This window comes from Triturus cristatus, chromosome 9 (genome assembly GCF_964204655.1).
Source record: "Triturus cristatus chromosome 9, aTriCri1.1, whole genome shotgun sequence".
Lineage (NCBI taxonomy): Eukaryota > Metazoa > Chordata > Amphibia > Caudata > Salamandridae > Triturus > Triturus cristatus.
The window spans coordinates 680,097,817-680,169,905 of NC_140592.1; the positions used below are offsets into that span (position 1 = coordinate 680,097,817).

General features: G+C 44.2%; 1 protein-coding gene across 1 annotated transcript; it reads right to left on the reverse strand.

Moving 5' to 3' along the window:
• Positions 1-6,277: 6,277 nt before the first annotated feature.
• On the reverse strand, positions 6,278-56,458 carry LOC146798492 (cdc42 effector protein 2-like). Its single transcript, XM_085625762.1, has 2 exons — positions 56,185-56,458; positions 6,278-11,195 (listed from the first exon to the last, which is right to left on the reverse strand). The coding sequence occupies exon 2, from the start codon at positions 10,977-10,979 to the stop codon at positions 10,236-10,238; it is 744 nt and encodes a 247-aa protein (XP_085481888.1). The 5' UTR covers positions 10,980-11,195; positions 56,185-56,458; the 3' UTR covers positions 6,278-10,235.
• Positions 56,459-72,089: the final 15,631 nt, after the last annotated feature.

The following is a 72,089-nucleotide window of genomic DNA, read 5'->3' on the forward strand; positions in this document are numbered from 1 at the left end:
ACATTCAGGCTTCCACATTTAAAGGCTTAAAATCCTTTTCCATGGACAATATTATTAACCTCCTAATGTTTAACTGAAGTAGAGATAGCATTGTAGTGGAGCATCTATATTATTCCAAAAGTATCTAATAATTTGCATTATTCTCATCCAGGTGGATATCTGACTCAATTCAAGTCCGATGATCTCAACTGGGTGCCATCACTTAATCTCAAAACTTTTCACCAGGTAGATGCTCCAGTAACACAGTGGATTTGGTGGGTATATATCGAACCACATCTGAGAGTCAGAAGTTGCCACAGGTGTAACCTTCGCCAAGTAAGACGCAATCAGTAGGATCATGGACCCCTAATCTGACTGCCCGGGGGGCAGCGGGAGAGAGAGAGAAAACAGCCAATATCATACATGTATAAATATTATGAAGGTGATGCAGGCATAGACCTTCCAGGCTTTGAGTTAAAGCCCTGCCCCTTCCCCGCTTTCCACCCCTGGGGCATAGACAATGCGTCTGCCCTCCCGGAGTGGCAGATCAAGAGGTTTACTACAATCCTCATGCTCCAGAGGGTCAAAAAAACCGACTAAACACGAGGGATCTTTGCATACAATGAAAGGTGAGGGGCCAGTCTTTCATAACAGCAAAATGCACCACAACATAATTAAAGATTAGAGGGTTTATCAATAATCTGCTCAGCTCAGGGAAGAAACCACCACTAGATGTTTTACAACATCGAATGGGTTTAGGGTCAGCCCCTCTTGCCATCGGGACACCACCTAGCCCCCAGTCGTGCCATTGCACTACAAATATTTCTGCCTATCTAGGGAGGCAGATTGGTGGGGGGGTTATTCACCATCTGGCTAGCCAGTGGACTGAAAACAACACTGGGCACCTAGACAAAAGAAAACCCAGACTCAATACAGCCATCTCTCATAGAAACTGAGAGGAAATTGCTTTAGATATGTAGGAAGCTGGCTCTGTATATACTATACTAAAGTGAGGTATAGTGTGAACAGCGTTCAGCGGAACCCCAAAGGTAGGCAGAGGTAAAGTTAGATAGCACTTCACTTTCTATTTGTGGTAGTGTGGTCGAGGAGTAAGGCAGTTTCAGAGGACAGTGTTAAGCATTTGTTGTACACACACAGTCAGCAAATGAATTCACACACTCAAAGACTGAACTTCAGACCAATTGTTTTTGTATAAAAATATTCTTTTAGTTATTTTATTTTCTAGAACCAAGCAAGCCTGGCACAGGTAAGCAATAAATACTTTACAGTAGTAATTCAATTGAAATACAGGTTGAATGATAATTATATATGCACTTTGGTTTGATTTACAGTATGGATGCAGAGAAATGCAATACTTAGCAAATGCAGTACATAGACTTGAATAGACATTTTAGTAAAATAGCAGGTAAGTAACTTTTGAGATTACTAGGTGTACACAGAGTAGTATACTTAGATACTACTCTGGGACATATCCTGAAAACAGATAAGTAAAAATCGTTTTTGTTAGATCATGCACTTTTAAAGAATTTCTTTAGATTCTCAAACTCCACACTGAAAAACTTTACACAGAAAAACAGTCAATGTTATCCTATGGAGGAAAATAGTGTTATCGGTTTTGCGGTAAGTCTTTGGTAGTGGTAGTCGAGGTTCTGGGGTAGACTCAGGGGTCCCCCAGGGTCAAGGATGCACTCTAGTTACACCCTCAGCGGCACTAGGGTTACTGTGCGCAGAGTGCTGAGGCCCAATGTTATCCAATGGGGGATAGGGGGCCTCCGGTTGGTGGCTGCTGGCCAGCAGGCCACTTGGTTGTGGGAGCAAAGCTCCTGGACTTTAGCTCAGGGCAAATGGGGAAACAAAGTAGCACCAAAGGTGCACCCTCAGCAGCACTAGGGCAGCGGCGTGCAGGGTGCTGTTTCGACGTCGGGCACCCTGTTAGTTTCAATGAGGAACCTCCAGTCTGCAAAGGCACCGCAGGCTTGGGGAAGAAGGTCTCCTGGGTGCGACCACCACTTCGAGAGGTAATATGGGAAATTAGCGGTTGGTTAGGCACATCGGTTTGGGCACCCAAGGCCGTGGGGCATCGGGTGCAGGGGTGCCTTTTGGGGTCGGATCTTCTTACCAGCTCCTGGTCGCGGTTGGGGGGACCTTCTGGATTTAGGCTGCAGGCGTCGGCTGGAGGCTTGAGGCAGGTCAGGAGTCGCCGGATCTCGGGTCAGGATCGTCGGTGGGACCTCCTCCTGATGTTTTCCCACTCGAGCTCCGTCCGTCGACGGCGGGTGCAGAGTGGGGCGGATTTGCGGTGTCCGGTCGGAGCCACAGGTTGCATATGAACAAATCCGGTGTTTACGGGAGACAAAGTCTTTGTGCTTGAAGGCAGGCAGGTCCACCAGGGTTTTCGAGGTTGCTGGCTGCAGGACACACCTGTATTTCGCAGAAGCAGGTTCAAGGGGGAGAAAGGCCGGTAGGGCTGGGGCTAAGTCAGTGAGCGCCTTGCTCTTTTTAGCTGCTGCACGGCTGTTCGGTCCTTCTTCTTCTGCATTTAGTTTCTTCTTGTCTGAGGAAGCACGGTTCAGGGGTGTTACAGGTAGGTAAAAGGCAGGGACCAATGGGTCCCTTCCCTAGGGTGGGTACATCCCCTATTATGCCACCCTCCAGTGGTAGGGGGCCATAAGCTTTTCCCTGGTTGGCTGAGTCCCCCCATTTGCAAGATGGCAGGGACTGGGAGTTGTGCTTCATCTCGCCTCCCCCAGCTGAGGGGTGGAGCTGGCAGAGGCGGGCACACCACCCTTCCTTACTTGTTTTTCCCACCGGTTCTCCCGCTCAAAGTGGGGGTCAGAACCAGTTGCTGAAAGCAGCAAGTGGCCGTGGGAAGCCCACAAAGGTGGCAAGCCTTTGAACCTTCCCCTTCGTGAACCCTGCCCATCCTGGGGGAGGAGGCTTGGCACCTCGTCCCAGGATGTGCATTGTTTCAGGCCCCAGAGAGCAGCAGGGTCTCGACCCAGGGGTCCAGAAACATGTCTGGTGGTGGCAGCTTAAAGCAGCCACTCAGCCTGGACACTAGTGGTGGGTTAGTTTCCAGGGTGCATCTCTAAGATGCCCTCTGTGTGCATTTTTCATTAAATCCCACACTGGCATCAGTGTGGGTTTAATGTGCTGAGAAGTTTGATACCAAACTTCTCAGTTTTCAGTTGAGCCATTATGGTGCTGTGGAGTTCGTAATGACAAACTCCCAGCACTATATACTCTTAATGGCAGCACTGCACTTACAATGTCTAAGAATGGACTTAGACACTGTAGGGGTACAGGGCTCATGCACCTGTAACCTCACCACTGGTATAGTGCACCCAGCTGGAGGGGTGAGCGATCTATGCCAGGGCAGTGGGTTGTAGGCATGGCACACAGAGATGTGTGCCATGTCGACTCTTCACTTTGTTCTGCACCAAAACAGGCAGCCTGCATAGGCAGTGTGTTTGTGTAAGGGTACATGATCTCTAAGGGTGGCATAATAAGTGCTGCAGCCCTTAGAGGCCATCTCTGGTCACCGTGCCCTGGGTACCTGTGGTACCATTTACCAGGGGCTGACCTGTGGCAAGAGATACTAATTTGGTTTAGGCTTCAATGCAGTTTTAGGGAAAGAACATAGGCCCTGGGTACCCGATTAGCAGGAGCCCAGGGCACACTCAGTCAAAGCACATCAACAATTCAGCAAAAAGTGGGGGTAACTATACAGAAAGAGGGCACGTTCCCTCAAGATATAATTCTGACATTTGCATGGCATTCTGAGCATGGAAACTTGCTTGCATTCTTGCAACCTACATCACCCTGGATTCCCCTAGGTCTCTAGTTTTAGAAATGTCTTGGGTTAGTAGTTTTCCCTGGGGGCCAGCTATCCTCAGACTCAAACATGGCAGCTATTCACACCCCAAAAGCAGGCTTTCTTTAAAGTGATACAGATAGCAAAGAGATACATATGCAAGGGAGTTCAAGACTCAAGTGGAATACTAAAACTCAAAGCTACAGACATCCATGGAATCTAGTTATCTGTCGAATCCTGAAACCAGTGGCTACGGACACCAGTGTCTTTAAGACAGCTGGTTGCCACAAGGGCCTCCGTTGGTATTGGTAAAACATTTAAATTGGAGCCTCATGACACTGCATGGCAGGATGAACTGGTATTTAGACAATAAAAACTATGTTATGTTCTTTTGGGAGGGTCTAGACTGACGCTTAGGCTTGCACTGCTCGTAGTACTCGGTGGTAGTCAATACACCAAAGACTGTCCTCCTTCATTCAGTTTAACAGCCGAGTCTTTTATCTTCGCACTCTTCCACTTATTACTGTTGAGGAATTTTTCACAACTTCATTATTAAAGGGTTCATTTTTATTCTATTAGTGCTGTATATGCATATTAAGACACAGTCATCGATAATCAATGCAGATCTAGAAACACAGCCGACACGTTTCTCTCTGGCAACTTAGCCAGCAAGCTTTTTTAAGGCAATGTGCATAGGCTTAATGAAGAATGGCATGTTCTACGCTTGTAGCCAGAGGAAGGTTGTCCTACAGGGAAAGAGGTTATTTCAGGACAGCCTACCCCCCTGGCATGTGGAAATATTATGTCTTGCCTTGACAAGTGATTGAATATTCCTCAACCCTACCAGCACCCCGGATGCGAAATGGTAGTAAATCTAAGCCTAGATGTAGGTCTTTGTATAAGTGACTGAGTATCTTAGAAGGATTGGAATGCTTGACCTACAGGCTAACTGGCATTTGAGCACTTAATGTATGAGCCCACTCAGTTTAAAAAAAAATTAAGCTAGGAATCAACTCTGCTACTCACACACCTCTGTAATAGGCCTGGGTGATGAACTTTCGAAAAACTCTGCTTCGCTAGTTATTTCTTCGTTAGCCAACGTTAAGTTGGCCAATGTGTGCTAGGAAAACCCAACGCTAGACCACCTCCCAGCGAGATTTCTCAAAGCAGGCGGTTGTGGATGGTCGCGACCGCTCACATTGAGAAACCTTCTATTTGTGTTGAGGAAGCTGGGCATCTGGAGCATCAACTTGAGCGGCAGAAAGAAGCAGCGCCCTCTTGCGCTGTGCATGGTGCCATTCATGCTGATTTTCCAGGGTGGGACAACACCCGGGGCTTAAAATCAGCAGGAACGGTGCAATGTAACGCACTCTGCCGCTTGCGGAACTCTGCAAAGCCCAACAGAGGTTTTGAGCCACTTCGTGGAGTTCCACATAAGCGAAACTCCGCCCGGCCTACTATGTAACCTGCAAATACCAAAAACACACAGTGCTACGCAGCAAAAAAACACATGAACCACCCATCAGTACTACACGCTAATGCAGGCTTCTCGAATTAGTAGCTTGTGAGTTACTGGTAGCTCTTCAGCAAGTTATATGTAGATCTCCTGTGTTCAGCTCAGATTACTAAGTGCAGAGCTTTAGCTATGTTCAACCAATGGAGTTTACCAAAATTCAAAACATATATTTGAGGCCAAGATATATGTCTTTTCAGAGCTTATAAGCAGAAGTTTAGAGAAAAGCTGAATTAAAAAAATATATATTTAAAGCTGACATTTGAGTGATAACTAAAATGCCACTGGGGAGACCTATTTACTAACATTTATTACCTTGGTGCCAGAGGCATTGCGTGTATGGCCGCTATACATTACATATGTAGACACATGCCACATAGAAAAATCATGTTTTACAGTACTGCAAGCAACCATGCCTGATGAGCTGAGGTGATCATAGCTCGTATCTTGCATATAGGGGCCTCTAATGTAAACCTGTTTGATGTGATCACTACTACACCACTAATATTAGTAGATTGGGGGGATTTCGACACTAATGTATGGTGCATACACACATCTTTACAGCATCCTACTCCATCTACTGAGCCATCTCACCAGCTGATACCTTTTGAAGGCAGACACAGGAATGAAGGCAGCTCAGTAGGTTGATGTTTCAACTTTAAAAGATCTGTGGATAATTTGAAGGTCGCATGTTCAATTATCATTGAGGCCAGCCCTCTCTTGATTGGGGATGTTCAAAGTTGCAATCTTAAACTCGCAACTTCACAATTTGTTTAAACTTCACCAGCTTGTAGAAATCCCAGACTGAAAAAGTTTAAAAACAAACACTACAAAAAGCCAATCGATTTTGAAGCCAGACAAATTTGCTTTGACAATACTGTTTTAAATAGGAGCTCTATTCTCATGTAAACATGCCCATGCTTGACTTGATCACATGAAGGGGACACAGATTTACAAAACAAAAGCTTTATTAATTACATAATAATCCAGATAAGTGAACATAGAAATATGTTGCATTAATATGTTAACAAGGGTGATGTCTCAGTATCATGGTAGTTGCAGAAGGTACCAAAAAATACAAGAAAGCAGACAAACTGCACTTATGTTTTTTTTAATATACGATTTTGCACGTAGGGTTAGTCGTTTGCTGCATGTACACATCCATTGCACAGAGTATCAATAGCTTTCATATCACAGAAGTTTCACATTAAGAAATCCCGCATTCAAAATGCTCAGCTTGAGGAGTGGGAATAGTACACTTTTTTGTAGACTTAATCACGGCAAAGGAATAACTTCCTGTATCCATAAGAGTAAAGCCTGGGCTAGCAACAATAAATCTTATTTTTTCTGTACTGCAAGTATTACCAATTAAGCACCGGGTTAAGGCCTGAACAATCTCAGGGATGCTATCAATGATGTGTTCACCAGACTGTCGCCACCTCTACTTAAACTGATGCATGGTCCTCAGCTCTGGGACCCATATACACATTTTCAACGTAAACACAGAGGTCCATCGCACGAACTAATCAGTCATATGCACGAAACGGGTAGATGTCGCTGCTCAGAGGAAGGTCAACTGAAGCGCTTGCACCAGCCCCATGGACACTTTACGAGGTCGTCAGTGTTCTAACTGGTACTCTCCTTATGCCTGGAGTAACTCCAGGTGTGGGCGAAGAGATAAGTATTATGCAAGATACCATGTGGGCCCCTTTACAAAGAATGAGTATAGACCCTATTCCTATTGTTATTCCTCATTTCATCCCCAGTTGTTCACCTGGAGAATATCTGCTTTTAGCAGGTGAGCACGAAGAGTGAAAGACAGCGGATCAACAGACCTTGTCAGAATTGCCGCAGTTGCACGCGTCACCAGCACGCAAGGCGTTCAATAAAAATCGTCCCTCATTCGTCATCTGAAAAATTCAATCACAAGCCTTTACCAACATCCGAATTCTGCACTCTCCACAATCGGCTTCAGTAACCCCCTGTTGTGACCACTAAAAAGGAATTTGGTTAAAATGAAATAAAAAACATATTAACCGCCTTCACAAAATACTTGAAACACAAGCCTACTTTCCTGGCTAGCGCCCATAAAACGCTTAACACAACTCTCCCTCTCACCTTCTCCACCCTCTGGATACTTACTTGTACTCTCATTTTGTTGGAAGCCTTTGACTAGTATTACGGTGAAGACCAGTCACTGAAAATATTAGAAGCATACGCCGTCCCCTCTTGCTGCTCATCAACAGTATTCTACTGTTCCTACTGACGGCCTCATAACCAGCTGGCCATAAGTCTGTGCGATAAGAGCACAACCGGTAAACACCGATGGAGCAGATGTGGTGTTTACCGGGTATGCTAACATCGCATCATTCCAAGAGAATGAGGACGGTGGGGAGCATAAAAAGCAGAATCAGACTTTTCGCACTCGATTACCACGTTTTGCCACCTTACAATGATTTTTTAAAGGCTTATTATGGCCATTTTCTTCCTTAAATGCACTTTGGGTACACTGCATCCCTCAGAATCCCTGGTGCATTCTCCTGTTTATGTTGAATCAGGATTTACGTGTATATGTACAGAAGCCCTAAGAATCTGAGGTTAGAAGATGCCATCAGATTTAGCAACCGCTCCATTCCACAGCACAAAGGACTACTTTCAGGCCTCAGAATGTGGGAGTGGCAGATAACACTGACAGAAGGATAGCAACAGAAAAACAGCAAAGCCTGGCAACATGTGCACGCAGAGGCGTAGAAGGTATGCGCCCTATGCCGATTTCCTAAAATAATGCAGCTTAAAACACTAGTCATGGTAGATATATAGCCTCTTTTCTAACAGAATAAAACAGCATTTATGCAGAAGCCCAGTGCATTTTTAAGAGACAACCAGTTTTATGTTGTGGCAGTTGGACTTTCATCTTATCAAAGGGAGAAATAATAAAATGGCTGCAACCCCACTCTTGGCACAGCGAAGATTGCAGACTCTTGTGTGAAACTGAGCCAAGCAGGAAATATTCACATTTCGAGGAAACCTGCTGATGTCATGCTTCCGATTATTTCATGGACAAAGAGGAGCTTGTGTGGGTTTAGGAGGGGGTAGAAGGCCAGGCAGGGAGAGGGCAGACTGGTCTGCATTCCTAGGTTAGTGGTTTAAGGTTGTCTGCTAACCAACTCAGGAAACACGTCATTGTCAGTCTGTATCAGAACTCTGAGGACAACGGTGGGAGATAGAGTGATCAGGAGGAATCTAAATACAACAAACAGCTTGATATTGGGTTAATCACCCTTATTAATGAGTTTATGAACTTGTTGGGGGCCAGTGGAGGTGCTTGACGCTCCTGCACCAGCCTTGCATGATGTGTTGTTAACTGTTTTCTAAAATCAAGAAGGTGTTTGTAAAACTTCTCTCAGTTCCAGTATCCTTTCAGAATACAACCCATGTATGCAAGGATAGCACATACATAAATATTGGCAGACATAAATGTCGGGTCCTATATTTCGTTCCACCGTGTGTAGATTTGAAATTATTAATTCCTATGGGGCAATAATATTATAGATGATATTTAAGATATGATAAGTCAGAGGATATTCTGGTATCAAACTAACAGACCTAACTTGGAAGAGTCTTCATTTAGAACAAGAGCACTCTAGTTCTTTGCAACAGCGTATTATACCCCAGTAGGACGCCATTGGGAGAGCGGCGAATGGTAATCTGGGAATAATAAATTAACCCTATACCATGTGTGCCACCCTACCCTGACTTCTCATTGCCTCTAGCCCAAATTGTGAAGCAGTGGTGGCGACATATCTTGAATAAATGAATTACATGCTAAAGAAAGAACATTCTCAGGGCCCGATTCACAAAAGTAAACTTAGACCGGAAGTCTAAATTCGGTATTCATAAAGGGCCTTACGAATAGTATCTTTACACCTGCAGAGATTCCACCAGAGTGCGGAATCTCCGCAGTATAACGATAGTACTCGAAAGTCCCTTTGTGAATACTGAATTTAGATTTCAGATCTAAGCGTAGACTTCAGGTCTAAGTTTGTGAATCAGGCCCCAAGTCTTTAGCCGAGAAAGTTACCCAAACTTATATAAACACACACACATATATATATATACATACATATATATATTCTTTCTTGCTGCTTTCATTATATATGTTGTGGTCAACAAGACACTGAAGAGTTGCCAGCCTTGGTTGAGCTGAACATCAGACCATCTGCATTCAGTTATTTTTATGTCTCTGGACGCCTGATGAAGGCATTGCTGCATCAGTAGTTCACAACCCTGATGCCAAAACTCCGAACAGCTAATCATGTTAGAAAATTACACTATGTTCATTAAAAAAAAATGTTGTTCTTCCACAATCTCATGAAAGCACAGAATCACCAAGGTACAGTTGTTCCAATAACATTTGTCAATCAGTTGACATACTGGCTTCTCCAGAGGGTTTGGCAGCGTCAAGTTATTGGGAGCTTTTAACATTTATTGTAAGACTCCATGGTTTGGGGGGAAAAAAATGCCAAAGATGTCAGTATTGGGCTGCAATCCAAATCACAAATCCGCCACCAGAAAATGAACCATAAACATTGCACTCATGTTCGGATACTCTTTTGGTTATAGTTCAAGAAATGAACATCAGCTGTGGTCTAGGACTCTTGAAGGAAAATCCTATAGTAACTCACAAGATCGACTACTAGTATGAGATGATTACAGCTAGAGGCGCTCCGAAACGAGCGAAATGCTTTCTCTTTACGAGATATCAGGGCAGATTGTACGGTAAAACATATTCTTGTGCTTCCTATGTAAAGCACGGGGTCTTTCCACCCTTGTTTCGATCAGTCGTTCAGCTTATAATGTTAAGCAAATAATTTTTCAAATAAATAAGTATAGCAGTTTCTGTGAGCCTTATAGCTCCTTGGTGTCTTGTGTCTTGTAATCGTCCATGATTCGAAGCACATCATCTAAGATGGAAGGCCCCAGATCCAGGTCCAATCCTAAAAGGGATTCTGATTTTGGCATGTCAATCTCAAGGCTGCACAGGTTGTCTGTGTTGTCGTAGGCAGAGGTGGCGCTCAAGCCAATGTTCTGGCTATAATCTGGTTCTTTACTGCATGATAGTGAATCCTCTGAGGAAGAGATGGAAGCAGCTGATGAGGGGAAGGAGTTTATCTGTTCGTGGTGTGAGATGGAAGAAAAGGACACTTCCTCATTGCTGTGGCAGCAGCTCTCACCGCCGCTGACAGACATTGACCTGTGGCCAGGGGCTTCTTCCAGGTGCAACCTGGGAGGTTTGGGTGGGGCTTGGTCTTGGTTTTGCATACCGCTGAAAACAGGAAGGGAGACTGCGCTCTTCATGAACGATCTGTAACCCCCGGAGGGTGAACGCTTGTCGTACTCCTCATCCAAACTGCTTTCTGTTCTCTGGAAGGTGAACTTCCTGGACAGGTTTGGAAGGAGGTCATATTTTCCTTGTAGGAAGGAGAGTTCTCCAAACATATCACCTTCTCCATCCAATCCAATGTGAGCGCTGTGACGGAAATCACCAAGTGGCGGACTTATCATCTCACTGGACAGGACATCCCGAAGCTTTAACTTTTTACCCCTTTTGGGAGTGGAGGTTTTCAAATACATGGGGGTCTTAGCTGGCATCTTGGCAGTCTCTCAGTATTCAAAGATACCAAAGTAGGGATTCAAGGCCTTCAAAAAAAGCTGCTTCAACTTGGAGTTAATTGTATTGATCCTGAAGTACGAAAGGAACGTCAGGTTTTCAGATCTATTGCCCCACCAATGTCCTTCTCAGCTTCCACAGCTTCGCAAGTGAAAGTCTACAACCCACCAGCTAAAGGATCTTCTTTTGTTGATTTTCTGCAAAATGATAAAAGGATAATTAGTTAGGATACTGAAATATTCACTGACATAACATTTCAGCAAACATTGACAACCAGAAACTGGATTAAATTAAAGCCTGACAACATGTATATAAAGAGAGCATCAGTGTATATGACACTTTTCAAAAGGTATTTACTAAATAGAAGCGACTACACACTTGAAATTTGTTGGAATGCTCAACTAGCTAGCTATGCTTCCAATACAAGAAACTAGGCTGAGGGGAGCTGGGGCTGCCCCTTATAAGAATATAAATGGGATGTGTTAGGAGTAAAGGGTACATGTTTTCAAATATACAAAAGAATAAATGAGGCGACTGAAGAAAGCTGATATTAGCAGGAAAAAGACCCTCAGCAGAGAAACTTTTTAACAGAATCAATTTCACTACTATGGAAATGTATCCATTCACATGTGACAGTTCTGAATGTGCCAATATTAAGGTGGCCACTTCAATACTAGTAATCACAGATGCTGTTTCCAGTCCTGTGGTTTCATGCAACAACCTAATGCACTCTGGGCATTGTGGGCGTAGTTCACTCCCATTTAACTAATTAGACTAACACATCGGATCCTAACGATGTTCCAGTTAATGTAAAGCGAGACGGTCACCCTAGTAATTACTTTAATTCTGAGGTTGAATGACTTCTCACGAAAGGCAATTGTACTGATGTTATTTCGCATTAGAATAGTTCACAATCTGCCCTCACTAGAACTGCTCAATTCCCTTTGGGTAGCCCGGGACATGGCTTTCAACCATTTCCATGAGTAATGTTGTGAATAGCTGAAAAGGGGTTCTTCTGACCACAAAAGTTCAGGACAGGAAATGTGTGTCACTTTTATTTTGGAGAAAAATTGAAAGTGTCTGATTCATGTTTGACCTTCCTCAGGTTGTAATTTAAAGGCTTGAGAGATTTTGGGGAACTGGAAAATTTGATTTAAACAGAATGCAGGTCCTACATAGGTGTTATGCAATAGATAAAACTGCAACGATTCACTTGCATGGCTAAACCTGGTTTTTATTGGCGCTCCTTCTGCAGCATTAGATTCTTCTCAGTTTCAGGCAAGAAAATTCAACATAAATAGAAGGCCAGAAAATTGACACCATTAGGTTTCATATCTAGGTATGCTATTAACAAATACCTTGTGATTTGACTAATAATATGTACAACAAATTCACTTAAAGCAAGGCAGATTCCCCAATAATAAAGTTTCGCAAAAAAACACGAACATGCAGTGACAAAGCCAAGTAGCTGGTAGCCAGTGCCAGACCTATTGGGTATGCCGAATTTGGTTCTAGTTTAGAAAGTGAAGTGGACTGTGTAAAGCAGTACCCGCGTGTTTAAATGTAGCAGTTTCTGGTTTGCCAAGATTTGTCACTTTGTCTTGTTAATTGTGGGGACTAACCTCTGAGGTACACCCTCTTTTTTCACAATGCATTTTTTGGACACTTTTATGCACTTTTCCATGTTTATGTTTCTTTTCTGGTATTGAAGTCTCTTAAGTCATTTTACGACACATTTTGTTTGAGTTTTCTTTGACAACTCCACTCTTTCCCCAACGGGTCATAGAACCATTCAGAAAAATTTGCTTCAACATACCACACATTTAACTCTATACAAGATGAGTGGATTCATTCTAAAACGCAATTTGAACAGGCTGGACAATAGAGAACAGATGATCCATCTTAAGGAAAATAAGCATTGGCAAAGCAAATAGGTCTCACCTTTGTGACCTATAAGCATTCGCGATGCTGTGCATCGTGACTAAAATTAAAAGAAAAAAAAAAAGAAAAATCCCCACCCCACCGCATCATTTTGAAGGTGCATGCATGTACATGCTTACAAAATGGCGAAGGTGCTTTTTTGTATTTTTATTTCCTGATCCAAGTAGGATTTGTAGCTAAATATAAAATAAAATGTGAGAAAGCATTTTTTTTTACATAGTGGGCAGCAGAAGCAACATAGGGGAGGGTGGAGCGGGGAAACGACGTAGCAAAATGGGGTAGGGTGAACTGTCAAACACCACGGGAGGGGACGTAAAAGCAACAGGGAGTAGTGGAGAAGCTGTGAGAGCAACAGGTGGGAGGGCGGGAGAGAAACAACACAGGGGTTGGGGAAAGCAACATGCAGGGGCAGGTGGGGGCAATGGGGAGAAGTACACAGGCAAGCGCACAAGGAAGGAGGGTAGGGAGAAGCAGAGCAACACTGAGTGTAGCAGGAGATGTGCGGGGGAAGACGTACGCAAAGGAGAAGACTCAAACAACACATCCATTCTAATAGAGTGCTTCACAGAAGAGAAAAAGTTAGTGCTTGAAAATCCAGCAGTTGACGCACCGATGCTGCCCAATCAAAGAGACTGCGAAGAGGCAATGCTTCATGGGAGGGACAAACACAAGATTGGCAAGCTGGGACACAAATAAGAAGAAGGCAAAGAAGAGTGACAAAGAATGCCAACCAATGGTAAGCAAAGACTGGGCACCATCGGCTCCATGTTCTTGGTAAGCCACAATATGCCTAGCAAACGACTGTACATGCACTGTCTAGTAGGCTCGATCTAAAATAGACTGGTCCTTTGATACACCCATCCGTTCACGTAACACACTACAAAGGTCTTTATCAGGACTGCAGTCCTAACTTCACATTAATCAACATCTTAAATAATCAATCAAGGTTAATTCTAGAATCTTGTGAAAAGAGTGCCTAACTGAGAAATCAATACAGTGTCACAATGATGGTAGAAGGTGCTTTACAAAACCAAATTAAAAAAATGGAACTAAAAACAAAACTTGCATAAAGATGTTATTTGTGTTATGGCACATAGAGTTCATCTAGACATAGCTCTTACAATACAGGAAAACTCAGAGCAAACCCTTTTCTAGGCTTGAACTGTACTTGTACAAATATTGTTTTCAGATATGATAATCACAGTCATTCAACTAATCTGACGTGAGGCCTGCGGCTCCCACAATTTTATGCAAGCATAGGTTATGTGTATTTGTAAAGCACACTATAACCAGTGAGGTTATCCTAGCGCTGTGCAAGTGTTTGGGTCTAACTACATCTAGGGCAGGGTTAATTGAAAAGCCGGGTCTTCAGCTTCTTGCAGAATTCAAGAAGAGAGGAGGCTCTGATGTGAAATGGGTTAATTCCACACTTTATGCGCAATGTATAAGACAGCATGTCCTATGGCTCTGTTTCAGCCTTTTAGAATGTGTGTGATTTGGAGTACTGAAGAGCATTGGTGTCTAGGTAACTGGTGGAAGATTAGGTGACTCTTTAGGAGGGAGGGGCCAAGGTTGTGTAGGGCAGTGGTTCCCAAACTTTTGACTCCTGAGGACCCCTATTGAGTCACTATTGGAAGCCAAGGACCCCCATACAATTTGTACAATTTAAATTTCAAACATTAAAACAGTAGTTTGAAAAAAGTAAACACACACTTTTGCACACCAAACAAATATTCGAATCACTAAAGATTTTAGTATTTTATATAGAAAGAATGAGCAAAATCGAAACCTTTTAATGGGATGGTAAGTGTTGCATCTCGGCAACTAACTTTTCAATATTTGGTTCTATTTCGCAGTATGAGGCTCTTGCCAGGGCCAGACTGGAAACCCAATGCCGCCCTGGCAAATGTTGTCAGACCAGTCCCAGTACTTAATGCAGTGAGTGAGCCTGGCCACTGCAAAGCAAACTTTGGGGGGCTCTCCCACCAAGGAAATTTGGGGACAAATGGTGCATTCTGCAACACATTTGTCATTATATATTGAATTTAATTTGCTTTTAAAGCATAGTAAATGATGACCTTACTATGCACCAATACAACAATCTTTTTGGGGCTCTTTTATGAATCCCTCACTATCACTCTCCAACAGTGCCTCTCTTCTCTCAATAGCCCCTCTGTCACATGTATTTCATTTGTTTTATAGCATCTCTCATACAAGTGTAGGGTGTCAGGGCATTTTACATCACACACATGCAGAGACAATGAATCATACATGTGTAAATCGGTGTATAGAAAATGTTATGTTACAGAAGGCAAAGGGGACTTCAAGGTGTAGGATTCACATGTCATCCATACTGGTGAGCATTTTTTAAGAGTGCTTGGTCTGGAGAAGCACAACATCTTGACACAGAATGTAACATAGGGGTTAGCTTTGACTTTAATTACAACAGTTTAATTCTACCCAAACAAACCTTTTTGGCAAAATGAGGATTACGAAACACTGGGAAAAAAGACAGCATACTAACTTGTACCATGCAGTTTGCATGCGGCTGTTTGATGGCAGGTCATAGCTTAAGGTGCTAGATTATGATTGCAATTCATAAACTGCATAATAACAAAAGAATCTCTGTGACAAAAGCAGTAACCCACTGAGCTATGCACATACATTACTGTTTTTTTTTTTAATGCATGGTACACATTCTCTTGCAGCAGGCAAATTAACCCTCTGCGCTACCTTAGATGAGTCATACCTGCTACTGAACAAAACAGCATCTCTCTCTCCAGCAGGTACATTAATCACTGGATGTTATCTTGACACTTTTATAGTTGCCCGAAAACTACAGATTATTCAAGGAACTTTGAAGTGCTTTTAAAATTGTTGCTTGCGGACCCCCTGGGAATGTGTCACGGACCCCTGGGGGTCCGTGGACCACAGTTTGGGAAACACTGGTGTAGGGCACTGAACATGTGTGTGAGAAGTTTGAACAGGGTGCGTTTGTGTATTGGGAGTCAGTGGAGCTCCTTGAGGTGCAGTCTGATGCAAGTTTGGAGTGGGAGGTTGAGGATGAGTCTGGCTGACGAGTTGTGGATGGTTTTTAGTATTCTGGTGAGTTGCTTGGTGATACAGGCAAAGAGGGGATTTCTGTAGTCTAATTTGCAGGTGAGAAGGGTGTAACAGTTTTTCTAGTTTTGCTTGGGAGCCATTTGAAGAACTTCCTCAGCATCTTCAGTATATTGAAGCACGATGCAGTGATGGCGTTGACTTGTGCGGTCATGTTCAGTTTGTGGTCTATGTTGATTCAGAGGTTCCTGGGGAGGGTGCTATGGTTGGGTCTAAGATCAGCTGGAGTTTCATGGTGAGGGGCTCTTGCCGACAATCACCACTTCTTTCTTGTCACTGTTGAGCTTGAGACACTTAGCTTTCATCCAGTGTGCGACTTCGGTCCCGCAGGCAATGAACTTGTCTCTGGTGTTGGTGCTCTTATCTGAAAGTGAGAGTATGAGTTGTGTGTTGTCCACATAGGAGAGGATGTTGAGGTTGTATCTGTGGAGGATGTTGTCCAGAGGAACCCTGTATGTGCTGAAGAGGGTGGGGCTGATGGACGTACCTTGAGGCAATCTACATACGAGTTTGCGGGCTTTGAAGGAGTATGGTACTAGGTTGACAGCTTGTGTTCAATCTGTTAAGAAGTATGTGAACATCATGTAGGCGTTTGATGAGGATAGAGTGAGAGACCATTTCGAATGCTTCCAAGAGGTATAGAAGGAGGAAGGTTGCCATGTCTCCTCTGTAAAAGATCAAGCTGACGTTGTCTGTGGCGGCAATGAGCGCCGTCTCTTTACTATAGTTGGGCCTGAAACTGGATTGTGTGGTGTCTAGGAGCTGGTAGTTGCTGAGATAATCAGTGAGGCGATTCTTGGTAAGCTTCTATAAGACATTGACCGGGCATGGCAGGAGAGAGAGAGATAGGTCTGTAGCTGCAGAGCATGGCTGGGTCAGCAGAGGTTTTCTTGAGCAGGGTCGAGAAGGTGATGTTTTTCCAGGTGTCCGGGATAGTGGCTGAGTCAATGGAGGCATTGATATCTTTGGTGAAGCGGTGAAGCAGTGGTAGGGCAAGGGTGCCATGGGGCACTGGAGTGAATTTACTTCATGGTGGGGGCAGTTTCGTTGATGGTGGACCACCAGGTCAGGGTTTGATCTTCAGCCATGATGGGAAGTGGAGTTGTGAGGTTGGTAGGGTCCGACTGAGGGTTAAAGTTGCTATCAATGGAGGTGATTTTGTTGCAGAAGAATTTCAAGTTTGTTGCAGAGGTCCTGTGGGGGAGGGGGTGGGTGATATTTCTTACGGGAGCAGGAGGTGTGGTGAAATCTTTAGCGACACCCAACACTTCCATACTGTTGGTCATTTCGGAGTCGTGCGCTTGGTGTTATGGATTAGCTGGTGGTAGCGTCTTAGGGCAGACTTGAAAATGCCTTTCTCCGCAGCGCCGTGGCCTGTTCTCCGCTTGTGCTACAGACACTTGCAATGACTTTGTCATTTTGAGTTATTCTTTTTACTAACTGTCCTGTGGTCTTGCTCTTGAAGCTAGGTTGTGCTGAAGGGAGCCAGGGTATAGGTGCATGCAGTGATCCTTCTGCTGAATATTTTGATGATTTCCAGTAACCTGCTGGTCTGTTCGGACATGTCATGGAGAGGGCAGAAACCTAGTCCTTTACAGTGATATTTTTCCAACTGCAGCGAGTGGGTCCAGTGGTGATAGCTCTGTAGTGGGGTGGGAATGCTGAAACTGATGTGGGATGTCTAGGTAATTGGTTCTGGTCTGTAGACAGTGATGTGGCTTAGGAAGATGAAGATCGGCTCTAATAGGCATCCATCAGTGTGGGTGGGTCTATCAACGTGCTGGGTGAGGCCGAGGTGTTTGAGTAGGGCCGTACAGTTTGGATCAGTGTGGTCTTCAAAGGGAAACTTCAGGTCTCTGAGGATGATGGAGGTGTTGGAGTCAATGATCAGAGGCGTGACCAAGTCCGTGAATGCACTGCACTTTTAGATGAAAGCCCAGGACAAGAAACAAAGTGTCTCAGTAACATGGAACCTTCTGGTAGCTCGGTGACCGGCAGCTACTGCTCTGTGGTTTACCCATTCCTTCTCAGAACATGAGCATCCGAGACCGTGAGATGGGCCTCAGGGAGACTTTCACTAGGTTTGCACAGAATATGTTTTCCCTCAACGTCCTGTGACAAAACTTAAAGTGATGGCACTTGGTAAAGATCATTTAATATTATGTCCGCTCTCTGATTTTTCTAAATCGTACTATATGCCAAGACTATGCGGTATGTGTGGGTCAATTACCCTTTTTTGAAGTGGAATCTGTCTCCAACAAGAAGGATGTGCAACATGGCCCCTTTTCCTGGAACTCACAGGCGAGCAGGAGGGGTGCATTTATGTGAGATATGAGTACGTGATTTTGCATTAATCGTGAATTGCCGAGGTGTATCAAAGGTCCAATCCTTCTGGGGCCCCACCCCACGCTTTATGGGGCCCCATTAGTCTTTGGGCTAATTAATATCTGTGCGATATGGGCAACTCTGGGGCCTTCGTAATAGTCTGCAGGGGTGCCCCATCATTTTGCGTAACGCCAATGGCGAGCTGGTGATATTCAAACAAATTTCCATTATCAACATAAACTTATAAAAAAAAGAAAGTATTTGGATAACACACAGTTATGAAAAACTGTGGTTTGTGTGCAGAGCTCTACCATTTAAAGGTGATATATTAACTACGTGAATTTGTGACAGTGCAGTGGAACAGTCTGTTCCCTGGAGGCAGCAGCAAAGGGGTTGTGTAATTATTGAACCAAAACTCAGTGTTTATATCTTTTCAAATGAAATCAGTTAAACTTTCTAGTTTACCTTAAATGGTAAAGTGCATCCCGTATGACTGGGGAATGAGAGCAAAGAGCGAGAAACAGGATGGGTTATGCACGCCCGCCTCATAGAACAAATATATACACATATAACAACAAAACGAAGCGTCTTCAGAAGAAAGCTCCTCCACCCGCTTCTCCTCTCCCCAAATTCACCACTCGCTTTCTTTAAGCTGGTCTCTTTAAAATAAAATTATTTTTTATTTTCAAAGTTTGGATGGATGCTGCGATTGCAAAGGGACAGGAAGTCTGCTTGGGAACCCTAGAAAGGGCAAAGCTTACAGGAAACGATTGTGAGCGTAGAGCTATTTAAAAACCGTTGCTGACGGCCTGGTGGAATAATGCAACAAAAATAATACTTTCAAAGCTACATTTTAACCCTAAACTTGACTCTGCTCTTTGGACTGCTGACAGTGTCCACGCGTCTTGTCTTTCTCTTTCTGTGGACACTTCAACAACAGAAAATAATATCACTTGTAACAGTGTAGTGTTTGGATACAGAAGTTTAAAGGTTTGAAATGAAGCAAAAGCAGATAGATATTCTCATCACCTTAATTTAGTGGTTCTCATTTTATTAACCATGGATGAATGAAAGGGTGAACCTAATGGTGGTAAACAGGGATTTGAAACAATAACTTGCAGGCTGCCACCTATCACCGGCAGCTGGTCACTCCCCACTGATCTATTTTAGCAGACCCTTAAATGTGAGAGGTCTTGGAAAACCCGGAGCGCATCAGAGAAAGTGGAGTGGATTTGCGTCTATGGTGGGTACACTGACTCCTTTGCCACGAGATAGTGGTGCAAGTCAGCCACTTGGCAACATCATCTACTAGCACATGGGTACACATTTTTCCAGGGGCCGCGAAGGGGGGGTCTGTGGTGTGCCCGAGGGCCGCATTGATGCCAGCATGGTGGGAGTGGGGCTTTGTGAGAAGAGGCGTTAGGGTGGGCGCTATCGCTAGCTTGGGAGATTCAAGTGTAAAAAAGGAAGTAACTTAATTATTGAATTGGAATGAAATAGAATTGCACAATGTGAAACCAGAAAACCTGGGCTCGGTCCTTGCTTCCCTACCAAATTGTGTGATCCTAGAGAGGTGAGGTGTGGCGCTGCGGACAAAGCGGCTGACTCCAGAGCTCGGGGTCCGTGGTTTGATCGCCGATGGAAGCTCAGCTCAGCATCATGTGACTCTGGGAAATAGCTCACTTAATCTCCCTGACTGCCCCCAGAGCCTTGAAACCCTTGAGGGGTGATATGTTCACGCTTTACAAATATACAAATTATTGACAATTGTCTAATTTCACTTTGCCTACTTTTCCTTCATTATGACATAAGAGCACCTAGAAATACATGAGTTCAGCATATGCGCTGTACAAAACCTCCTCTCTTGTGTTTGATTTAATAAACAATAATGTTGTCCATGTATAATAACAACCCAAAGGTTCTTTCTATGTGACAACTGACTTGCCTCTTAGTTCGCTATTGGCATTGTTGTTAGGGTGGGTGAAGGTATGAATGTTTCTAATTCGTTTTTTAAAACTATCTGTTTTAAAAATACTTCTGAATGCGCTGATATAACCTGATGTACGAAGGTGAAATGCATCTGCATGTTAATGAAATACACTTTTTCTTTTAAATTTGAAGGGACTTTATCATATTTATACATTTGTTGCAAAATGTCTAAAATAAAATAACGCTTTGCTTTCCAAAAGTTAAGTGGTGCAGGACACCTTATTTGCTTCTTCTCTTTTACTTCAGTTATAGTGTAAATAAACACTTATTGATTTAACATCTTTCTGAATATTGCTGCTCGGTCAAGTAAACAGCAGCCTGGTGCAGCGGCAGCCGGCACAGGTAAGCGCAGTGGGGTGGTGATGCAGGGCAGGGTGCGGAAGAGGGGGGAGGGGGGTGGCCGCCAGAATAGGTATTATTTATTTATTTTGACCTATTCTGTCATCTGTCGACTTCTCCCCCTCACACCGCACCACGCCCCGCCGTGTTAACCTGTGCCGGCCGCCGCTAGTGCAGTCGTTCCGCTGGGGGTCACGTGTGAAGGTCAGGAGGGCCGCATGTGCCGCCGGGCTGTACTTTGAGTATTACTGTGCTAGCAGAAGAGTCATTCTACAATGTTCTGATGTCTGCGTGGTGAGCTGTATCTTTGAGGGAAGTGGCTGGGAAAGACTAGAGCCTGACTCCACACTGCACTGCCCTGAAACTTCCAACCAAGTCTTTATTGTGTCTCTTGGGCCAAGAGAAAGAATACAGGCCCCTGAGGCAATGTAGCTTCAGATGGATGCTAATGCTGCCTACACCCTTCTCCTTTTGAGGAGTCAGATAAACATAAAAAATGCCTGGTTTTAGCCTAGAATCTGGCAAGGATAAACTTGTAAAATGGAGGCTTATATTCACAGGCTTCGCTTCAAAACCAACAAAGCAAATAAAACAGATGGGTGACTCGGAGTCAATCTTCACACAAATAAGAAAAGAATGTCAAAAGTTTTAACTTCCAACTCTACATCATGGTACAAAAGATCCTATTGTGCTTTAAAGCCAACAGTATTGTTATATAGCATCCAACCAGGGCTTATATAGTTTTATAGGGTCATCTTCAGAGGCTTTTGGTACACCTGCTATCATATTAAAGAAAAAAGTGCAAAAAAAAGCTAATGACCATATCCATTTATGTAACCTGGAACAATTCTTATTATTACTTGTTATCGTTATAGCATTTATGTCCTTCCCTCCACCCTATTGTAAAGCGCTCTGATATCCTTCGGGATCATGTTTGCGCTGGATAAAACTTTATAAATAAATGACATCATTACATCAAGACTCAGTAACAATCTGCTTCCACGTTCAGGGACCCTGCTAGTCGGACTTAATATTTGCCTTTGCCCGTGTAAGGCACACTGCTGCCTGTCAGATAGGTTCACAATGTACAAACACCTAAAAACATACATACAACCAACAGGCCATCTCAGAGCGGATTTTTTTACCCACACATACTGTTGCCACTCGATTTTGGCACTCCTACTTGATCTATACCAAGCTTCGGAAAACGAAAAGAAGAGTTTGTCATGATTGCAAAAGATCTGTCAGTACAGAAGAAATATTACAAGAGGTTTCACCCAAATAGTACCTCTAAAGATCACTACTAGGATAGCATGGCTGCATAATAAGCGAAAAGAGCTTCACCCAATTCAGATCCAGACCCGTTTGAAGGAGAGGCATTCAGTGCCTTTCCTCAGCATGTACTCGTTGTTAAAACATTTGGCATTTTTAAAAAATGTTAATCCTCAACCTGACCACTTAATTGTGGAATCTGGTGAAAATGTAATGAGAAGCAGTCATCTTAAGCTTTACAAATAGTGAGCGGCTGCGGAATTGACAAATTTCTAGGTTTGTCCTCACCAATTCTGGGCAAGTGACAGTACTGGGTAGAAATGGGTCTCTCCAGACCCTTCTGTCCGAACGTATCTGCCTAGTCAATATACACCTAGAATAATTGGGGCTTCTCGCAAATTGCATTCATAATCACCAGCAGGAAGATGATGCCCAACTCTACCTATCAGTCATTAGCTGATGCCAATGCAGAGCTTATAGTCACGCACCAGTCAGCCATACATGGATTGCAAGCCCTCTGCTGAACCTTATCCTCTCTCGCTCAGAACCTGAGCTTGTGCTTCTCACCACCACCACCACACAGCCCCACCCATGTATGTAATATTAGCCCTCTCTACTCCCTGCTCCTGGCTCCCTGATCAAATACTTTAGCTTCTAGATGGACTGCCACCTCTCCAGCAACACAACCTGGCTCTGCTATTTTTTATTATGCAGAACAAAACTACATATCCTAAAAGCATCCCTCAAACGATGGTCCTAACACCATGGAATAGTCTGGATTTACCAAGGTTTAGCACAGGTGCTCATGTGACGTAAAGAGGTTATGTGACGCAGAGGGGCTCAAAAATAGCATCAATCAACGTTCCCACACAAAAGGATATTTGCATCGAAAGGTGATGCAAATCCACCTAAGCAGCATTGTGACACCCAGAGCGAAACCCCTGAAAATCTGCACAAAGTGGGCAATACAGTGTATGAAGAGTGTAACATCTGTAGGAGCCACAGAAAGCCAGACCAAGTAAAGTCACACAAAGTTGCTTTTACATTCAGTCCTAGTGCCAAATGTAAACAGGTGCAAACAATGGACAAAAGGATAATTGTATAAGGCAAACACTCCATTTTCAGAATGTGGGTGTCATACGACGCTAACAGCATGTGATGTGTAGTAAACACGGAACTGTATAATTGTTTGCCTTTAGCACAATGCGAAGCTGCAGGTTTCTGCACAGTGTTATATCAGCAATTCTTGGCAAATCTGGTCCAAGATGAGGGCAAGAGGGAAATGCACTTTCAGCTGGATCTCCGCATCTTTTCTGGCCCCTATCCAAGTAGTGTTGCAAACTGTATCCTTCCCTACACCCTCTCACCCCACTCCATGATTTAATACCATCCCACAAGGGAGTAGCCAGAAAATAAAAATACCTCCCACTTGAAACCAAAGCTCCGCTTTAAACCAAGCAAGCTGGTACCTCCCTAGAACAGCTCCCCTTTCTCTGCCACCCAAATACTTTTCAATTCCTCATTTCAGCCTTCCATCTACCCATTGATATCCACTGTTTCACCTTTACATTCTGTCATACATTCATTCTTTCATTAATTATTCACCATACCATTTATTGGCTATTTCATCCATCCATTCACACACACATCATCTATGCATACATCCTTAAAATACGTCCATCTGTCCACCATTTGACTTTGCCATCCATCAATAAAGATTTATCAGTCAATTGATCCTTTTGTCCATCCATCCATCCTTTCAATTTTCCATTTACTTTCCCATCCATCCTTTTATATCACCATTTACTATGCCCACCCACCCATCCATTCCCATTTCCATTTACTCTGCCATCCTCCGACGCACCCATCGATCGCAGATTTCAATTTACTCTGCTGTCCTTCAATCCATTCAGATTTTGATTTACTCATCCATCCTCTCAGATTTCACTTTACCATTTTTTTCATCCACCTGTCTTCTCACCTGCTCATTTTTTCATCCACCCACCCTCTCACCCACTCATCCGCCCATCCTTTCACCCATCATCTCAGATTTCAATGTACTCTACCATCCTTTCACCCATCTATCCACTCAAATTTCCATTTACTCTATCCTTTCACATTCGGATCCATCCATCCTCTGATTTCCATTTACTCTACCATCCTTTCGTCCACCCATTTACAAATCCTCTCATCTTCAATCTTTTCATCCACCCATTATTTTACCCCCTCATCCACTCAATCTTTCACCCACTCACCCTTTCACCCATCCGCCATCGACTCAAATTCCAATTTACTCTACCATCCTTTCATCCACCCATCTATTTTCTCTTATTTTCATTTACTCTGTGATGCTTTCACCCACCCATCCTCTCAGATTTCAATTTACTCTGCCATCCATCTACTTTTCCATTCACTCTACCATTATTTCACCCACTCACCCATCCATCCTCTTTGCATTTACTCTGCCATCCTTTGACCCATCCATCTATTCATCTAACCATATTTTCACTTACTCATCCTTTCACCAACCAATCTATCCATCCATCCTTTTTCACCCACCCTTTACCCCCTAACCTTTCACCCACCCATCCTTTCACCAACCTATCCATCCATCCTCTCATCCATCATCTTTACTTTCACCCACTCACAAATCCCTTTTCTATCAACCCATTCTTCTTTTTCGTGTTAATTATGAGCTTTTATCTGCCGAGTTGCAGATAAAAGATGCACATTAAAAAACAACTGCTCCGCTGTAGCTGCTAAAGCACGGAGGCCGGGGAGGGGGGGGGGGGGGGGGGGGGGGGGAGTTTCACAACGCCCCTATCTCCCCACTACCCCCTTGTCTTGTAAACTCGGCGCTTTACAAATACCCCAAACAAATCAATAAAGAAACTGGAAGAAACTAACAGAGGAATCATTTCAGTCTATTTATAGATGTGGTCATAAAGAAATATTTCTATTGCCCTTTCTGTATGTTTAACCTACTTGTGAGGTTAAATATGCCTGGAATCCAATGCACAGCACGTACTCTCTCAATAAACACGTTTTCTTCGTTGAAGCCACAAAATACATGAGCAGCTATCCACAGATTCCGAATTGCCATCCCAGGTCCACAGTCTTTTTGTAGAACTCGGACCTGCTGGCAAAAAATGTAGATCCCAAAAGTTACTTAAATCAAGCTAGCCAAACGCAGGTGAGAGAATAGGTGGTGATTCAGAAGGTCGGGGGACGGCTTATAGAAAAACAAAAAAGGTTGTTGCTATATTGGGCCAGGAGCATATCTGTTTGTCGGATTATCTACTTAGTGAGGCTAACACTTTCCAGGTAAGGATGCATGCGGATAACCTCAGCGTGACCCGCTAAACCTTCATACAGCTGAGGGATCTAATACCCATATTCTGCAAGAAACACCCTGAGCTCAGCACACCAAGCAATTAATGTGAGCAAAAAAACTGAATTTGGGATTCAGTCCTGATACATGTTGCCAAATTTAGTGGATTTTTGAGTAGCAAAGTACACTTGTGACAGAAGAAAATCCACCACGAAAATTCGGCCAGAATAAATCTAGACAGCGTTATAGGAGGAGAAAGCGAGGGGGACAGACAAAATTTAGGAAATCCCCATAAACACGCACTTTTTGGGTTGCCACAAACACTTTGTGGATTTGCCAGTGCCCTTCTGACTATTACTACCATCTAAGGCAGGGATCTGTGGGGCATATTTACAAGCTGGCGATAAAAAATTATCGCCGCTTTTGTGGCCGTTTTCGGCCGAAAAGCGGCGATAATTTTATCGCCTAATTAGCAAGGCCACGCTAACGCGTGAAACCTTGCTTTAGCATCAGGATTCCTAACACCCAGCTTTCCATCTCTAATGAAATGCAAAGTGGGCGTTCCTGACCTAACATGACAGGAGAAATGTCGCTAAGCGACATTTCTCCTATCATCAAGCCCCACATTATGAAGCATAGCGTCACGAAAAGTAGCGCTAACCCCTGTAATCGCTGCTTTCCTTACGCCTGCTTCAGGACTGACTTAGCCATGATGTCCTTTGGAAAGTGGATATCATGGCTAAGTTTGTGAGTCCCTATCAGCAAGCTAACGCCACACTACGTGAGATTATCGCTGGGTTTCCAGCGATAATCTCACGTTTGGCAGTTAGCGTGAGGATTTTTATCGCAGAGGAGATGAGCGTTGCTAATAGCACGCTATCTCAGCGATAAAAATCCACGTTACCCAGTGATAATTATCCTCACGCTAAGAGCGCTGAGCGATAATTATCGCCGGTTGTTGCTGATATGCCCCTTAGTATTTTAAAAGGTTGTAGGGGAAGAGGTTTCCCATATGCATTTATTTTTTTACAGGAAATATATATTCACAGTAAATTAACTTAGAAATAAGCCGCACAAGTAAATTTTGCTTTGTAGTAGCAGCCATGGAAATCCATAATGTAGATTTTCATGAGTTCTCCTCGTTGTGAATCCCTAAAATGATTGAAATTAACTTTAAAATGTAAGGAGTGTACCGGATTAGAATTGAAAGTTGTAAATCACAGCTTTGCGAATCAAGAGTCTCAAAAAGAGACTTCCACAGGATTCTGTGATGACAGAACTATGAGGGCTTTTGTCGCGAATTGAAAAGTTTCTGGTTTTCTAAGGGGGTTTCTATATGTACCGCTAGACAACTATTTTGGGTCCTTGGTTGTTCTGCCGCTGCCTTACCACCAAGAAGCCTTCTAGGCAGTCACACACTTTAGATACAACAATCCATTTGTTTCTCAAGTCGGAAAAAGTAAACAGTGCAACGGAGGGGCTTAAAAGATGATCTGTTATTATCGAGTTCAAGCGGATGATTTAAGTAGAAAAATTCTTTCTAAACTTAGATACCAGAAAACTGCCTCTCATAAAACACTTTGTGTAGCAGCAACTTTCAATCACCCCATTTCCTGGTGGATGGACTTGTGTTTCTATCACTAGCATGGATTCATCAGGGGTCAACTGTGGTTCCACTGAAGCATTCAAGAGTGACATGCAACCATATCGCGGTCTTAACCCAATGCCTTTTGACACTACATATAAAACACTTCTTTCACTTTTCCCATACACACTTTGAAGTTTTGTAGTATCTACCAATTCACTTACGACACGAATCAGCATCCAGTAAATTGAGGGTGTTCACCTAGCAGTGAAACAGAAAAAACACCCATTTTATAATTTATTTGATCAAGAAGTGGGAAAGTTGGGAAATGAAAGAACTGGGCCTTCGTTTTACCAAGAACAGAGTGCTAAGAAGCTAACTTAAGATCCAATTTCATTTTCTGTGACTGTTTGCTTAAGGTCAGCAACACGCCACTAACTGTGTGCTCATAGTGACTGAGTAACTCTCCCGCTCACTCAGCAGAAGCAGTCCAACAGCAAGAAAAATCTAAGTAATGTTAAGAATATAACACTGGACGTTTTTAATAACTGAGAAATTATCAAATAGATGTGCTCTGAGCCATCATCAGTGCCATCCACCCAAACAGGAGCCTGGTTCCAGAAAGGGTGACAGTTTTTCTACAAATGAAAAATATTTCGAACCATAAGAAAGACTCACTCCATTAAGGAACAATATGGACCACTCCCAGACAAATAGGTTATACTACTGCCACAATACTGCTGTGGTAAATTTACTGCTGGTGCTATATGCATCATAATCGGTCTTATTGGAGGTACTTCCTAAAAATGGTTACCTTTTTAACCAAAAAAAAGAAAAAGTCCTGACCTTGATGTAAATAAGTCACACAGCTCCCATGAGCAGGCTACATATAGTCACTAAAGACCCAAGTAACAATTACAGAGAAGGGTTCCTGTCAGTGCCAATTAAATTCACACAGTTCGAAGATGGTATTTTATTTATCACTGGGTTAAACATTTACTGCCAGCCATAAGAAAATAAATACTGCAGTAGTAGGTACAGTAAAACCATAAAATGCCCTCCAGGATTACATACCAGTAATCTACATTAAACCATACTTTTGCTTATTAGTTCTCATCAGTGAAGAGAAGCATTACATAAGCTGAGGCACCATTTTGCAAACCCACCCCCTAGACACAAAGGAGATCCTTCCATAATGCAGCCAATATTCTGGGAGGAATACTAGAGCCATAAATAAACAATGTTGTGTGTACCAAGCACTCAAGCATGATACAATTTAAAAAGAAATAAGGTGTAAACTAAGGGGCAGATTTAAAAGCCACTTGCGACATGTTTACGACATTGTTGCGTCACTTCTGTGACGCAGCAGCGTTGAAATCAATGCGCCACCATGCGACAGATTTACAACGTGACACATCTAGTGAGATGCGTCACGTTGTAAAGCCCTGCACTACATTATACCTGCATCAGGCATAATGTGGGTGGGCGTCTCGCCGAAGGAAGCCCCGTAAAAGTGACGCAGTGAAATCTACACGATTTCACTGAGTCACTTTTACGTCCATGCTGCGTCAAACCCTGCGCATGCTTGAAGCAGGTGTAAGGAGTGATGCAACATGTTTGGCATAGGGCGCCCCTGAGCATTACTGGAGTTGCGTCGCACTTGAGACACGACTCCAGCAATGCGCTGCCCTTAAGTCAGAAGATGCGACACGCATCTGACTATCCTTGCGCCGCAGTGCATCGCATTGTAAATGCGACGCATTCGTGGTGGCGCATGGGTATTCCTGCATGTCGGATCTTTATTGGGCTATCCATGCTAATATGCAGGGAAGCGCCAATCCTTGTATAAGTGTTTCCTTTTTTGGGGGAATAATACATTATGCAACTGATCACAGCGTGCCTCTTCCTCGGGCAGAATGAGGCAATGTTTGGAAAACAATTACATTGGAACACATTGTGTCGCACCACAAGCGTCACGTCTGCAGTAATGTTTCAGCTGCAATGTTTGGCCTGTGAAGTAGCAGTGCAAAGTTTCAAGTTGTAGCAATTGGGTCCAGAACTGAGAGGCTCACGCACGAGGGATCAAAACCCCCACAGGCCATCTCACGGGAGGAGTTGTCTGATCACATCTGTGTAGTTGCTCTGACAGAGGTCGCTCAAATCTCATACATTTGCTCGAGTGCATGAAATTGTACATCTGGGCACGAACCACTCTGGTCAATAATTTTTCCACAGTACGTCATGTGAGGTGGCACACGATGAGCTGTGATGCGGAGACACTGGAAATAATTTTTCTACATAAGGAAATGGTAAAGGTGGAACAGTGTTGATCATCCAAGAGTTTTAGAACGTGCCTTATACCACCTTGCATTTGCTTTAATCCCCAGTTTTATCCACACGGCATCCAGGTAAGAGTTCAAGACGCTCTGTAGATGTCTGCTGTGGAGCGGTGCCATAAGACTCCCGTGGGGTGGCTTTCCCACAATGGCTATTGTAGAAGATATTGATTCAAGAGGTTGAATGGAGTCTTGAGATGAGTCTGCTAGCGGCCAAAGGATAACTCAAGAAGGAACATTTGTAACTCGCTCCTGAATCCCTCATGATCCTTGTGTGACCATGAGGATAGATCAATGCTGTTCTTAAGAGTTTGCCACCACTGCAGAGGTCTTTCTGCCTTTTTTCCTTCCGTGGAATCTTCATGTGAAACCGATTGCCTCGACTGGAGTGTAATTCTTGGATGGAAGCATGCTGTGGGTTCAATACTTGCAAGTATTGTTGAATTATACAGATAATGATTTATGTAGGGAACTAAACCAGGAGCCGGTAGAGTTCTACCAATACGGACAAGAAATGCCTTCTGAGATTCAGTTATAGCCTACAACATCCACGTACTCTGGAAAATTTAGGTTGTTAGTGAGGACAAAGGTCCTTAAACTACAGTGTAGTTTAAGACAAATCAGGTGTGAAATAATGTAATGTACATATATTCAAAGTCACTTCACTGGTGCGCTACAAAAGTTACCCTTCAGTATGGCCATTCACAAGTCCTCATTGGTGTGCACCAACTTGTAAAAACACACACAGAAGGACCTCTGCCTCCCTACATGGCACATGGACCACATTACCCACCCTCCTTATAGGGGGCAAGACCTCATTAAAAGGATAGAGCTCTTTTATTGTCATCCGTGCAAAAAATACACATCAGAGGAAGTTCCCTAAGCTGCAAATATCGTGACCAATGTGGTCTCCGAATAAAACGCATCCTTGACTTATGAGGAGGACCACCCCATCGAGTATTTTTTGCGTCACAGGGCGGGGTTTTATAAGCCAATCACATAATCAGCCTTCCATTACTCTGATTTCATGTATACTCCATCTATATGCAAAATCATCAGTTGATGGACAAAATGCAGAACAATGTCATACATTCACCCCAGTACAGAGATCTGGGCCCTAAACCCATCGTGTTTTTGCTCACCGTGCCGTTCCAGTTTGAACCCAGCCATATGAAAATCAGTCTTGACCCTGTGCCTCATGGGAACAGTCCAGCCCGAACTGCCAAGCCAGGTCCTCCCTGGACTGGAAACAAGCATCCTAGGACCGGTTTCGGGGTTTTACCCCTCTTCAGCCAGGATAGCTTGATTCCAGTGGCATGGAGAGCATCTATATTACAAATGAGAAACCACGTGAGCAAGTCAGAAACAGCTAGATTGTATTGCTGGAAGCACGCTTACATTTTGCTTCTACTGGACATGCTTTGTCATGCAGGTGCGTTAAGTGTGCATGCGCACACAGGTCAAACACTTAACTTGGTCACAGTCTCGGGGCCTTATATTTGCTTCTAGTAGGATTCACTTTAAATTGTGTTTTAGAGGAAAGCAAGAACTGGGATTTCCAAGGTGACTTGTGTTGGCACTTCTGAGCACAATGTAGTTTACCGACAATGCCATCTAGCACTTCTACCTCTGGTTAAGGTGTGGATTGTCACATGCCTTGGTCTCCCGCCGCGTTCGCTCTCTAGTGCAAGGAGCTGGTATGGTTCAACTGCTCGTCAGAGAACGGCACAGTAATAAGATACGTGACTCACCGCGAATGCCGCTACAGCCTACACTAGTATTTGGCAGCGAGAAGCCACGCGATCACTCTTCCTTATTACTGTCGTGGAATGTCTCCCAGGTGGACTGCGCCAAGGAAAGGCTAGCACATCATCATCATGGTGTTCTGGCAGCCATCCTAATGTGCAGACCAGGGCGGAATGCAATATGTTTCCAGGCAGAGAATTATTTAAAGGATTTGTTGGTGAAAACAGATGTAATAAAAATGGAGTGCATAAGCCATGTACTTTGAATTTTATGACATGAGTAACTAAACGTCTGTGGCTTTCATACCGTTTCCAGCAAGTGGGGTTTGAAAGGTAGATATTGCTATGAAAAGAACTGTCAATTTAGGTGGTCACTGTAGGCCAACTGAACTAATATATCTCAGGTTTATGCTCTCTATGGGACAATATCTTCAAGTTAAATTGCGCCAGCTTCTTGGAATGGGACTATCACCTTGGACAGGCGCACCGCCATACTCAATTCATGTATGCGCATGCAATGCAAAGCTGTGCAGAAGTGCAATTTGAAATTAATTGGGGGCAAAACCCATATAAAACAAACAGATCCTTATGCTCTTCCACAGAGACAATAGTGAATATGTTTATTCATTTGAGTACTTTCACAGCCAGCATATTTTGAAACCGGGGGGCAACTTCAACACGAGAGCAATGTTATATCTCAAATGCACATTAATGACCCCTCTATTTAGTATCTGAGAACTAGTTATGCCACGTCGACCTTCTATCGTGCGATGCGCACGTATCGAGGCCAGAGGGCCGCCATCTTGCTTCAGGGTCCTGCCTTACTCCCTAGAAATCTGCAGAACACAGTTCATGCCCCTGTGATATACAGCTCATGCCCGTGTTTATTAAGGTGCCACAGACCGCCTGAACAGTAAATTCAAGGTTTATACATTTTTCTTTGAACTGGGCCAACGTGAGCTGCAGATTTTTGTGAAAAGAGTACATTTAGTGCACTATGCCTAAAACAAATTCTTTATAAAATCGTGCTCCCTGTTAAGTACAGTTTGGACGGTATCTTGGCAGGTGCAGTATGCGTTCCTTTGACGCGCTTGATCTCTGCATATCACTGGAAATGCTTGAAGCTTCATATAAGATACTGGTCCGCTAAATGCCAAAGGTGGAAAGCCTGGTATGGTATTACATTCTGAAACTCAGTACATACTGTCTGGGGCGCCAAAATGTCCCCCTCACAAGTGCCACTTCATGACAATGCATTTTAATGCCCGGACTTAGAGAAAAAGGGTCCAATATTCATTCAGTAGGATTGCAGAGGGGAAGAAGGCGGATTATTAAGGACAATAATTAGGGATTTAAACGTTCCAGAGAGCAGACTGACCCTGTCCTGCCCAGCAGAACGGTTCACTGCTGTCCCTAATGAGGGCGCCCACAATGTATGCTGCTGTCCATGGGCTCACTCCACCGAGCTCCTCAAACCCCTGTGACAGAAGGCGGGGGGCAGCAGCCTCATTCTCTCAGCAGTGCTTGAGGTCACTGCCTGCTGGGGCACACTGGGCGGCAGTGAGAGAGGATATAGGCTGGGGAAGAGTCATGAACGTCGAGGAGAAAAACAGGAACAGTATATTCCAGATCAAATTCAACACACCGAAGACCCTCTTCAGCCAAGGAGGGCTTCCAGCCACAAATCAAGGCTCAGACGCATTCAAGAAGAGGGCCCTTTTAATTGTGGAAAAGAAAAAAGACTTTCTGCATTCATTTCAAGCCCCATTCTGTGGATTTTTTTCTTTCTTTCTGTTGTTTTACTCCGTGCAAAACTCCTGGCTCAGTGATCACTTCAGAAAGCTTTTACAGTGTGACACAGATAGTGAGCGGTATTTTGGGTATTACCCTGTGTCATAGGTCAGGGATTTTGGTTATTACCCTGGGTCATAGGTCAATCAGCACAACCTGGGGAAGTAACTGCTCAGGGAAGAAGGAACAGACACATGGGACCTGTTGTGAACTCAGAGCTGGCTCTTTCATTGGGTGAGGTCAGGCGGAGGCCCTAGGGCGCAACATAAGTGTTGATGCCAATTTTTTAAATGTGGGAAATTGCAGTTTTCGATGGAAAGGGAGTGCTCCAGCTGACACAAGTCTATCTGGCTTGGAGGACTGGAATTCCCCACACCCTTAGTGGAGGAGGAAGAGTTATAGCCGACCGCAAGAGACAAATGAGAGGGTGGGAGAGCGTGCAGTTAACTATGGAGAAAGCAACAGTCTTTCTTTTCTGCCCTGTATTATGCAATAACACATCCGAGGAACTGGTTGGCCCTCAGTCCAAAGATGCCCACGAGCTGCACCCATTCAGTCATTTCAAACATCCAAGCTCAGTGTGTCTGTGAATGCTTTGAATCAAAGATGCAAGTACAGTTTTGCCAAAGGAAACGCACACTCGTATTGTTTTTCCTTTCTTGTACACTGGGTGTGGTAGGGACGTTCAAACATGTTAAAATGTTTTTGTACTCAACAGGAAGGTCTTGCCTTTGGGACCTTATAAGTGTTTAGACATGCAACAGTTGCATAACTAAATACTTATAAGGTCCCAAAAGAGAGACCTATTGGCTATGCAAAGCGGCCGTGCGGCCGCTAAAGTGAAAGTAATCGCGGTAAAGCACGGTGCGCGCGCCCGCGCACATGCACTGTAGCTCTAGGCTGGCCTGGTAGCACTTTTTGGAGCCCTCTCAATAAGTCTCGCCAGACCAGCGAATGCGCTGGGTCAGGCGAGACCTAAAAAAACAGTAACTGAAGTGTTAATTTTACAAAATCTAACACACTGTCACTGTTGGCAGAAACAGTAAAACTCGTTTTGGTTGCGCACTCTCCAACAGAAATGCACCGGCATCGTCTGTCGTAGTGGCCAGGGTAGGACAGAACACGTTGCTGTCTTCAGCTAGCCCTGCTAGTTGTGCGCAATATTAAGTTATCCAAAACGTGACAGGTGTATTTCTCAACAGGGCCGTCTTAATAGCATTATAGGCCCCGGGGCAAAGCAGTGTACTGGGCCCTGCCTACACAACCACACACAGGAATAAAAATGAAAATTATCACCCCTGGTAAAATTCTGGTTTGTGCATAGATTATCATGGGGCCCCTATGCTTGTGGGGACCCAGGCAACTACCCAGCATGCCCATGCATTATGACGGCACTGTTTCTCAAGGGAGCCCTTTGAGTAAAGTCAGGCTCCGCGTATTTTGCGGTGGAATTACTCTCGTTTTGTGGGCTGAGAGGCTTTTGTGGTTCAAAGTGCAGCAGAGTTAGAGAGGACTTGCATCACACAGGGTGTTGATCCTTGAATATTGGCCCCTAGAATATCAATGGGACACAATCTCGAGGACAAAATATCCCCAAAAACCCACAGGTAAATAAGTCTAGATTTTCTATATTCAACTCCATATATATATATATACACGGTACATATGTCTTCAAGGTACATTGATATGGAGAGAGGAAGCGTAAATCTATACTTCCCTATATGCACTAACCTTTCGATATTTTGTCCCTCGATATTCTTTTCTCAATATTCTTGAACCACAAGATTCTGGGGGCGGATATTCAGTAGTACAATCATCACATAGGACAGTAGGGTGCCTGCAGCAGGGAGGGAGAGTAGCTATCAACATTGTGGCAGGTGTAGCAGCACTGGAGCCCAGAGGTGTGAGGGGCCTTCGGATCCCCAATTAGTGGCTGATTTTTACTTCCAAATGGGACGGGAGCCCAATTTTCTTTCTTACAATAGCGCCCATGGTACCATAGCTATGCCACTGGCTGCAGGTACACGTAAGCCATCCATTACATAGGACAGTGCGGTGCATGTAACAGAGAGATATGGGACTTTCCTCACACAGAAGAGTGCACTGTCTGCATAAGAGGGACGCAGGGCTTTCATCACAGAAGAGTGCAGTGCCTGCAGCTGAAAGAAGCGAGACTCATGATGTGGGAGAGTGTAGAGCCTGCAGCTGAAAGAAGCGAGACTCATGATGTGGGAGAGTGTAGAGCCTGCAGCTGAAAGAAGCGAGACTCATGATGTGGGAGAGTGTAGAGCCTGCAGCTGAAAGAAGCGAGACTCATGATGTGGGAGAGTGTAGTGCCTGCAGCTGAAAGAAGCGAGACTCATGATGTGGGAGAGTGTAGTGCCTGCAGCTGAAAGAAGCGAGACTCATGATGTGGGAGAGTGTACAGCCTGCAGCTGAAAGAAGCGAGACTCATGATGTGGGAGAGTGTAGAGCCTGCAGCTGAAAGAAGCGAGACTCATGATGTGGGAGAGTGTAGTGCCTGCAGCTGAAAGAAGCGAGACTCATGATGTGGGAGAGTGTAGTGCCTGCAGCTGAAAGAAGCGAGACTCATGATGTGGGAGAGTGTAGTGCCTGCAGCTGAAAGAAGGGTGACTCATGATGTGGGAGAGTGTAGAGCCTGCAGCTGAAAGAAGCGAGACTCATGATGTGGGAGAGTGTAGAGCCTGCAGCTGAAAGAAGCGAGACTCATGATGTGGGAGAGTGTAGTGCCTGCAGCTGAAAGAAGCGAGACTCATGATGTGGGAGAGTGTAGAGCCTGCAGCTGAAAGAAGCGAGACTCATGATGTGGGAGAGTGTAGTGCCTGCAGCTGAAAGAAGCGAGACTCATGATGTGGGAGAGTGTAGAGCCTGCAGCTGAAAGAAGCGAGACTCATGATGTGGGAGAGTGTAGTGCCTGCAGCTGAAAGAAGCGAGACTCATGATGTGGGAGAGTGTAGAGCCTGCAGCTGAAAGAAGCGAGACTCATGATGTGGGAGAGTGTAGTGCCTGCAGCTGAAAGAAGCGAGACTCATGATGTGGGAGAGTGTAGTGCCTGCAGCTGAAAGAAGCGAGACTCATGATGTGGGAGAGTGTAGTGCCTGCAGCTGAAAGAAGCAAGAGTTTCATGATGTGGGAGAGTGTGGTGCTTGTAGTAGAGGGAGATGGAGATTTCTTCTCATAGGACAGTGTGGTGTCTGCAGCAGAGGGAGACAGGACTTTCCTCTCAGGATACATCTTTCATCATCTGGTCAGAACAATGCCCTCTGCAGGGACTAGGCTTTGATTAATGGGTAAATGTGGTATCTGCAGCTGGACTGGGCCTCCCGCAAGAGAGAAGTAGGTTCTTGCAGGAGGGATATTGAGCCTTCATCCCAATAGGGAAGATGGTGCCTTCTGGAGGGTTTCCATCCACAGGAGAGGACAGTGTCTAACAGGGATGCTCAGTTTTCATTACAAGGGAGAAGATTCTGCCTGCAGGGCCTCACCACAAAGAAGACAACACTGTCTGCAGAGGGGATGTAGGACATTCTGCAGAAGGGGAAACACAATGCCTTTAACAAGGATATTCAGCTTTCATCTCAATGCAGAAGGTGGCACATGCAGTAAGGAGGGCGATGCTGATGCATGTAACAGGATGTATGGATTTTAGCCAAGGGAGAGTGTGGTGTCTGCATCGGGGATTTAGGACTTTTATCACAAAGGAGGAGGTCATGCCTGCCAACAGCGATGTAGGGGCTCCTTCCCTGAGAGAAATAGGTACCTAGAGAAGAGGTGTAGGGCTTTTACAAAAGGGAGACGGATGGGTCTGCAAAAGGAACGCAGAGCTTTCGTCCCAATGAATATTGTGGTGCCGGTAACAGAGATGTAGGGCTTTTGCAAAAATAAAGAAACTGGTGCCTGCTGCATGGTTATAGGGCATTAATCACAAATGAGACGGTGCTATCTGCTGCAAGTGTTTCAGCCCAATGGACAAGGTGGTACTTAAAGAAGAGGTGTAGGACATTGACCAAAAGAGAGAAATCTCTGTCTGCGGACGAAGTGCAGACATTTCATCAAAAGGGTAAGGCGATGCATGCTTGCAGAAGGGGGGTAAGGGTTTCAATACAAAGGAGCATACCTGCTTCATCTCATGAGGTGGGAAAGCAGACCTGTTTCTGTATCTGTGTAGTGATATAACACTGACCCTAACCATTAAAAGTATTTATCCTCTCATAATTGTGTAGAAAGTTAGTTGCAGGAGTTGAGTCGAGGTCACAGGAGAGATTTTCCACCCCTTATGTATCCATCGATTATTTTGAACAACCCAAGTTTACTGGAAGCAAGGATGGCTATCCAACTGAGTGGTGTTTGTGATGTTCTCAGAAGGAAGGTATCTTAAGTAAACACATTAAGAGTCTCTTGTTTGATCCCTGACATCCTCAATTAACAAGCATTTACAATGCATTAGATCTTGCATTTGCGAGAGTTTGAGCTATTGGCATTGTAAATGATAATGCCTTTTATTTATGTGTTGGTTTGAAAACAGATAAATAAAAGACACTGTCATTTACAATGCCAATAGCTTAAACTCTCATCAAGGCGAGACTTATTGCATTGCAAATGCTTATTTGCAAAAGTGCCCAATGCCGCGCTTTCACTTTAAAGGTGGCTGCGCCTCTTTCTTTAGACGAGCCGCGTCTAAAGAAAGGTGCGCACTCACTATTAAAGTGAAAGCACTGTATGAGGTGCTTTTACAACAAAAAAAAAGCATTTGTTTGTCAAGTTGACAAACAAAAGATTTTGTTTTTGTAAAAGCGCCCCATTCCGTGCTTTCACTTTACTAGCAGCCATGCACATTTAGTTAGACAAGCCATGTCTAAAGAAAGGGGCGTGGAAGCCATTAAAATGAAAGCACGGAATGGGGCGCTATAAGACAGCAAAAATTTAAATAGGAATAAAAATAAAACAGGCTGCCACGTTTGACGCAGCAAACAACAAACACGCCATTATATCAGCTGAGGCGTGCCGAGAGAGCGTGTCAGAGGAAGGAGAAAACCATTTAACCAAATAGTGCTCAGAGGCTGTATTTAAAGCCTCCTGAGTAACAACACACGTAAGAGGGACAGTCCTTATGGAAGGTTACAAGATGAGACAAGGCAGTACTAAGGAGGGATAATTAAGCCTATTGGCCAATGAAAAGCCACAGTTTACAAAGGACAGTGAGTGGAGCGAATTAAAAGATGGCTGGAGAATGGGCGGTGCTTCAAGTCCATACGTGAATACAGCATGCCTCGCAGGGCAGCGCATGCGTTGCCCAGGCTCGACCTAAAAATAGTCTAAGAACGATAAAGCGAAACCACCATTAGCACTTTCCAATCAAGGCAGCCGCTTCCTTTTAGACACATGAGGGGACCTGAGAAACTAGTGCAGAAGGCCATCTGATAAAATGCCCCAATGCATTGTGACGGAGAGAGGCTTGCTGTAGGAAACAGCAAATCCAAAATAAATGAAATCCAACATCAGTTGCTGTCTCTGTTCAGGTGGACGAGAGGTTGCAGATGAACATTAAAAAAGGTGTTTGCTTTGTGTTAGAGCCACGCTGGACCGGCATGCTGGAGAGGGGGGTTTGGAAAAGAAATAAAGATGAAAGAGAAATTACAAACAGCAAAAAACAAGAAAAAAAAACGAAAAAAGATTGAGAGGAAGAAAGCAATAGAAAGAAAACTGTTTCCCTTCCATCCCGCCACCCCCACCTCATTTCTCTTTCTTTAATACCTGATCATAAATTTGCTTTGCAGATTTAAGATTTTGGAGCATATTATCTAGAGAAGTACCGCCGCTTTTTCGGCATATATTGCCGAAAAAGCAGCGATTTTTCTATCGCACTATTAACAAGGACTCGCTAACAAGCAATGCGCTTGTTTCTTTGAGTTAGCAGACTTTTTTTACCACTTTGCATGTCAGCGATATTTATCGCTAATGACATGCATGGAAACAGTCACAAACACAACTTCCCTCTATTATCAATGCGGCCCGGACCCGCGAAGCGATAAAAAAAGTCACGCTAACCGCGTTTATTGCTGGAATGTAACACCTGATTAAAACTTGACTTAACCATCTTGGCAATGGGAGGTGGATTGTTAGGTTAAGTCCACACTTGCTTATTAGCTTTTCGTTACCGCAGTAAAATTATCGCTGGATTTGTCACGCTATTGCTGCTTTTCACCCCTATCGCTGGATTTTACATCGCCTCTGAGCAAAGCGTTGCTAATACACCGCTAACACGACGATGTATCCAGCGATCGACGGCGATAAAAAAATACGCGCTATGCGCGATTTGCGATAATTAACGCACGGTGTTGATAATATGCCCCTTTGTCTTTTTGGTTGCAGCCTAAAGCGTCTTAAACAGTGCAGAAATACAAAAGGTTTTTATTCTGATTGCACCATATCTTATTGTGAGTTCAATCAGACAGTAATGCTCATCCATTCCACTCCCCCCCCACCCCAATCCTGTTTTTGTGCGCTTGTTGCATAACAGTGCTGGCTGGAGAAGGAAGGCAGACACTGTATGGGGAGGGAGAGCTCATACCAAAGAGATAAGGAAGAAAAGAAATGCACTGTTATAGTGCTGAAGAAACCTCATAAACACAGAACCCTATCTCCACTTTGCTAACCATAAACCTCTAGGACAGGGTCTTCAAACTGGGGGGCGGGTCCCTGTAAGGGTACCTCAGGTGATCCTAGGGGAGGCACCAGGCTTAAGCCAAAATAAGCATTATGCTGATAACAGTGATTTGTTTTAAGCAGAAAGAAATGGGTTGCAGTAAGCAGCTCGGCCTTCACTAACATCTTTTGTCATTTATATCCTAGCAAGGAGTATGTGTCAGAAGGGAAAGGACTCTAAATATTCTTCAATTCCCCCCTAACATTAGTAAGGCCTGCTGACCAGAATAGTATGTTTGGCAATAATGTATTTGATTGCATTTTTAAAACTGTAACAGAACTTAACTGCAATATTTAAATAAGTCAGGACATATTCAAACATGACAAATTAATAGAATAAATTGTAAAAAAAACTTCTGAGGGGGTCCTGAATTTTTTTCCCCACGAGCGATTGAGGGTAGAGCGGGGCATTAAAAAGATTGAAGACCACTGCTCTAGGGGGCCTTCAACAGATTTTGAAACCTGAGTTTAGGAGTTAGGCGTGTTTCCATTACATATCGCTGACAGCTGCTCTGCAGAGAGGGAGTGGTGTAAGTGTGCCTGGCTCTTCTCACAGATGACGCCTGCTCGGCTCTGTGCCCACCTGGAACACTGAAAATGGAATCTTCACAGTTCAAGTCTCACTGTCTCCAACCATAATCTCACCGGCGAATATGCGGTCACTTAAAGAAACTGCACCAGGCGTGTTTTAAAAGTCGATTTCATTTTAAGTCCCAGTATTGACACATGACTAGTTAACAAAACCGAAAGCTGTATTTCTAAATTCTTTTGATTTAAAAAAGTACATGTCACAAATCTATTAATTTTACATGACTCATTTTCTATGAAGAATGTATTTACCGCCGCTTGTATCGAAATAACGAATCAGAAATGTATGGAAAAGAAGACCAGGTCCGAGTCTCAAAGCTTGTGGTCTAAACAGGAAGCAAGCAAATCTTAATACTTAATGACTAAAACTTAACAGCTCTTCTGGTTTTCCTTGAGTCAGGCATCCATATGCGACTAACAGAGCAGTCTGATCTGCTATGGGCCCTCAAATAAACGGAAAGCCATATTGCGCATGCTAACTAAACGTGGTTCAGTCAATGGATCACTCACCCAGGATCCAACTCCAATCACTGGTTGTAATAGAAACCACACTCTGGACTTTGCTAATGGGAATTTACTGCCAGGTATCACTTTTCATGTGTGATACTTCCAGCCAGTCCTTACTTTTTGGCTCACATCACTTCGCATTCTGAGGCTTGCAGCTCTGCTTCCACCATCTTAGGCACGGAAATAAAATCCCAGCATGCAAAGTGCTGTTGGATGAAAAACCAGGCTGGTTGAATATGTTACAGGTATAATACGAGAATATTGGGGAGTCTGACACTGTAGCACGGCCGGCATCTTTGTTGGAAGTCATCTAGCGATGTACAATGACAGTTGTCAGAAGACAGTCTGGGTGCCATTTTGACATCAGGCCGCCTGGCTAATGATCCATGGCTTCAGAGAGTCATTTACTGTGGGGGCAGAGGAGGAGCGATTTCTGTTTTTGGCTGCTTGGCTGTAAACCTGTTCCAGTTGGTGATATCTAGCAGGTGTAGGCACTCTTTGTCTGGCAACCCTTATGCTTAAGTCTTGCTGGTTAGGATAGGGGCAACTGTAAAAAGTTTATTCCCTCTTTACCTCCTACCAGCCATGGGTGTACACATAGCACCCAGCCCAATTAAGCACCAGTAAGCTTGGACTTTTTCTCACCCTAAGGGGGCAACAGAGGGATATCTTCGCAGGGATGGATCCCCAGGACTCCCTCGTTCTCAGATCATACTGAAGATGCTGCAGAGCACCACTACAGCACTGACTAAAATCAGAAAGACGAATGAGGCTTTCAGCCCTGCCAAGTATCCCGCATCAGGCGTGACGCGAACGCATTTCAGTGCGGTGGTCTGGCTGGACTGTTCCCATGAGGCACAGGGTCAGACTGATTTGCATATGGCCATGTCTGAACTGGGGTGGCAGAGTGGGCTAAAGAACGGTGATGGATCAAACCCAGATCAGTTGACTGGGTGTGAGTGTTTGATTGGTTCTGATGCTCCGTCCATCACCACCCCCTTTTGTACCGCTTTGTTCGCCATAAGTTGGCAGGGTATGCTCAGACGTGAGTCCCTTGCTCACTTTGCCACTGGATTCAAGCAAGCCTGGCTGAAGACGGCTGAAATGCCAGAAACCGGTCCTAGGAAGCTTGTTTCTGGTCCAGGGAAGGCATGGCTTGGCAGTTCGGGCTGGACTGTTCCCATGAGGCACAGGGTCAGACTGATTTGCATATGGCCATGTCTGAACTGGGGTGGCAGAGTGGGCTAAAGAACGGTGATGGATCAAACCCAGATCTGTTGACTGGGTGTGAGTGTTTGATTGGTTCTGATGCTCCGTCCATCACCACCCCCTTTTGTACCGCTGTGGTCTGCATCACCGCACTGAAATGCGAAGTCACGCATATAAAGACCTGTGCCTATCAAATGCTGTTATTATAAAACACTAGTGACATTGGCATAGGCAGGCAGCCCGTGCTGCATGGGAGACTTCTTGAGGGCTGGGTTCCGAGTTGGCTGCTTGCTACAATGTAACAACTGTAGTGAATCGCCGAGCGCTAGCGCGGCATACTTTCATTTTCGTGAGTTCATGGGCAGCAGCTGAACTCAGAAATTACTCCAGGCAGGCTGGTCTTGATGAGGTCACAGGCGGCGCTGTAATAAATCCCGCGGCTGCTGCATCATGCACGCCCGACCTAGTCTGTGTTCCACCATGGCCCAGATGGCAGAAGAGTCACTTAGAACACCCGGGCAGACTGCGGCGGCCGGAGTGGTTCGTTCGCGGCCCCAGAGCACTAGGACTGTCCAGCTGAGCCGGCCGGCCGGCCCAAGCGAGCCTGATTCGGGCGGCCGGTCACAACTGGAGGTAGATGAGCTAGGCGGCCAGCATTGCGTGAAATGCAGCTGCTCTCGAGTAAGTGTGTGCCTAGCCCTGAAGTTAGAGAGGGGTGTAAAATAAGAGTACTCGCTGGCAATAATTTCAAAATTATATGTGCCCTCGACTTTGCATTCCGACCGCCTCCAAGTTCAAGGCAAATACGCGCTACACTCCGCACTCGCAGCCATACACAGACTTGCACATAGCGGACAGTCAGTGACACGCGCGCGCACACACACAACATGCACGGCATGACACCTTTCTCAGGCCAGCTCAGCTAATGTGAAATGATTTCTCTGTGCCACAAACACTCGCTTGACTTCTACTAATGTCACTCACTACTCTTGATCTACCATATAATTGTCCTCTGGCTCGAGGCTGCCATGCCCCAAATGCCCGGCGTGCATGCCGCAGTCTGCCACAATTAGTTTTCCCTTCGCTGTGGGCCAGCCAACAACTCCAACTGTGCTTTACTTTAGTCATGATAGGCAATTAAATCCGGGGCTCAGGAGAGGCTGGTGGGTGTCTCATGAAGGTGGTGCCCGTGTTTGTGAGGCGTTTGGTAGCCGGACGTATACGTGTTGTACATGAATGGCTAACTAAACTGAAGTTGAAGCGCATCAAAAATACATTAGTTATTGGAGCATGTGGATGGAACGTGGAGCAGAACGTTTATTCGGTATATATTAACTAATTCATGCTGGGCGGCCTCAAGTTAAACCAGCCATTCCTTGAAGAACTTCAAAACAACTGTGTAAGTGTTGAGAGAGACTCGTTTATAAAATTATACCACAGTGCCCTAGCTGCTGGCTATGCCTGAGACTTCTCTGCCCCTCAGCCTGAGGCCTAATGCATTTCTGGTGCTTTGCAGCAGTTTTAAGATTTTCTTGTTGCTCTAATTTAATTTATTATATGTTTCCCTAGTCTTCATTGCTGGATTTTGCTCGCGCAAAGCTGTCACTCCTAGTCGTTGAAATGTCACTCGTAATTACACTGACATTCGGGAAATGTCACACATGGCCGTCTGAAACCTTGGCAGCTATGGGCTGAAACTCCAGATGAAAGCATAGAGAATGAAGGATTAAATCAGACAGCAGATGACTGAGTGCATGAGCTTGGCTACTAAGGTGACAAAGGTTAAAGATCTCTGGGGAAAGAAATCTGAATTGTGGTGAATCACTTAGAATGAATTATTAGGGCGACCTATTTGACAGAAAAGTATCCAGATTTCCCAACATCCCAACATGCAATGCCTATGAATGGCCAATGGAGCTATGAAAGCGGACTTGGAAATTCCTAATGCAGACGCATTGCAAGACACAACAGCCTTTCTAGAATTTTCCCTATAACCTTATCAGCATGTGAGTGCTGTTGCAGTTATGACACGGCCTCACAACCAGTAAGCACAGGAGAAAATAATTGGGGGTAGTTTGCGGAGAGACAAAAAAATACCTGCGAAGTTCCGCAAGGTGCTGAGTGTAGTGCGAACTGCCTTTAGCGCTGATCTTCCTGCCGCTCGAGTAAAAATTCTACCCGAGCGGCAGCTCAGGGAAAAAACTCTGCATAACTACGCGAAACAGAGTTTTCTGCACTCCACAAGCTCCGCGGAGCGCGGAAAATTCCACAAACGGAGCAGAGTTCACCACCCAGGCCTACAAATATGAACTGTGTGAACCTGGATGACTGGCAAGAAAAAGTTCCTAAATATTTTTTTTTCTGTATCAATTAACAATAAAATGCAGCACCTACAACTGCTATTCACGCAGGCACATCTTTTCTCCTCGTACTTTACTGTCACAATAGCTTTTGCCTGTAAGTTTGCATGACTGATATCTGACTTAATAGTCACAAGTTAACAAAAGAGACGGGGACAGGACTCTAGAGCTTTACGAATGAAACAGGGAGTGAAAGTCTCAACCCGGCACCCAATGTCGCTGGCACAAGACTTTACCAGGATTTATCTGAAACTCTTTGTAAATGTGTCAGCATAGCACTAGGTAGAAACATCCATAGTATCCTTGGGGTCAATACCACAAAGCAATCAGTTATTTGTCCCATTTAAAACTTAAGTAAAATACAGCGACTTAGAGTAAATTACATTCTATATAACTCATTATGTCCAACAGATTTCATTCACGTAGGGATATAGGTACAAACAGTACTGGTGGCACAGTGCTTATTATACACACCCACACTGCAACAAAACAAAGTGTAGGCTAAAGATATGAGGACTCCGCGTTTGTCCAACATGTCTTGGAGAACCGGTTGTAAAATGTCCATTCCTGCAAGTAATGTCAGTGAGACGGTCAATTATTGAACTTTAATCTTTATATGAGAGAGAGAACACTGAATCCTGTTAATCCCCCCTTGAATTCAATAGATGCAGTTTTTCCTTTTTCCTAAAGATGCCCAGGTTACCCTTGATAGAGAGGTCAGCCCTGGTGTTTTTAGAAGCATTTGAAAGTTTTTATGCTGCATACTATGAAAACAAGGGACCGCCCACCCCCAACCAGGCTATTACTTTGCAACTCAAAAAAGCAGTAACGTAGCCGGCAAAGTTGGCCCACGTGACTCAGAATCAAACAGGAGATATACATATAGCACTCAAGTAGATGAAAAAAATAGGTCAGTTCTTTAGATCAGTTAGGAAAACAACTTAATTTCCCTAACTTGCACATCCTATGTGAATGGATATATAGCTGCTCCCGGAAGCTAGCTCTGCTTCCTGCCTGAGTGGCTAACGTCAAGGCAGCACAATTTAAAAACGTAGTTTGAAAAGATGCACTACATAACTTCCTGTTTATCCACTGCTTCTTCCTGCCGCTGTTTCCGCTTAGTCGCTGTCTCTACTGGCATGGATTCCATCTTAGACAGAGGTCAATACCAATGAAGTGAAACAAAGAAAGAGGTGGGTGCCTCAAAGACAATCAGTGGAGCTTTCTAAATAAATCCACACACAAACAGCCAAAATGTTCTCTTCCTGTGACAGGGTCCAGAATGCAACTGACCAAAGAAGACCAAAGATGGATCACTGAATGCTCTTAACTGTTTAATACAATGTACTGACTGCCAAAGCATTTCCAACAAGTATGCTGTACATACAGACAGTGATGATAGGCAAGACAAAGGCAGACAGGGTGCTTAAGTAGACCAAGTAGTGACCGGAAGTGAGGGGCGTGGGGAAGATCAAGTTTGCGGTTGTGTGAAGATTAATAAAAAAAGACAGATGTTTGACAAACATACCTAGTGTGGTATGATACACAGGCAGCAAAGTACACATGATCAAAGATTGTGGGTAGTGTTAGTTGGTTCGTGTTAGGTGTAACCAGGAGGTTGCATTAAACCACACTTTATAAAACTCCCAAATTAAAAAAAAAGTCAGGAATCAGCAGTGCCCCAGGGTCTGGCAAGGCTCGCTTATAGCAGATTTGCGAGACATCTGGAACATCTGTGGAACTTGTGATCCTCGCCAACAAAATGATCCATGAAACAAGACATACCCTTCATCACTACTGTGGGGTTTTGTGAAGAATTAGGAATAATACAACAACCAAGCCGATTGTGTTTCTCTGCCTTCTACACCTGGAACTTCAGGGGCGAAAGTCCTATGACAACATTCATTGTCCTGCACCTCCTCTGACCACCTGCCCATCTGAAGAGAGAGGAGCATGAGTCAGGTGTTGGACTTGAAGTCGACTCTCTGCATCGCTGGCCATTTCTTTCTTCCCTCTTCGAATTCTCAAAGCACTTAATATCCAGGTTACAGACTGTACAAATGGGGATGTGAACTATGTACAAAGCATGGTGTAGAATACATACACAATCCGCTCAACTTGATCCCTTTCAGTATAAGTAGAACTAGGCAAGGATCTGGGAGAATATTGTCTGAAACTATCGATCACAAATTCTTTACACATTCATCGATTGGTAGGCAGATCACAGGCTACGGTACGACATCAGTTGGAAAGTGTGGTAAGGGGTGTGAAACAAGTCAGATGCATTGTTGACCAGTGGTCCTATAGTGCTAGGAAACATATTGTGCTTTTTTGATTGTTGCTAATGTAGGGTGCCGCAGGAAGGCTGCTCGCATGCCAGAAAATTGGATTACAATATGGAGCCTATAACTGGTACACACAATTATGCAATGTGGTGAATATTAGCATTCGCTAGTACTAAAACGAAGATCATTCTATAGTTGACCAGCTCACAGGTAGGAGTGCTTGCAGGATGTTGATTGTGCTTTTTAGTGGGATTATTGGCATGAAGCCCTAATGGAAGATTATAGCCTTTAGCATTTTCCTACACTTCAAGTAGTCGCTGGGGAAAACTTCCACGCGTAGGAGACTTTCATCTGTGTCGACCCTCCTGTCATGCTGTGTATCTCCCAGATGTTGTAGGATTTGAGTGCCGCTTTTGTAGAGAGATAACAGCTTGTGGATAAAGCTTACCTTCCAATGGCACCAATTTCTAATTCAACTAATACCCTACAAGGGCACTGAATATTAATTCAACTCATATCCTGCAGTGGCACCAATTGCTAATTCAATTCATACCCTGCAGTTGCACTGGCTATTAATTCAAGTCATATCCTGCAGTGGCACCAATTACTAATTCAATTCATATCTTGCAAAGGCTTTTATTACCATTAAAGCTGATCAAGTGAACCATTGGAAGTGGGGTACTAACAATGTACATTTCATTTGCCCTTCAGCAATAGTCTAACTTCTTGCCCCAATTTAAACACTGAGGAGAACAGGATGTAAAATTACCGCAGTATTCTGATTTTTTTGCTTATGGCAAGGAGAAATATCAGGAAATTGGTTTTACTGAATGAAATTCTGTACGTAATTCCTGACTGCCAAGCTTTTTTTCGGGACGAACTTCACCAGGATTCACCTTTTAAAAAGTCTCCTTGGAGAAAACAGGGTGCAAAGCCACATGCATAATTACCAAATTACATGTAATTACCATGCCACTTGTCCGATGGATGTGGGTAGGAACTCCCTTTCCATCCTCTCTCTTTTTAGTGTACCTCAGAAGAAGGTGGTACACAGCATAATAGAGGACAGTTCTAATAAGTAATGCCTATGGTTGCCACCAGCACAAAATAACTACTCCTAGGGTTGCAATTTTAGAACATCTGGGTGCGGCAAAGAGTAGTTATATTATCTTGCTTTCCAAATAAAAGTGTTTTCTTATCATGATAGGCAGATAAAAGTGGGAGGGGGGGTTGACAAGGCTTATTTTATGCATTCTTTGCAAATAACAGAATTCTGGGCTAAACCTTTCATGCACTGAAGAAGATGACCTAAAATGGAGGCCTAGAACCCACTTCCAGTGTAGAACAATGGGGTTGATGAAAGGGCAATAGGCCAATATCTGATAAACAATGCCTCAAATACTGCTCAGTTGTATTCAGAAAGGTTCTGGGGCTCACAAAACTTTAACATAACTGTTTCCACAAACTCTATAACTTTGGATGCCAGTGCAAACGGTTTCTAAGCCCTAATAATGATAGCCCACGTATACAATACGATTTCGAGAAACAGAGATTATGTCAGAGTGTGATTCACCAAACCACAAAATCAGTTTCCACTGGACCAAACCCTGCCTTTGTATCAGTCAGTCAAAACACCGCTCATTCCTCGCAAAACCCATAAGAGGTAATAAAATGAATGAACGGACTTTCTACTTGAGAAAAAAATTCTATTTGTTTTCACGTGCTGCCCCTGATACTCAGTGTGCACCGGTAGGACGAGGAAAGCTCTGCATGGTAAAATAAATACTCAAAATAGTAGACGGAGAATTGAAATTTTTAAAAAAATTACTGCGGTGCACCACAGCCCGACATCAAAGAGGCAAAAAAGGTTTTTATAATATATTCTGACCCAAAAAACAAGAATAGCAACCTCCAACGCAAGAGTGTATTGGTTTGTCCCTCTAGAAAACCAGCAAGGGATACCCAACACACTGTCAATGAGGAGAGAAGGAGGAAGCTTCGCCCCATTGCATCCAGGGTCTCAAGCATGTCAGCAAACACATTAGAGGTTGGTGGAACAATGGTTCTTCTCAGCACGGTATGGTATTCCATCATTCTGTAATGGGCACACATCAAACACAGAGATCATGGTTCGATCCAAGGTTTTGAGATTAGGAGCACATGTTGATCAGCTGTATCCTTGGCAAGCATCACTGGACGAGCCTGACAGGCCACGAGACACTATTCATGGAACCGGGCCTGGAGCATTCTTACCAAAATTCCTATCGTTGAGCTAATAGATAAACACAATAAGGCAACGTGGATATCCCATTAAATATGTTAACAAGTGTGTGTTACCCCTTAGTTCTTAAGCCATACTGGAAGCAGGGAGACAGACACTATGAAAAATTCCAGCAAACCTAATCCTCAAACATGAGCCACTACAGTCTGTAAACAGTCTTTTATCTTAAAAATACTATGCGGAAAAGAAGTTTGCAGCGTAGCAAGAACTCGCAATTTTGGATAACCACTTGACGTGGACCTGCACGAGGAGCAGATCTTGAGAAACAGACCTACCCTCATAAACTTGGAGTGGAAAAGTCATTATCCGCTTCCCACAACCAAAAGGAGTGGGTGTAGCGTTCTAACTACCTGCTGTAGCACACTGCGTGAAATCATCCACCCCCCCTTCAGGCTTCCATGCCTAGAAAAACAAATGAGACACAAAGCGCATTTGAAGAACCTATCACGGGGGATGTGGGGGGAAGAGTGCTTGAAACATCCATATTGTGCTATTCTGCTTGAGACTTTATGGTCTAACGAGAGGAGGGTCCATAGAGATATTTATCGTTATCAATTACTTTACACATCACATAGTTCTTAGGAACGGTTACTCTGCCTTCCTAAACCGAAGCATCAGGACGTTTATGGGGAGAGGGTAGGGCACTGCTGGAGTCCTGCAGACCCTCTACAATCAATGTCCATGGAGGAGAACCTGATGTAGCAGACACCTTATCTCTGAGCCCTGACCTTGATTTGTTTTTCCTCTGGTACTGACAATTCTAGTCAAACTAGAGACATCAGAACTGTGTCTAGTGAGGGTTTGGTACCTGGTAACTAGGGAAAGACTATCATCATGCGTAGTCTGCGGTTACTTTTCATGTGGGAAGTAGAACAACCTGCAAGTATGAGAAGCGCTCTTCGGACCAATTCTTCTTGCCCATACGCAAGACACACCAACACCCAGATCGTTTCAATCGCAACCGGTCTCTGGAGCTTCAACAAAGTGTTTGGTTCATTTCTCCGAATACAACCAAGGGGGTGGCAAAGGGCAAATGTCCTAGGCAGGTAACGAGGGCCTTCTAACAGTCAAACAGAAGGTGTTCTCAAAAATCCAGCAGTCCATGGAACAGTGCTTTAATGGATGAATATGTAGGCAGATGAGCAAAACAGGCACCGGCAAAGCCAATAGGTCTTGTGTTGGACATCGACCTTTTCATTTTGGCAATCCTTGTTTTGTCTTTGTGTTCGCAAAACATTTTGTTTGGGAAGCTGTTGGGCTCTCCTAACAAAAACGATTTTTTTTTTAACACAAAAAACACACACTGGCCAAAAGAAAAATATTTTGGTCTGAAAAACACACATTGACAGTTGTTCCTGGCACTTAAGGGAACTACTTTGTGCGGATGCCCTTCTTGTGAAAGGGCAGAATGCTGCAATCTGCAACACAATCCCAGTTAAGTTAGTCAATGGCTGAAGTGGGCTGACCCACTACTCCATGCTGTATACAGAGGTGGATGGAAGAAAAATGTGAATGACACAATAAAAGGCCAACTGATGAAGCGGGCAGGCTGAAAGCCAAGCCCCTATTAGCAAGTATATTATTGATATAAATATAGTAAAATGAAAAGGTTTAGGTAATTCCACACATTTAAAAAAAAACTCATGCCTGTAAGAAAGTAAAACCCAACAGGAACCACTGTAAGCATCTGTTGCAAAAGCAGAATCCACTGCACCAGCAACGGGTTCCATTGCACACATGTTGCTGGAAATGTAGCTGATGTGTTAAGTGTGCAGGAGATGCCAGGCAGGAAACAAAATGTCCCATTTCTTTGGCCAAAGAAAGTATATGGGCATAAGTATACCTTATATTCACATGCATTGATTGCTCAAAAACTGCTATGATTGATATTTCTATGTTCTATTATCAATATTTCGACGACAAGCTTTAGGCTCTGGCCAAGACTTACTGGCTAGTACTTGATTTAATGTTGGGCTCCCTTTAATTTAAGCTTGCCAGGAAACATTTTTACGTAATCCATCATCTTTATGAAATCCAATTCAATTTCCTAATGTTCTGGCTGTTTATGAATAAAAAGGTATCCTCTTTAATTTTGTACAATAATGACTGTACTGAGAAAGTAAGTCTAGGCCCATTTCCAGTTTGTTAAAACTCTTTCATTATTTCCCTTATCAGCTCAATTCCTTTTTTTAATGATTTTCTTGATTTTAAGGACATTGGCTTTTGTTTTAATAAATACTACATGTTATGTTCCCAAAGAAAGTAAGCGGGAAGAGAGCTCCGAGTCTCTAGAACTGACGTCATGTATTGAGAGGAAGTAATGTTTGGTAGGCAGAGAGAGAGCAGGCCGCGTCCTTCCTTTAGATGTGTTTGAGTCACTGCTACGACTCATTACAGGGCTTAGACCAGAGTTAAGAGTACAGAACAGCAGGGGAGAGAGACCCGTTTGCTGAACTCAGAACAGTGCGATATTAGAGGTGCTTACACAGTAGGCCTGCTTAAAGAAAACAAGGTGAGAGCATGTGAGGCCTGCTTACAAAGATCATCGCGGGGGTGACTGCTTCATAGAGTGCAAAGGAGTAGAGGGGAGGGTGGGCCCGCTTACTACAGGATCCTGAGAGGTTAGGTCTGCACATAGTGCGCTAGGTCGTGAGAGATAAGGAACGCATGCACGGTGCCCGTCACAGGTTAGGCGGCCATGATAGTGCAAGATCATAGAACGTTAGATAGAGGATGTGGTCCGTGGGCTTAAACTGCCGACTTTGGTGCAGGAAATCAGGGTTCGAGCCTCGGGGTCGCGTCCACTTCCTGTGATTCTGGGCAAATCACTTAATCTCCCCGGGCCTGAATATGTAATGTAAATACGGTGCTCATGTACAGCGCTCCAATAACTTCGGGTCGAGTTCGCGCTATATAAAAGATGCAAAAAAAAAAATATATAATATATGTTTACAGCATGCAGGGGACCTATGGCAATGCCAGTCTACAGGGCACCGGGGCTTTCGGAGACTGGGACTGCCTACAGACTGGGCCGCTGGAATTATGTGTCAACGGAAGAAAAGGAAGTGGCGCGGGTCCCAAGGTGTCCTGACCCGGCAGTAATTAAAAACTGCCCACGGACTATATTGGATGTTATTATCTTTACTGGCAAAAACCCTGGCCGAAAAATGACTGCAAAGAACACAAAGCCTTTTTAGATTTGTCGCGTTTTGGTTACTTTTACATTTCCTAAGAGTATTTGCTTTTTCAGGAAGTTGCGTTTCTGTAGGTTTTTGTGCAATATAGTACTCCTATATACTGCGTACTGTGAAAAGAGTTGCCTCTATGTACCTGTGTTAGTTCAGGTTGTGGATGTTAGGGATGGGGTACAAATAAGAGCTGTGGAGTTGAGGCTGGAAACAGAGAGTTTCTCACAGTGCCTGTTAGTTGCTCATAAAGGGGTTCAAAATACATGTTCATCCAATCTTTGGCCTCTCTGCAGAGCGCACAGAGCAATAGTCAGGTGTGCCAATTGAAATTATGAGTCTTCGTGCAAATGAGTGTGAAGGAGGTAACCCGCTGTCAAGATACTGATAGTGCGAAAGATTTTGTTTTATTGAGCTCACGTCCCTGTATCTGTTTCCATTTTATATGAAACACATGTAACTGCTTTGACTTTGTTTCTGTGCACAGTCATTATGTATTTGTGCTTACCCCATGTAATGGTATGTACCCCATATGTAATTCCTGTAACCTCTACTTCCAACTATGTAAAGCGCCCTGATACCCTTGGGTCAAGTTCGAGCTATATAAAACTCTATAAAATAAAAAAAGAAAAAGAAAAAGCAGTGTGTTTTCGTCAGATGGTGTGCAATTCAAATACCCACAATCGAAGGCAATTTTAATAAGTCTGTTGCCTTCTATCGACATGTAACACTATCTTCCGTACACCATAACATTTTAGGAGAAAACGATGCTCAAAGAAAAATAAATGCTCAGACGTTATATAATGTCGCATGGGGTATTTAGTGAACTAAGGATGTTCCCTCCAGTAATTGGAGTCACAAATCAATCTCAATATATGTTTCTCGCAATTAAAGTTCACCCATGGGGCCCAAGTGACCACATTCCCACATCTGTACGAACTGTGGATTGAGAGCCAACTAGACACGTGCTCAAAGATGTTTACTCCATCAATTCGTCTCTCACCTAGCCAGCCACCTCTCTACACCCTGCCCAAGAAACACAGCGAGGACCGGAAATCCCTCCTCAAGCGCGAGCCCAGCTGAACTGAACTGCCACACCTCGGACCAATCAATATTCTCGTCTGAAATCCAAATTAATGTGTATTCAGGGGCCTTTGATACCAGGAAGGATAGGAAACATCCAAAAAGTCATCTTAACACATGCTTAAGAAATCCTCCCACTGCCAATGGGTTCCATGTTAAGACGGTGCGACACATTTAACAAGACCTGCAGTTTATGCAGCAAAAAAATGCATTCTGGGAGTTGCAGATTAGAATATTACGCTGTACGTTTAGATTTTTGAGACCATATGTTCAAACTGTTGTAGGCTAAAAAGACAACACTGGCTAAAAGTTCCACACACTACATGGGGCCATTTGACACCTATGCCACCAAGGCCAGAGCTTTAAGTTGGATGAAAAAACTGGGGGGGTCTCTCAAAGGGACGTGTCTGATGTAATTAAGGGCGTGGCTAAGAAACACGTAACCTGGAAATATGTGCTTAGCATAGTGTGCCACCTACTGGAAATTTCTGCTTCTGTAATCGCATACGGATATATAATACAATAAGTAACAAGCCAGGACTATTGGCTTTGTCAATGGTTGTTAGTAGCATAAGATAAATAGGACAAATTAACATCCTAAATATTTAGCATCTTGTTGCCTATTTGCCACCAATTATATCCAAACACCAATGTCTACCTCTTTTGTATTACATGCGATTTCCGACTGTATGTATAACTTGTGAGAATTATGTACTGTAAAGCGCTCTGATACCCCCGCGGGTCATGTTCGCGCTATATAAAACTTTATAAATAAATAAAAATAAAATAAATAAAAATAAAAACAACAATGGCTTCTTTGTAGAGCATATTGTAAATGCGTCAGTTCTGAAATGATGAGACTGTGAAAGAAATATAACGAGTCTCTTTGAAGTTACATCAAAGACAGTGAAGGGTGGTACTGCTGCAGAGTTAAGGTTTAATGTTTTTATCCTGAGGGTGAGGACAGACTGGAGAGCCCGATAAGGACCCGTCTCAGCACCTCCTTTTAGAACTGCCAGGACTGGTCAATGTACAGCCCTGAAAAGGGCTATCAAAACGTGCCCCCGTGACACAGATCCATTTTAATCCAGCAGAGATTCCATCAGCACTAATTTGTTGTGGTAAAATGTAGTGACCATGAGTTAAAGATACCAAATAGATTTTTTGCGCAATAGAAATTAATGAATTACGCCATGAAAATCAACAAACACATAAGCGCAGCGCAAACTAAGGCCCTCATTTACAGGATTTTGGCATAGGGGCAGCGCAGCTACACCAAAGGGAGAGGGCAGGAATGCACCGCGTTTATGCAATATGGTGCATTCCTCTCCTTCCTCCCTGCGCTGGCGCCCTTTCTGCAGTCTAGAGCCAATGTAGACACCCTTGCACAATGGTGCAATTGCAAGGGTCCTCGGTAGCATGCAGGATTGTTGTTGTGCAGGAAAGACCACTGTTCTGCACAGAAACAATCCTAAGAGGTGTTTTCCTCTTCTGCATTCTCCTCCTTTCGCCTCACCTTGGGAGGTATAAGAATTTGGTGCTGCCCCAGGTTTACATGATTTTGTAAAATCTGGAGCAGCGTCGAAATCCCTACCACAATACCCATGGATAACCTCTAGGGTGACACAGCGATTTGTGCTGCGTCGCCTTACTCAAGATTTATGAGGCCACTCAAAAGGCAGCTTTGTGTGGCTTCATACATCTGATTCAGAGCCCTGCATCACACATGTACCACTTTACACGGTGCAGAGTGATGCAAGGCTCTTATAAACAAAAAAACCCTAAGTGACAATCCCACCAAACTGAGTGGAGAGACGCCTCTGTGATTTTTGCAATCCTTTGATTTATATATTAATAGCAGAGTTGTACACAGCGCCTCCTTGTGGTCATCTCGGGAACCGCTGTGTACATTTGAACTGAGCATGGGCAGCCCCTGTTACTCCTGCCCACGGGACGCTTGTAACCCTGAAACGAGCCACAGGAAGACCCCGTGGGCACCTACTAGGAACCCCCCCCCCCCTTCTGCTTTGGGATATTTGTTAGTATGAGTTACATCGTCGTCCTAATCACGTAAACTGGTGCACTCGTTTATTCATACTAGGGATGCTATTAAAACGAATAGCAGAGCATATAGTCCTGCCAAAGTTACGTAATTTATACAAACACCCACAAAACCAATGAAGTATTATACGGCTCTAATAATTAGTGTTGTGGGTGTGTAACTTCCATCCGCTTCTTTCATGTCCCACTATTTTGCGTTCATTAACCGTCTAGATTTAGAAACAAGATTGCGGTTTGACTTAATTTGATAATGTGAATCCGAAAGAATCCAGATTAAATCAATTTATTACACTGCCGAGTTTACTCGAGGGAGCTCCGCTGTAATTGGGCAACTGATTATCTAGGAGCTTTTTTTTATTTTTTTCTTCTTCGTTATCGTTTTCAATGTTTAAAAAAACACTGGTGAACTTAAAAAGTATTAAATGACACTTAGCCTGCATTATTTAGTCTAGTTTCCTGTAGCGCTATGATCCAACGTTCTAGGCTAGGGCCTCTCAGCGCTACAAGCAACCGCTGGTACAGAAAACTGTATAACTAGTAGTACGTTTATCAGTTCCGGGAGGATGAAGGGCTGAGATGACCTTCAGTCATGGGCGTAGTCCACTGTGCTATTTTACCTAGGCTCCTATTAAATTTTATACCCACCTCTACGTCGCTTTAAATAGGCGCCATACCATAAGTATTAAAGGAACTGTATATCTTTTATAGGCTTCTTGGTAAGGAGAAGTCGGAGATCGTGCAAGGAAAAAACAGAAGGACTGATAAGCCAAGCGTTTCTTGTGAAGTGGGGGCAAAAATACATATTACGGTTGAGACCAGGAGGCTTTGAAAGCTGTTCTCACTATCCAAAGAAAATGTACGTGTGCATCATGTACTGAAGGGACTTTATAAGAAAAGACGCCTTATATAAACCCCATGGTGTTAACAAGGTAGGGGGCCGCGCAAATAAAAAAAACAGCGACACGTGAGTAATTAGATATTTGTGATACGGGCGCAAAAGATATATTGAGGTTGAGATCCTAGAATATACATAACATTAATAAAGGGCACCTCAGATGAATTAAAACACTGATTTAGTTTATCAAATTTATGTGGACATGTAACATGGGTACACATTGTTCACTTACTGGTGGTGTGAAGCTGGGCAGGGCGCGCCCTCTCCTCCTGTTCCTCAGCAGGGAGTTCCCGAGTCCTCCCCGTAGAATCCCTCTGCGTGGTCTCTCCCAGGCTGGGCGCTCGCGCAGGCTGAGGGGCCGTATCAGCGCCGCGAGAGGAGTGTGCGTGCATGCGAGCTCGAGAGGGAGTCTACGCACAGACTGCCCAGGCCAGGACAGCCCTTCGCGCCAGGGATCCGGGAGCGGCCCTGACGTCAGTCAGGCCAGTCCCGGCGCGGACTCCTCCCCCTGCTCTTCCTGTGAACCTTCTCTTCACAATGGACTTAAATCCCAGATAGTGTGGCCCCGCCGCACTAATAACCAAAGAATCACCGTTTTCCTTAAGAGCAGACCCGGACTGGTTGAATCACTTGTTAAAGTGACTTCACCATGCTTACTGCGGATTGATAATCTGGGCTGGGCAGAAACTATGTGCTTCTTAAAAACAACAGCGAAGTGCTTGTCCAAATACATTTTAAGCTGCATTGTTTTGATACGACTTTCTCAACTTGTTTTACCATCCCCTCCTCCCTCACCTCCGTTGGCTCAAAGCATACATCCACTTTTGTGCATAGACAGAGCCTGCCAGTTATGTCTAGTCTGCCAAAGTGTGAGGCACTAGATGTCTAGGTCATATAGGTTGATACACTAATTTGCAATTTCTGAGGCTCTCACAATATGGTTAGTAACGGAAAGGTACACAAGATTAGATCTCGCTACCCCTGGGGTCACTGTAATCCATTTTATTGTTACTAGATAAAGGGGATTATTAGGTAGTAAATTAAAGTGATTCGCCCAGGATCACACAATATGATTAAGCAGCGAATGACAGACAGGATTACAACTGGCTACTCCTAAAACACTGTCATCGAGTTGGTGATTAGTTCATGGCTCCCTCCTTGCGTAACGAAACTTGAGGGGGCCCACCTGCACAGTGCATAAAGGGGGCCCCCTCCGACCACACACAGGAGCTCTGCTGACAGGGTACTGGGCTGAAGGGCCCCCTGGAGCACGGGGCCCCCCTGCACCGCGGGGGCTGCGGGGGCCTTTGCTACGCCCCTTTGCATTTTAAATTAGTGATGTCTGGATGATTTGCTTATATAGCTTTGCACAGTGCTTTAAGCAGGGCAAGAACCATCCAGTGTTGTGGACCAGTAGTAATTAAAAACTGACACTGGAGGGTCCGAGTTGTATAGTCATGTCCTTAAGCGCAATACCGAACTCTTTCCCATCAGTTGGTTGGTTCAAGAAGCCTTAAGGTTAACCAAGTCAGAGATGCAGTCGCTTCTAAAATTTCACAGCGCCTGATACTTGGTCATATATGTAGTCACACTACATGCTCGTCCATTTCTGGGCCTTTCTGCTGAGCAATTTCAACATGTTTGCCAGATGTGGTCAGGCCCAGACTTAGACCCCATTTTGTCGGACTAGCCCCCTCTGAGGGCAAGCGTGAAGCACTGATGCTTTTGTTACTGGGGGCGATATTGCAGCACCGCTGAAAAACCTGCCCCCTGTAACAAAACCAGCCCCTACCACTGGAAAACCAGCCGCCACCCTTCCAGCCTCCGGGGAAACACCTAATGCCCACTACGGCCAGTCCGGCACTGTTTGCGATTCTGATTCTATAACAAAGTGTGTGAAGAAGGTATACAGCAAGCGAAATATCGACAGAGCCAAAGGAAGATAAAATGCATTGTTTACAGGTTGGACAGGTGTGTGCATGAGCAAGGGGATGATGAAGTGGCGGGGACTGAAACAAGTGCGTACCAAAGGAGAGAGTCAAAATACATCAATGAAGAAGGAGATATGCCCCCAGGCGGGCATTTGGAGGAACCTCAGAAAGAGAGATGTGATGGAAAAGGCGAATAAGGGACTTGCGCAGAGAAAGAGATTAAAGAGGGAAGTGAAGTGAGAAGAGAACACACTCATTGTGACACTAAAATGATACTCCCCTTCCACAGATCTAAGTAATGCTTAATTAACAGTCTCATATTGTCAGAATTTTATATTTTCAGAACTTAACATTTTTCACTGTTAATTGCTCACTGCGTTGTTACTGAACATTGTTACTGCTTTATTTTAGTTTTGTTTCAGCGCCAAGACTCCCATCAGGGTAAATGTTGCGCTTTACAAATGCCTAACCTAACCTCATTTAGGTTAGGCTTGCTTAATCTCCACAACGGCCCCAGCAGCGCTGGGATGCCTGGCTTCACCATGGGGGTGCCCAGGAGTGGACATTTCACAGGGAAAGGCCAGGAAGGGTTCCACAGCGGTATGAGTAAAAGCGCCAGGATACCCCCGTTGGGGGTGTCAGTGCGCTATACAAGTACATACACATTTACATTTACATTTATATGATGGGTGGTTGAGAGCACACAACCGTTTTTTGTTCTCTACTGATGAAGGATGAAACCCAAAAACACGTCTCTAGAGATGTACAGCATTATCTGCATCAACTTTGGTGAAAAACTACAGTTAATACTAAAGTAAGCTCTAATTGTGTACTGCATTTACCATAATGCAAAGGGGCAAACTGTGCTGGGATGCGAGGCAGTGTGCTCCCAACCCCCTCTCTGTTTAAAAGGCTCCCTAGAGCCAGCAAGCTGACCAGCTTTGGAGATGCACCTGTGTGCCTGTGAGGTGTACTGAGACCTGTAAAGACGTTGGCAGCATTTCCAGCAACCCCAGATGAAATCATTTTTGATCTTTACTGATGAAGGATGAAATCCAGAAACAAGTGTCTAGAGATGTACAGCACTATCCGCATCAACTTTGGCGAAAAACTGCATTAGTATTAAGTTCTGGAGGAGAATGTTCTTCCTCAGACTTTTATACTTAGGATCAGTGTTCCCTCGAACCTGCGCGCGCGCACACCTCTTTCACCTCGAGTGCGCATTGTCCTATGTGAAGCGCGCACATAGCCGATCCCTCGAGCAGCTTGCAGCAGGGGGCTAACTCCCTCAGCTCGATCTGGCTGTCAACAAACATAACACTCACTCTGCGACATACCGGCGTGGCACATTCAAATTCACTAGCACCGATGTGACAATCAATTAGTTTATAAGGTAACAGTGGTTCTGTTGGGTGAAAGTATTGCTTTGCGCATTAGGCTTAGTCACGCGTTATTCGAACAATATACAATAATTAAACTGTAAGCAACACACAAGACAGTTCAAATGCAAGACAAATTCTTTATATATGAATTACGTCATTCATATATGTATACATCAATATTTCACGAAGGGCCGTCAGGCAATGGTGTGATAACACAAGTGACACAGTGAATAATAAGTGCTCGGTGACAGTGTGCGTGATATGTACAGTAGTTTAAAATCGAAATTATTCGAAAGTGGCCAGGGGGTGTACAATAGTAAAGCTGCGCAATGGAAGAGTTCTTTTTTGGCGCAGATTCTATGCGAAGGTCCACAAAATAGTCGACGTTTCAACCCTAGTACTGCACTCTTAATAGGTCAGTGCGGGTCTTCATCAGGACTTGAATTAAGCGTGACGGCCTGTGAGTAAAAAAGGACTAAGTCAGGTGTGTTGACACTAGAAAAAGGATCTATGTACTAAGGGTGGTAGATGACTCACCTTAGAAAGAGAAATTTAAATTTCAAAATGGTCTAAGTCTATGGAGTAGGTAAGCATCCGGCATGTGTCTCAGGATGGGGTTCACTCCAGTGGTCTATCGTGTTGATGGGCCTGTAAGTAATTATAATCATTGTAAATATAAGAAAGAGTTGGGTGTGTGTTAACGACCAACGAGATAAAGGAGCCTGACTTGCTCACCTAAGTTAATTCACTCGGGGCTCCATCGTTGTGTCTAATGTTGGTGGTATCTAGAAGATAATAAATAACGGGGGTTGTCGTGAAAAAACCATTGCATATTTGCCGTATGGTGGGCTGAAATGGTGCACGGTTGACGCTCACCTATTTGCTTGCGAAGTGCTGTCTATAATCCAGACCCTTCTATCTCCTTAGTGTGGGTAACATTGGCTTCTTCAGACGAAATTTACTGTAAAGAAGCAAGGTTCAAGTTTAAGTTAGATAGCCTTGGATCCGAAGGGACAAGGTCTGGGAATAAACGAGGTTGCTTAGGGATTCCCAATTACCTTATTCGGAAGAACGGGCAGCCGGCCTGTGGGTCCTGGCTCGTCTGATTGAATCGGCAAGGGAGTCTGCGGTGAGTCTGCATAAAAACCTAGTGCGGCGTGCGCGTGGACGCCGAGCGCTGTAGGTTGCTGGGCAACGGGTTGCGCTAACGTCGATGGATGTAACATGTTACCATGGTGACAGAGTACAAATACGTCATCTGAGGGATTCTGTGCGCCAATTGGTGAGCCCTGAGTGATGCGAGGCGCGAGCGTCAACGGACGTCACTGCTCGTCATATGTTACCATCGTAACAACGTAAACAAAGAGTGTCATCTAAGGAAATCCCATACGCCGATTGCTGAGACGCAAGTGATGCGTGGCGAGAGCGTCAAGGAACGTCACTTGTTGTGGTGACCAAGTGAATATTTACGTCAAACATAGTGGAATCCATCCACCAATTAAGGAGTGTCTGGGCACAATTAATTAAGGATCGAAGTGTACAGTGAATGTTAGCATGTACGGCGATCGATGTGATTCTGATCTCATACAGGATAATTGACATATGAACACTTAATTAAGCAGTCAGCATGGGATTAAAGTCTCCATACAAAGTTTCAACATGTGCTCGGGTACAGATAAAAGTTTTTAAAATAAAATTAAAAAGATTCCAGTGATTTGTGCTACATTGTGCGGTTCATAGCAGTCATGCACATAACATAGACAAATTCAGGGAGTGCCAAACAGTACATCGGTAAAGAAGTCAAAAAGTTCTAAATATACTGAAATTGGGGGGGGGGGGGGGGGGGAAATACACACAGTGAATCCAAAGTATGTTGAATGATTCAGCCAGTTTTGTAATGTAGTCAAGTGACTCCTGTATACCGAGCTAAGGGGGTGATCAAAGTAGACCCATTTGTTTTGAGATCTCCTCCATCTCATTCAACCCGTTCTGGACCGAGTTAAGTAAATGGATCCATCTACACTCCTTGTAGTTCAGTAACCTCGCAATTGACCCACCCCTGTTGCTAGGGATAATCTTTTCAAGTACCCACCATGTGATGTTATTGGGAGAGTGATTGTGTGAGGCATAGTGCTCGACCATAGGGGCCCCATGTACCTTACATCTTATCCTGCTCATGTGCTGCAGAATTCGTACTTTCACTTTCTGAGTTGTTTGTCCCACATATGTAAGTCCGCAAGGGCATTGGATGGCATAAATAACATTCATGCTGTTACAATTAGTAAACTGGGAAAGTTTGTATGTTCTACCAGTATATGTGAATGTAGTTCCTTCATAGCATACGTAACACGCCTTGCATTGCCCACATTTGTGGTGTCCAGTTACAGGTGCCAGCCCCAAAAGGTCCCTGAGGTCAGGTTGTTTAGGTGTGTCCAAGTAGGCATTCACCACCGAATCCTTAATGTTTTTACCTCTCTTGAAGGCGAATGTAGGGTCTTGTGATATCTGTAGTTCACTCGCGACCAGGTTCCAATATTTCTTTACAACTTTCTTTATTTCATTGCTTTTGGTGTTAAATGTAGTCACACAGACTATTTTGTCTGTCTCTGGTTGTTTTTGGTTGGTCTCTAACAATTGTTCCCGGGGGCAGTACCATGCCCGTTTCTTTGCCCGTTTGAGTAGGCCTCTTGGATAACCTCTCTCTCTGAGTCTGGACACTAATATTTCAGATTCCCTGAAGTAGTCTGTCCTTCTTGTGCAGTTCCTCCTCAGTCTGAGGAATAGGCCATAAGGGAGGTTGTCCCGCAGGCTGCGTGGGTGATGGGACTGGTATTTGAGTAAAGAGTTTCTTTCCATGGGTTTTCGATACAGATCACAATATAGCAGATTATCTTGTGAACGGAATGTTAAGTCCAGAAAATCAATTGCTTCGTTATTGCTTGTCATTGTGAACTGGATATCTGTAGATCTCATATTTAACCAGGTAAAGAAATTATTGAGTTCGATGTTGTCCCCATTCCAAATCATTATCACGTCGTCTATATAGCGCTTCCATACTGCGATGGCATTCAGGTATGGGTTGTCCAGACTATATAAATGTTCCTCTTCGTAATGGTCCATGTACACATTCGCTAGACTTGGGGCATATGTAGCCCCCATGGCTACGCCCTTGCACTGGTAATAAAATTGTTTTTTGAAGGTAAAGTAATTCTTTTTCATGGCAATATCCAGTAAAGAGATCAAAAATTCAGTGGGGATCCAATGCGGTCTTGATCTGGAGTCCAATGTGTTTCTGATGATATCCAATGCAGTGTCTTGAGGAATTGAAGTGTACAAGGAGGACACGTCTAGTGTGACCAAGAGCTGAGTATGGGGATCGAATGCCTGTCCTTCTAGTATTTGGATGGCGTGTGTCGTGTCCCTTATGAATGATTTTGTTTTTGACACGAAGGGTTGTAAAAAATAGTCTATAAATTGATTGAGTGGCTCCAGGATTGAGCCACATCCCGAGACAATGGGTCTTCCAGGTGGCTTCTCCAATCGTTTGTGTATTTTAGGTAAGGTATAGATGGTCGGTGTTCGACGGTCTTTGCTGTTGAGGAAATCATATTCATGCTGGCTTAGGAATCCTTTAGAGAGACCTCCTTTGGTCACTTTTTCTATCATAGATTTTAAAAGAGGCATAGGGTCACGTGGGGTTGGTTGGTAACTATCCTCCATTCCTAGTTGTCGTTCAAGCTCCTCTACATAGTCGTCTGTGTTTTGTAGTACCACTGCACCACCCTTATCAGCTGACTTGATAACGATGTTTTTATTATCGCTCAAGGAACGTAAGGCACTTTTTTCTTCTTTGCTGATGTTGTATTTTATGTACTTCCTTTCTGCCACAATTTGCATAGTTTCTTCGAGTACAATCTTCTCATATGCAAGTATTTTATCACTCACCATATGTGCCCCTGGGGTGAAAGTTGAGATGGGTCTAAATCCTGTGGCAGCAGGTACAGGGTTGTAGGTATTTTTGCAAAGGAGAGTCCCTACAACCATCCCTGACTCTTTTCAGATTAAAATTGAGCTGCAACGCTTCTTTCGCAAAATCAGATTGAAGTACTATTTTAGCAAAAAAAAAAAAAGTGCCTTACGTTCCTTGAGCGATAATAAAAACATCGTTATCAAGTCAGCTGATAAGGGTGGTGCAGTGGTACTACAAAACACAGACGACTATGTAGAGGAGCTTGAACGACAACTAGGAATGGAGGATAGTTACCAACCAACCCCACGTGACCCTATGCCTCTTTTAAAATCTATGATAGAAAAAGTGACCAAAGGAGGTCTCTCTAAAGGATTCCTAAGCCAGCATGAATATGATTTCCTCAACAGCAAAGACCCTCGAACACCGACCATCTATACCTTACCTAAAATACACAAACGATTGGAGAAGCCACCTGGAAGACCCATTGTCTCGGGATGTGGCTCAATCCTGGAGCCACTCAATCAATTTATAGACTATTTTTTACAACCCTTCGTGTCAAAAACAAAATCATTCATAAGGGACACGACACACGCCATCCAAATACTAGAAGGACAGGCATTCGATCCCCATACTCAGCTCTTGGTCACACTAGACGTGTCCTCCTTGTACACTTCAATTCCTCAAGACACTGCATTGGATATCATCAGAAACACATTGGACTCCAGATCAAGACCGCATTGGATCCCCACTGAATTTTTGATCTCTTTACTGGATATTGCCATGAAAAAGAATTACTTTACCTTCAAAAATCAATTTTATTACCAGTGCAAGGGCGTAGCCATGGGGGCTACATATGCCCCAAGTCTAGCGAATGTGTACATGGACCATTACGAAGAGGAACATTTATATAGTCTGGACAACCCATACCTGAATGTCATCGCAGTATGGAAGCGCTATATAGACGACGTGATAATGATTTGGAATGGGGACAACAACGAACTCAATAATTTCTTTACCTGGTTAAATATGAGATCTACAGATATCCAGTTCACAATGACAAGCAATAACGAAGCAATTGATTTTCTGGACTTAACATTCCGTTCACAAGATAATCTGCTATATTGTGATCTGTATCGAAAACCCATGGAAAGAAACTCTTTACTCAAATACCAGTCCCATCACCCACGCAGCCTGCGAGACAGCCTCCCTTATGGCCTATTCCTCAGACTGAGGAGGAACTGCACAAGAAGGACAGACTACTTCAGGGAATCTGAAATATTAGTGTCCAGACTCAGAGAGAGAGGTTATCCAAGAGGCCTACTCAAACGGGCAAAGAAACGGGCATGGTACTGCCCCCGGGAACAATTGTTAGAGACCAACCAAAAACAACCAGAGACAGACAAAATAGTCTGTGTGACTACATTTAACACCAAAAGCAATGAAATAAAGAAAGTTGTAAAGAAATATTGGAACCTGGTCGCGAGTGAACTACAGATATCACAAGACCCTACATTCGCCTTCAAGAGAGGTAAAAACATTAAGGATTCGGTGGTGAATGCCTACTTGGACACACCTAAACAACCTGACCTCAGGGACCTTTTGGGGCTGGCACCTGTAACTGGACACCACAAATGTGGGCAATGCAAGGCGTGTGACGTATGCTATGAAGGAACTACATTCACATATACTGGTAGAACATACAAACTTTCCCAGTTTACTAATTGTAACAGCATGAATGTTATTTATGCCATCCAATGCCCTTGCGGACTTACATATGTGGGACAAACAACTCAGAAAGTGAAAGTACGAATTCTGCAGCACATGAGCAGGATAAGATGTAAGGTACATGGGGCCCCTATGGTCGAGCACTATGCCTCACACAATCACTCTCCCAATAACATCACATGGTGGGTACTTGAAAAGATTATCCCTAGCAACAGGGGTGGGTCAATTGCGAGGTTACTGAACTACAAGGAGTGTAGATGGATCCATTTACTTAACTCGGTCCAGAACGGGTTGAATGAGATGGAGGAGATCTCAAAACAAATGGGTCTACTTTGATCACCCCCTTAGCTCGGTATACAGGAGTCACTTGACTACATTACAAAACTGGCTGAATCATTCAACATACTTTGGATTCACTGTGTGTATTTTCTCCCCCCCAATTTCAGTATATTTAGAACTTTCTGACTTCTTTACCGATGTACTGTTTGGCACTCCCTGAATTTGTCTATGTTATGTGCATGACTGCTATGAACCGCACAATGTAGCACAAATCACTGGAATCTTTTTAATTTTATTTTAAAAACTTTTATCTGTACCCGAGCACATGTTGAAACTTTGTATGGAGACTTTAATCCCATGCTGACTGCTTAATTAAGTGTTCATATGTCAATTATCCTGTATGAGATCAGAATCACATCGATCGCCGTACATGCTAACATTCACTGTACACTTCGATCCTTAATTAATTGTGCCCAGACACTCCTTAATTGGTGGATGGATTCCACTATGTTTGACGTAAATATTCACTTGGTCACCACAACAAGTGACGTTCCTTGACGCTCTCGCCACGCATCACTTGCGTCTCAGCAATCGGCGTATGGGATTTCCTTAGATGACACTCTTTGTTTACGTTGTTACGATGGTAACATATGACGAGCAGTGACGTCCGTTGACGCTCGCGCCTCGCATCACTCAGGGCTCACCAATTGGCGCACAGAATCCCTCAGATGACGTATTTGTACTCTGTCACCATGGTAACATGTTACGTCCATCGACGTTAGCGCAACCCGTTGCCCAGCAACCTACAGCGCTCGGCGTCCACGCGCACGCCGCACTAGGTTTTTATGCAGACTCACCGCAGACTCCCTTGCCGATTCAATCAGACGAGCCAGGACCCACAGGCCGGCTGCCCGTTCTTCCGAATAAGGTAATTGGGAATCCCTAAGCAACCTCGTTTATTCCCAGACCTTGTCCCTTCGGATCCAAGGCTATCTAACTTAAACTTGAACCTAGCTTCTTTACAGTAAATTTCGTCTGAAGAAGCCAATGTTACCCACACTAAGGAGATAGAAGGGTCTGGATTATAGACAGCACTTCGCAAGCAAATAGGTGAGCGTCAACCGTGCACCATTTCAGCCTACCATACGGCAAATATGCAATGGTTTTTTCACGACAACCCCCGTTATTTATTATCTTCTAGATACCACCAACATTAGACACAACGATGGAGCCCCGAGTGAATTAACATAGGTGAGCAAGTCAGGCTCCTTTATCTCGTTGGTCGTTAACACACACCCAACTCTTTCTTATATTTACAATGATTATAATTACTTACAGGCCCATCAACACGATAGACCACTGGAGTGAACCCCATCCTGAGACACATGCCGGATGCTTACCTACTCCATAGACTTAGACCATTTTGAAATTTAAATTTCTCTTTCTAAGGTGAGTCATCTACCACCCTTAGTACATAGATCCTTTTTCTAGTGTCAACACACCTGACTTAGTCCTTTTTTACTCACAGGCCGTCACGCTTAATTCAAGTCCTGATGAAGACCCGCACTGACCTATCAAGAGTGCAGTACTAGGGTTGAAACGTCGACTATTTTGTGGACCTTCGCATAGAATCTGCGCCAAAAAAGAACTCTTCCATTGCGCAGCTTTACTATTGTACACCCCCTGGCCACTTTCGAATAATTTCGATTTTAAACTACTGTACATATCACGCACACTGTCACCGAGCACTTATTATTCACTGTGTCACTTGTGTTATCACACCATTGCCTGACGGCCCTTCGTGAAATATTGATGTATACATATATGAATGACGTAATTCATATATAAAGAATTTGGCTTGCATTTGAACTGTCTTGTGTGTTGCTTACAGTTTAATTATTGTATATTGTTCGAATAACGCGTGACTAAGCCTAATGCGCAAAGCAATACTTTCACCCAACAGAACCACTGTTACCTTATAAACTTACTGCCCAGGTTCTGAGGGATACTGGGTCACCCCATTATTTGTTTAAATATAAATGTGACAATCAATTAAGCAGCCTATTATGATGGCCTAACATCGTTCATCAGTCATCCACGCAAAGATCACCCACTCAGCTGTCCATCTCCGAAGCGTAGCACATCCACCATTGCGACCTTTCATAACGGAGACTGCCCCGCAGAAATGTCTGAATCTCCGCTGACAATACAATAAAAGTAACAAGTCAATGGTCTTTTAAAGACCTGTGAAGTACTCTGGTGCGGCTGGCAGCTGCAAAACTGTCTGTGTGTGTGCCCGGGAAGCTGTCTCAGCCCGGGCTGACACACACGACGGGGGAGGTGGTGGGGAGGGGAGACCAGATGGTCCAGATAAAGCCCTTCCGTGGGATAAATGATAAATATTTACATAGCAACTGGTGTATGTGTTTGGGTAAACTACTAAAGGAAAAAGGTTAAAGTTACAGGGGGAGAAGGACTGAAGTGAGAAAAGCATTTCGTAAATAAAGGAAAGTGAAATGGAGGAGAAGCAAGAGTATTGATGAAAAGTCGAATGTGAATTAACCAATAAGAAACTATAAAATCAAAGAAAAACGAAGAGGTGATTTGTAGTTCATTACACCCAGTGTAGCTTTTTACTAGCGGATTTGATAGGGGTGGGAAAGAGACGGGAGGAACAACTTCTATTGTGTCTATGGACCATTATGCAAACCCAAAGGCAGTTCGTAGCGCTCATTTGGTGGCACAGAGACTAGGGTGACCAACCGTCCGTAAATTTCACAGACCGTCCGTAAGTTGGACCTCACGTCCATTGTCTGTGACGATCCCTTTTACGGATGCCTTTTGTCTGTAATTTTGGGCCTTTCAGGGAACAGAGCTGTTCCCTTGTGAAAGGCCTCCGCCCCTGATGTGGCCGCTTCGCACTACTCTGATCACAAGAGCTGTTCCACACGCCCATTGTCATTCTGTGTGCGGCTGATTGCCACATACAGAATGACAATAGGTCAGTCTGGGCTGGCACAGAATGTGGTGCCCTCCTCCAGCCTCAGTCCAGGGCAGGGCAGGGCATTCTGTCCCATGGAAGTGCAAAAACGCCCATGCTGCCGCTAGGTGAGAATCCAGTTAACCAAAGGAAGGCGGTGAAAAGTTCAAAGGAAAGGATTATATTTCTCTCAAAGTCTCATCGTTTTAGAACTGACGCATTTTCAAAATTTTATTCAAGGAAGCCATGGTTGCTGCTTTTTTATTTTATGCAACTAACAACCATTGACAAAGCCAATAGTTCTGGCTTGCTGTAGTTGTAACGTTACTTGTTCTAGGTGTAACGTTACTTGTTGTATTATATATCTGGATGCAATGACAGAGGCAACAAAAAATACCAGTCGGGCGGCACATCATACTAAGCACAGATTTTTAGCTTATGTGTTTTAAGCCATGCCCTTAATTACATCGAACACCCTTTTGGCGAGACGCCCCTTGTTTTTTCATCCCACTTAAAGCTCTGGAAATAACACCATGTCACAGTCGCCCCACGTCCAGGCACTGTGCATCATGCATGACTCATGCCTTCCACTTTTTCAGATTACCTATGTGCAGGGGCATAGTGAACCCTGCCCCACCCCACCCCACCCCTTGCTTTAGGAACTACAGAGAGGGTGGAGTTCTTGATTGGACTCTTCTGTCTGCAACTCTGCATACAAAGGCTCAGCTCATGATTAATGTGAAAAGGTGAGTGAGTGATTGAGTAAGTAAGTGAAGGGATGGGTGGATGGATGGCTGGATGGATGAGTGAAATGATGGATGGATGGATGAGTGAAAGGGTGGATGATGGACGAGAGAATGGGTGAATTGATGAGGGAAATGATGGATTGATCGATGAATTGATAAGTGAAAGGGTGGATTGATGAATTGATAAGTGAAAGGGTGAATGTATGGACGAATGAGTGAAAGGGTGGATGTAAGGGCTTGTAGATGGGCAAAAGGATGGATAGATGAGTGAAAGGGTGGATGGATGAAAGAAAGGATGGATGAGTGAAAGGATGGATGAGTGAGGTTCAATGGACGGATTCATGAGTGGATGAGTAGCTGGATGGGTGGGTGGATGGAAGGATGGATGGCTAAGTGAAAGGGGAATTGAGAGAGAAAGGGAGGATGGGTAAATGGATGACTGAACGGGTGAATGGGTGGAAGGATGAGTGACTGGGTGGATGAATGAGTAAGTGAAAGGATGGCTGGATAGGTGAATGGATGGGTGGAAGAGTGAATGGATGAGTGTACGGATGGATAGGGTGAAAGCGTGGATGGATGGATGGATAATGGATGGATGAGTATAAGGGGGGATGGAGGGATGGATGAGTGAAATAATTGATGGAAGGATACGTGATGGATACGTTTGTAAATGGTTGAATATGGACATGGATGGGCACACAGATGGAAGGACAGAATGAATGGTGAAAGACTGACTGATGGATGAAAGTATGATTACACATTGTAAGCCTCATTATCTTAAGCAACATTTCCTATACATTGACTTTAACATTTATATGAGTGATTGTCTCTATATAATATGTGTGTGTTGTAACGCACTCCAACACTCTGCCCCACATACTTGGGATGAGTAGCACTATAGAAGAAATGAAATACACATGAGAGAGGCACTATGTGAAGATGAGGGGCGACATTGGAGGGTTGCAGCAAGGCCGGACCGGCCGGACCGGGCATCAGGCGTTTTCTCTGGGTGCTGGAAAGGTGGGGGCGGTTTTGTTACCACAAAAAGACCTGCACATTTGCTTCAATCTGCGCGCATACTGAAAAACCATGAAGTGCAAAATTGTCTCAACCTAATAGAAACTTACTTCCACTTGTACTTAAGTGGTTGTCTATTTACTTACTTATATACTATTGCGCAACCTCCTCTGATGTGTCTGTAAAACTTACCTTTTACCTGAATTTTGACCTCCTGCCTGAATTTTTGTCCTGAATGTTGACCCTTTGTCCTGAAGTTTTACACCCACTGTCCTGAATTTGCACCCATGCCAGTTGATCACCCTAACAGAGACTTATGCATGGTCTGGTGGAAAGTCAAACACTGTACACTGCCAAAGTTGATGTGAACTTGTTTCAGTCGCACAGTCAGACACAGAGTCGGCACCCAGAACCCAGGACCCTTGATAATTCCACACCGTCCAGAATATTCTGGTAATTTACAGAGGTTCAGTCTGACAAATACAGGGAAATTAAACGAAACAAATTCAGCCTTTCAGTGCCCCCTCAAATACAGATATCCGTGCGCCAGGTAGGCCGGTAGAAACAGGTTCGCCTGACAGTCCAGGTGCGCAACGCCCATAGGGCTCAAAGGGCTACGTCTCCCCCCCCCCCCCCTGACCCCCACCATCACCACCTCCCCCGTCGTGTGTGTCAGTCCGGGCTGAGACAGCTTCCCGGGCACCCACACAGATAGTTTTTCAGCTGCCAGCCGCACCAGAGTACTTCACAGGTCTTTAAAAGACCATTGACTTGTTAACGAGGCACATATAGCACTGGCAAGGGCACTGTGAAACCAATTACCACCAGCAAAGCCATAGCAACGGAAGGGCAAGTATCCTGTGACGTGTACATCAGTTACACAAACACAATACCTGCCATGCCACAGTAATATGGAACTACGTCCTAACATGTACAAACCTAAAGACTAATACTGCAAGGCATGACCATAAATAACCAACAAACACTGTCATCCATTTTGCCACCACTGTCACATCATCTCACAGGAAAGCTGAGTCAAAATGAAGGAAGGTTGGGCTGCTGGGAATGTGCATTTAGCAGAAAGCATGATGGGAGTTGCATTCACAGACAACAGTATCCCCCTACATGTCCCTGCAAGCTCACACTGAACCATGCTCACCTAACAGGGAGTCCAAAAGTACTGCCAAGATGGCTGACACTAGACCCTGCTGTGAGGAGCACAAGGCCCAGCTGGGCCTTGGGCTCCAACTGACAACAGGAAACTAATGCCTGACAGCCTGAAAGGTGACTACTACTCCCTGCAATGGAAGCATGCTGCATGATGGGATGTCGGGACTGCTTTGTCTCACCCCTTCTTAGAGCCACTACACATCTCCACTCTGCATATTGCTGGAAGAAATAAGCTCCCCCCCCCCCCGAAATTTTAATCGCCTCCCCGTCCCCGAAATTTGGCTCTAGTTGCGCCTCTGCCTGTCACATTACGGTGTAAAGCAGTGTACTCGCGCTGCAGAGAAGCACACAACAGCAAGTGAGCACGCCACTGACTGGGATCATGTCATGTGGACTCTCTAGCCAGTACTGGCTTTTTAAGTAACCTAACAGTGCTTTGAAAGCACCTACCATTGACTGAACCAACACATGCAACCTTAATAGCGAAACTGCAACTCACTGACTGTACTGACTCACTGACAACTTCTTCTCTCGGCCTGGCTTGCCCCTTTCTGCCTGTCTTATCTCTGACTCTCCTGCTCCTCAGCCAGAACTTAATTCATTCAACCGTTCTTTATTGCTCTCTTCTGTGCTCTTTCTGGCTTTTTTCCTTTCTTTGTTTACTGCTTTTCTTCTTTTTTTTGTTCATTCTATCCCTCCATTTCTCGTTTGTCTGGTTCCCCTCCTACTCTGCACGTCTTTTTCGTGGTACATTTCAGAACGTGCCATGGTGGCCTCTTGGGAAGGGGTCGCAGATACTTTCAACGCCTAGCTAAATGGGCAGCACTGGGCTGTGATTGGAGGTTTTGTCATAAAACGACTGAATCTTGAGATATCGGTGTGAGACCTTTTCAGCAAACATCTGATGGAAAATGCAAAAACACATGGAGTCCAGTGG

Coding starts and splice junctions, on each gene's coding strand:
- LOC146798492 (XM_085625762.1), bottom strand. CDS start 10,979: ATGCCAGCTAAGACCCCCATGTATTTGAAAACCTCCACTCCCAAAAGG.